Here is a 72089-nt window from a genome sequence, read left to right as displayed (position 1 = left end):
AGTTTGGTGAGTGGGGTCTGGGAAGGTGGACAAGGGGTGTCCGTCAGACTCCACACACACCCACACATGCGCACACACCCACACACACACACTCTCTCAACATCCCTAGCTCTGTATTCTATTGAGTGAGCATTGCATTGTATGTTTTGAAATCATTTTGTCAGTTATACATGCATCTGTATTTTAATCTTCTTGGATTTGTGTTCTGATATTTTGAGATCTTTATTTGTACTTTATTATATCATTGTTTAATTTTAGATAACTGTACAGCCTAGAGAACATGTTTTATACACATTTTATAAATATAAGTAGTAAAATAAATTGCTAATATATATTTGGTATCCTACCTGGTTAAACCAGCTGTGCCATGTTATGGCCTCTTCATTGATGGTTAATGCCTGGTCTGGAGGGGCCTGGTGATCCACAGTCCCAACTTTCACATGGTGAACTGATTGGTTGGGGGAAAATATCCAGTTGATCACATCAAATCCCGCTACTAACTCTGCATTCTGGTTAAAGGAAACCTTGTCTCCAGCACTGTTGTTAAAAGAGATACCTCTCAGAAAGTGATGGAGCTAGATTGAAAGGAACATGCAAGAGTTCTTAAAAACCTAAATCTAGATATTCAGCAGTAAATCATAATGGCATTAGAAGAATGATATCATGGGCAGTTTGGGGGTTGGAGGAGGATTTCTGGAGGAAATGCTTACTCTGAATTATAGTATTCCGATTTATGAAAGAGTTCAGGTGGCAATGATATGCATACAGTTCAAATCCCTGAAAGACTCTCCACAGGCAGGAATCAGGCCAATTCATGAAAGTCTTAACTGCAGTGCTATAACTAAAGGAGGTAGGTAGAAGATTACAAGAGGGCCATGATTTGTGTCTTCCCTAACTGTGGCTCCTATGGCCTCCATCCCTGGATCTCTCCATCATGTCTCTCTGTGGCTATATGCCATGTTGAGAAGAGCAGTCTGCTCTCCATCTTTACATTGCTTCATTTATTCAGGCTGTGTATCCAGATCCACCCATGTTATGATCCTAGGCAGGATCTCTCTTTATCTATCTGTCTGTTGGCCTGAACATGCACTTGATTTAATCAGATAAACCCTCCTGCCACATCCCAACAGTTCCAGCTGCCTTAAAATCTATATACCATGGTTGAGGGTCATTTCAAGGCAACTGAGACAACCTCACTAACAGTTTAAACCCTTGCCTTCTATCTGGGTAATGTCAGGACCAGAGGAACCCTGGCTCCAAGATGAGCAGGAGTGGGTTGCAGTGGGGTGAAGGAGTCTAACTCAAATGGCCATTTGGACTGAACCCTACATGTTTCAGAATCAAGAGCTACTTTGACAGGGGCAATCTACAGAGTATAACAAATTTAACATTAACTCAGTAAATAAAAGGCTTCACATGAAAGTTTAAATGAATAAAACTTTTCATTTATAAAATCTTACAGTTATGCCTCCCCATGTTCTGCCTTCTAAGGAGGAATTCCCGCCCACACACACACACACACAGACACCACCACCACCACCACCACCACCACCACATACTAGTATTTAGTTAAAAAAAAAAAACACAGATCCCTAGCTGCATGCTGCATATGTAGATAATGTCTATTTTGGCCCTCAGTTCTAGGGATGTCAGAGAATTCCGCAACGGATCTCGGTGAGGCCGAATGCCAGTGCATTCGGCCCCTTGAAATCCATCGCGGAACAGCCTGCCCGCTGCCCCCCCGCGGATCCCCCCCCCCGGGACGAGACTTACCTGGGGTGGATGTTCCGGATGGCGGCAGCTCCAGCGGCGGCAGCGGCGGCTGGTCTTCCGACCGGCTGCCACCACTGCCATTTGCAGTCTATGTTTTTTTCATTTCCCCACAGACGTGACAGGCTTTGTAAAGACATACGTAGCCTATCATGTCTGGGTAAAAAAAAACAAAAAAAGTGTATGCAAATGGCGGTGGCTATGGCCACCACCATTTGCATTCCTTATTTTTTGCCATCTTAGTCTACGTCAATATTTATGTAGACTAAGACGAAGAAAAGAAAGGGGAACGCAAATAGCACCCACTACGCTATTTACATTCCGCTTTCTTTTCTTCGTCTTAGTCTACATAAATATTGATGTAGACTAAGACTGCGAAAAATAAGGAATGCAAATGACGGTGGCCGTAACCACTGCCATTTAGGGATGGCGGAGAATTTCTCCCCGAAACTTCGGGGGGCCGAGCGCCAACGTGTTTGGCCCCCCAAACAAGTTTCGGGGAGAAATCCTCCGCACCCCACCACACCCCGCACCCCCCCCGGGACGGGACTTACCTTCGCCGAATGTCCCCCCCAGCGGCGGGTCCAGCCGGCGGTTCGGCGGGTGTTCGTGTGGGGCAGGAGCGGCAGCCGGTCTTTCGACCGGCTGCCGCCGCCGCCATTGCAATAAAAGAAAAAAAAATGCCCCCGTGATAGGCTACGTGATGATTAACGTAGCCTATCATGGCTAGATTTGCAAAGTCAGCCATGATAGGCTACGTAAATCGTCACGTAGCCTATCACGGGTGACTTTAAAAAAAAAAAAAAAAGCACGTACGGATAATGGTGGCCCCCATAGGGAGCCGCCATTCCCGTTCCTTATTTGGTCGCTGTAGTCTACGTAAATCTTTATGTAGACTACAGCGACCAAATAAGGAACGCGAATGGCGGCTCCCTATGGGGGCCGCCATTAGCCTACGCGATTTTTTTTTTAAGTCACCCGTGATAGGCTACGTGACGATTTATGTAGCCTATCATGGCTGACTTTGCAGATCTAGCCATGATAGGCTATGTTAATTGTCACGTAGCCTATCACGGGGGCGTTTGTTTATTTTTTTAAACTTTCGAGTTCGCGGCCGGGCGAGGCGGGAAGCCTCCTCCCCGGCCTGAATTTCGTCCGGGCGAGGCGGGAAGCTTCCCCCCCGGCCTGAATTTCGGCTGGGGCGAGGTGGGAAGCCTCCCCCCCTGGCCTGAACTTCGCGGGGGGAGCAGCGAAGCGCCTCCCCCCCACCGCGAACAAGCTTCGACGAAAGGTAATTGACTTTCGTCCACCCCTACTGCCATTTGCGAACGCATTTGTTTGTTTTTACCCAGAGCCCTCCGTGGCCAGAAATCCAGCTGCGGATGGCCCTTGCCTGAGCCTGGCTGGCTGCTCTGCGGAGCCGCTGTGGAGCACAGCCGGCCGTGGAGGATTCCAGGGGGGAGGACTGGATCGCCTCCCCCCCTGTCGAGGATTCTGGGGGGAGGGACGGAACACCTCCCCCCACACCATGAACAGAATCCACAAAAAGGTAAGGGACTTCCGTACATCCCTACTCAGTTCTCCCTATTTATTGCAGTAATACAGGAGTTGGGAGGTTAGCTTATGAAAATCAGTGGGCGGAGATAAACTGGTGTGAGTCAGAGAGGAGATGAGGTTGGTGGAATTTACTGTGGGCCCCCTAGTATCTTCCAGATCATTGGCTGACTGTGATAGATGAATGGTGGGACAGAAACACACACATCCAGAGAAATTCAGGATGGAAAAGAATTGGACTTCCTAAAGATATACTAACATACAATCACATTAATTTCCTAGCGTTCACAGGAGGGGACCCCTATACGAATCAGCAAAGTTACCATGTACAGTTCATATAATTCATAAAGAAAGTTTAGGGTAACTGTTTATACAGTAAACAGATTCACAGAGATCAAAGAGGAAAGCAAAGTAGCATGACTGACATATGGATTATCCTTTCATTTCTATGTAGGAGAAAAGTTACAACAGAGACTAGAGACTGTGTGCTCCTTCACACTGAGCTTTTATCCTGTGATTGAGATTGCTCCTTCATGGAAGTTTGCAGGCTCTTTACATGACACCATGACCCTGCCATGACCCTCCAGGGCATCTCCTGCAATAAATGCCCTTTGTTCCATTTTTAAATAGATCGCTGTTAATGAGCTATCCAATTACCCCACTGTGTTCCGCTTCAGTTTCCTCCGTGAAAAGAATTAAAGTGGCAAGAAGAGGAGTGAGATCAATGAAAGATAATGGAAGACTCAGATATGGGGAGAAGGAGGGGAGAAGGGGAGGGGGGAAAGGAAGTGCATCTAAAGGGAGTCAGTTGTGATTGTGCATTTAAAACAGAAGCAGAAAGCCCCATTTTAAATGCAGGATTTTAGGGTGGTGTACAGATGCCCTATAGAACACCTGTAGATATGGTGCTATTCAACATGGAGATTCTAGCCCATTACCTGCCAAGAGTCTTGATTCTGAAGCTTTGGTCCTCCTTCATCTGCCATTGCTCTGTGCTTGAGTCTAGATGAGGACAAGGCCTGTGCAGCATGGGCCACAGCATAGACAGCATTGTAGATGCTGTAGCTATGGCCAGTCATGCTCATTTCAAAGAAGATCCCTGGAAGACTCTCCAGCTTCTCCTCCCCTGTGCAAATAGTCTCCCCTTCCGCGTCATCACCCACAAATGTATTTGGGAACACACAGCCAAAGGCTTGTTGCCAGAAGTCCCTGATAAAAGCATCTCCTTTTGTGCCGAAAGGATTTCTGCTCTCGACAAATGACTTGAATCGTGGTGGATTGTTGGAGTGGATTGTGAAGGACAGAGCACCATGGATTATTTCTGTATCCCAGTTCTTTTGATAATTCACTGAAGTGAGCTCCATCTGTGCTGTCATTATCCACACTATACCTTTTGGTTTAATTGTCTTATCTTGAATATGTGAAATATATGGCAACCATCTCAAAAACAACATGGAATAAGATTCTCCATAGAACACTGATGCATTAGCTTTACCACCCATGAGAAGCTCATAGATTTTTTCCCCTTCCTCTAGCATATCATTTAATTTATAAACAACACTAAATTTGGGGATTCTTTCTATGAAGGCGAAACAGACTCCACTCTGTGAAAAGAGTGGAACTACAATTTGCACAAATCTTTCTCCGTTGTCATTATCCATAACAATAACCCCAATCCACGTCCACCTGAAATGCAGAAGCAAAGAGAGAATCCCCACATTCTGAAGGGTTTCTCGAGGGACCATCTGGTAGAAGGAAAGGCCTGGAGTTTTATCATTCATCACTGGAGCAGAGCCATATGTGAGCTAGAGAGATAGGTGGGAAAGACAGCAACAACCACAATTATATAGCAGTTTTGTGTGTTCATAACCATTTGCATGCATTATGTCCGCAACAGGGTTAGGGGATACATTTGTTTGGTTTGCATTTTAATATGGACCAACCTAATTCGCAATTTCAAACTAATATGTGAACTGAAATGAATTATTTTAACAGTGCCCATTCCTAAAATATTGTTGGGTGAAGACAGCACTGCATTAGTGAGCTGATTAACATATGAAGTGTGATGTTAAAAAAAAAAAAAAACCTTCAAGAAGCTTGGAGTAAAAAGTACAAAGGTGTCAATTTTCAGCACTTTAAACTTGCCGTATCTGTGGCATTTTGTATTAGAGCAGTTTCATATTTTGCACAATTGTAGAACTCATCATGTAGATTATGGATGCCGCAGGTCAAGGTACTAGCTATTCAGATGTCATTTTTATATGCAGGAGAAATGGGAGGCTTATAATGGTGGAACCACCCCATTTTGTGCAGATCTCTAGGGCTGTGCACCGCTTTGGTCCGAAATAATAAACACCTTGTAGCCGATGGAACACTAAATGGGATGTTCATGTGAAGGTGTCCTTTGAAACTGCAGATATGCATTCCTTTTTCAAGAATACTATATCACGGGGGGGATGTGTGTGCATGTGCGTGTTTGCACGCGCTTGCCTGTGTGTGTAATGCACTTGTGAATGAATGATCAGAAAACAAAATATTTCCAATGTACAAATTCCTGTTTCCAAAAAAACAAGTCCTACCTGTGGAATCTTGTAGATATCCAAGATAATTGCAACATGAAGGGAGATTTCAGTGTCCAGTCCACCAATGACTGCTATTAGATGATTCTGGATGTCACATAAGTAGTTTGGGATCAATATTTCCAGGGCAGATATAAGTAACATTGTTGCATGATAGGTTCTCCTTGCATTGTCATAGCTGTCATAGATATGGAAGCCCAAGGTGACGTTTTGTAAGATCAGAGGGTTTTCATTGATCTCCTTTACAGCAAAGACCAATGCCACAATGTTCTGGTAATTCTTAGGAACTAGACTACAACGAGAGTGACATTCTTCATCAGAAAGATATTCCCCACTTAGTTTTGAGTTCTGTGTCTTTATCATCACCATCATCACCACTATTGTCATTATAATATCTAAGAACATAAGAAGAGCCATGCTGGATCAAACCAAGAGTCCATCCAGTGCAGCACTCTGTTCACAGAGTGGTCAACTAGTAGCCATCTATATTCTCTCTTTCTTGAGGCACTCTTTAGCCAAATGTGTCCTACACAAAGACAAAAACGTCAGCATTCACCTTCAGAATATGCCACTCTAAATACTTTCTGGGTTAAGTTATGTTTTACAGAAGGTTTCCAAAAGTCAACTATATCAGTCAACATCTTTTGAAGTTTAACACAGCCACGAACACATGTATGCTCATTACTATAACATTCTTATTCTACATAGAACATTTCTACTTATTGTCTTACTAGGACACTTTTGGAGAAACAAAGTTCTTGAAGAAAATGAAATTAAACTGAAGAACCAGGAAAGACTCAGGAATGTATGTAGGTGGTGACAACAACAACTATAAACTCAACAATTCCTACAATGTTTATTAGATTGCATAAATAAATTCAATTCTATTTGAAGCCAAACACAGGGTTATCAGATAGAATAATGTCTGAGAACAAGGAAGAACAACCCTGGTAATGTTTCAAATCAGCTCAAAACTCATAATAAGTAGCTTTCAAAAGGAAAGGCATTAGAAGACCTGGAACATAGCCAGAATGATGAACTTGATGATGTTCACATGGATCCATGAAAATTCCTTGTGCGATGGTAGTGAGAAGGGTGGTTAGATCATGAAGATGCTACCAGATATTGGCTAGAAAGAACACAGATTGTAACTGTCCCAGATTCAATCCTTAGCATCACCCTTTAAGTTTGAGTTGGGTTATTATAAGACCTCTGCTTAAGAACTTGGAAAGGTGCTCCCAATATGAGAAGAGAGTATGGGGCTTGATAGACTGATTGTCTGACTTCATGTATTTGTTTGAGAGTCCAGCTCATGAGGAGAACCTGTAGGTGATACAAGTTCTTATTAAAAAAACAAAACTCCTGAACTAAAAAAAGTACAGGCATATAAAAGGGGATGAAGAGGAGGGTGGTGTTGCACTCCTGTCCTGCTTGTGGGTTCCTGGTTGACAGCTGGTTGGCCACAGTGTGAACAGAATGGTGGACTATACGGGCCCCTGGTCTGATCCAGCAGGGCTCTTACGTTCTTATGAAGGCATCAGAAAATAACCATGGAAGAATTTGGTATTATAGAGATTTGCTGGAAGAAATAACTGACAGGAAGACAAACAAAAAACAGGGAAAGAGGAATAATATATCTTTGAAATTTTAAAGTATATTCCACAACAGTTTTTCCCCCTCCTGTTGAGAAAATATCATTCCCTTAACCTTTTCTGCAGCCTATATTCCACAACAGTTTTTCCCCCTCCTGTTGAGAAAATATCATTCCCTTAACCTTTTCTGCAGCCTATGCCACCACCCTTCTGGCCTGCAGCTTTAGGGTCAGAGAGACCAAAGTCCGGGGCTCCACAGCCCAGCTGAGATGCAAATGAGAACCCAGACAGAAGCAGGTAATGAGGTCAACAGGGCAGCCAAAGCAAACTCCATATTTTTATTGCTGTAGTCATGCTGGTGCTACGATTTAAGTGAGTTTAAAATGCAAAATTGCACATGCTCAGAGTATTTCTCTTCCATCAGGATTGGCAAATAGCTTTTGTCACAGTTCTTCTGACAGATCAGGAATATAAAAGGAGTTTTAATGCATGGGATGGCGTTTAGAGGGGGAAAGAGAAATGTCACTAATACACATGGCCATTTAAAAGCCTCCCCCATAAGACCACTAAGTCTAAAATTACCTAGCTGCACCACTGTTCATTGCAGTGACAAAATAATACATGAAAAGAAAACAAGCAATACATAAAATCCTCACATAAGTTCTTCATGCTGAGCTGGAGGGGGTTGTTCAGTCAAGGTAACTGAACTGGAGAGGATGCCAGCCAGAGAAGCAACACCACCAATGATGAGGTCTCCGGGCTGATAATACTGATGGAGTGGAGGGTGTGGATGATGAACGCTGCATTTAACCATGTCACCCTTGCATGCCATGTGAGGAAGCAGTACCAGCAGCAAGAACAGTAAAACTGCCATCCTCAGTGCATGGCAATTTTTCCTCTACACTTAAATCCCCCTATTTTCATCTATAACACAGTCAATAGAGTTCCAATGATTACAACTGCCTGATTTTAATTATAGTTTAATTATGAAACATAGTCTTTGTTATTAGTTTTGCCAGGGGGTCATGTAAGTGCTACGGCGGGGGGGGCATTGAGAAGGAGAGTAATTAATTACAGTCATTTCGATCAATACTCAGGAAGGTAATCATTAAGTCAGAGTTGGAGATTCTCTGTGGAATTGTTTAAGAAATCTTGTTTTTCACATCTGAACAGAAAGTTTATCTCCTGCACGCACTTCGGCTTTGATTGTCCCACAGCAAGAAAAGGACACAAGAAATATTTGGTTACACTTGTGACCTGCAGCACAATTTTGGAAGGAGGTGTTTTTTTATGATTCATTGCATGCCTGGTGCGTCTTGTGTTGGTGCATTAGGAGAGGAAGGTTCCTGTTAGTTACTGCCATTTCCCTCTACAGTTCTCTTTACCCACTTCCCCACTGACATTCGTACCGTATTGGGTATCTGGTGTCATTGCCTGAGAGGTGGGGTGGTGGTGCATATCTGTGGTGGTTGCTGCCAAACATTTGATTTTCCCTCCATTGCCCCCCCCAAATAATAGACTTTTGCAAACTTTGGGTTTCCCTCCCTTTTGTTTGGGGGTGGCCCACTTTTGCCCCCAATCTGTTTGGTACAGGCTACCAGGTTCCCCAATCCTCCCAGCGCACATGGTCAGGCAATCTGACACCGGATACCCAAATCAGTGAGATTTCTTTATTGCAGGGAATCCCATGGCAAAAGCTTAATGGTTACACTCTTCAGAAATCACATAGCTGATGATCAGTAGCTCTATGTAATTCCAGAACAGTCCAAAGCTAAACACTACTACTGTGACTGAGATCCTCAACATTATTTCTCCGTTGCCATCTCCACGGTTCTGAACACAAGGGAAGGGACTCTGGATTCCTGGGTACCTAACCCAGACAATCCTTTCATGGGGCTCCAACCCCAGACATGGAAAGGGAATGATTCCTGGAATGAACCCATTAGGCAATCAGTGGATAACTTCTTGAAAGGCCTAACAAACCACACCCACAGAAGGTCCAACTTTGAATCTTTTGTTGATAACTTTAGGCTACATGGTCAAGCCCATTAAGGAAAGGGCATACCCACACACGCAAGGAGTTCCAGGCCACCGCTTTCGCATTGGCACCTCTACACTGCATGAGTTCTGGCAGAGGGAAGTCCAAAAGTCATGGATCAAACCCTTGGATCATACACTGAGCTGACTAAAAACACAAACACACAATCCACAGCAATGAGAGTTCAAGTCTATGAAATGCCCCACAGTACTTTTCATGGCAAGTCCTTAACAATCCAGAGTTCCAGTCCATGTGCAGAGTGCCTCCAAAAGCCCAGACGATGTTGGATCCAAACAGAGAAGGCTTCAAGCAATGAAGACAAGATGTTCCTAGCAAAGGCTCTTCGCCTTTTCATCAGCTTAAAAAGGAAGGCGTGACTGTAGGACACCCTCTCCATATCCCTTGACAGACACAGGCCTTTAGCCTTTCAGCAAGGCCACTGTCTGAACAGGGCAGCACTGCTCAGCCCTCCAGCAGTGACACTTCAACCTGGGTGACCCTTCTGCAAACCCCACCCCTCTTCTGTCAGGTTCTCACAAACAGTTTCCAGCCTCCCTACCTGCCAAGGCTAGACCAGCAGGTGGACAGGGAGTTGGGTGACTCCCCCTGGCTCTGCTATGAGAACACTGACAGACATAAGCTCACACAGACTCTGACATTCCAGAAACTGAATAGGCCCAAGCCTTTCCAGGCTACTTCTAATTAAATCCTGGCTATAACCGACAAGGCCCATTGCAGTACTGAAGCTGGGCCCTGACACCAGGGTTTGCTATTACATTGAACAAATGGGACCTCTACATCGGTGGTGGAATGGCCCGCCCCCCTGCCCCCCTGGGATGAGACTTAACTTGGGCAGATCTTCCTGGCGGCAGTGGCTCCGGCGGCGGCTCCGGCGACAGCTCCGGCGGCGGCTCCGGCAGCGGCTCCGGCGGTGGCTCCGGCGGTGGTTCGGCGGCGGCGGCTGATCTTCTGACCAGCTGCCGCTGCCACCATTTCCAGGTTAAAACAACAACAACAAAACATGATAGGCTACGTAAAGATTTACGTAGCCTATCACGGCTGACTTAAAAAAAAAAAAAACTGCATGTATGCAAATGGCAGCGGCCATGGCCGCCGCCATTTGCATTCCTTATTTTGGCAATCTTAGACTACGTAAACATTTACGTAGACTAAGATGGTGAAAATAAGGGGAACACAAATAGCGTAGACGCTACGCTATTTGCATTCCCCTTATTTTTGCCGTCTTCTACGTAAATGTTTACGTAGACTAAGATGTGCCAAAATAAAGAACACAAATGGCAGCGGCCATGCCCGCTGCCATTTGCGTATGCACGTTTTGTTTTGTTTTTAAATCAGCTGTGATAGGCTATGTAAACATTTACGTAGCCTATCACAGCTGACTGCAGGGATGCAAACGGCGGCGGCTACAGCCGCCGCCATTTGCATCCCTGCTAGCCAGCGGCTGTATGTCCGGTTGCTGGCGGATCTGGCCGGCGGCTCAGCAGAATTGCTGCGGAGCGGAGCCAGCCAGCCAGGATTCTGGGGGGGGAGGAACAGAGCACCTCCCCGCCCGGCCTGGATTCCGGGGGGAGGGACGGAACGCCTCCCCCCCACCATCAACCTAATCCATGGAAAGGTAAGTCACTTTCGTACATCCCTAGGATTGAGCCAACCTGGAAGAAAAGCCTTGTACTATAAAGAGCACTTGCTTTCTCATGCACCCCAAATCCTTTGGTGTTTTAAATTTTTGATGCTTGGAACCTGTAACCTGACCATTGTATAGATATAGAGCAGCTGGGGTGGGGGGAAGGAGATGTTCTGGAGATGAACCATCCATGAATAGTGCAGGGAATGAGGGATTTTTGTTAACCCCATAGCATGCATTCCATCTCACAACCGTAATGCCTCCATCCAGGATTCTTTCTAAAAACTGTCAGGGAACTGAGGAGGGCAAATTCTCCCTCTGGCCTCCATGTTCCTTTGGTGGTGGGTTTGTTTTCACTTGACAACCTAACATCGGATAACTCATCTGCTCTCGACCATATGGATTTAATTAATAGACCAACATAGTCTGCCTGAGTTCTGGCTTCTTTAAGCCATTATTTTCCTTCTAGACTCTCAACTGCCATCAGCATTCTGTGAACCCACAATGTCTTCTCAGGCAGATATTATTATTACTAACTTCTGTACTGCAATATACTGTAAGGGAATTTTCCCATTCACACACACAAGAGCCTATGTGACAAGTAGATTTGAATCCTGCTGGGTCAGACTTCCTATGCTGAGTCAGGCTTTTCAGTATTTTCTGATACTGTTGCTTCTGCCTTATTAGGAAATGTTATTGTGAAGGTGCCAAAGGGCGCTGGCTGTAAAAGCTTCTACACATGCTCACATTTACCGGAGTTTAACCGACCAGGTTGTTATAAATCAACCCTCTCCTCCTTGTTAAGTCATATTTACATGTGAATACAAAAAATGTTTATGCTTGTTCGAGGTCCAGTCTAGCGCCATTCTGACTGTGCCACACCCTGGTGTTCTGTGGGGGTTGTGCAACAATAAAGAGACATCTGCTTGAATCCTGTTTGCTTCTAAGGGAGAAAGCATTTTCTGCAACAATACCCACCCCCATACAAGGATATTTGTAACCAACTGATAAATCAATAGCGTGCCTGCATAACCTTGGCCCAATCTACACGTCCAATTTAGTGTGGAGGAAGAGCACATTGGGGTTGTTCGTGACAGATGACGCTGCCATGAATTCGCAACAACTATGCAGCTTCCTTCTGGAAAAGGCACTTTTTTTTTCAAGTTGTTTTAGTGCAGTGTTTTCTTTAAAAGAGGCTCCCATGAGGTCCCGCTGCAGTGTGCTCTGCCCCCCGCATTAAATCCTGGGTGTGCCTAGGGATGTTTCTATGACCTCGCTGTGACTTGATCAAGGAGTGGGGCCATCCATCCCCCCCCCCTCCATTCCCTCTTTTCCCGCATTTGCAATAGGGAACTTTTGAACACAGGCTTCCTTTCCCACTTAGCAGAACTTCAAAGTACCACTGTTTCAGTCTTTCACCACATCTCAGTAGCACTTTTTACCCTTTCACAAGATCACAGCAGTGCTGTTTTAACCATTCACAATATCAAAGTAGCCCGTTTTAACCATTCGCAACATCCCAATGGTAGATGAGAGAGGACAGGTGTGCAGGAAACTACAGGGGTTTAATTCACCACTTCCGTTAAACTTCCCTGAGCAGAGAATCCTGAACAGGGGCAGGGAACAAGCCTCTTTCATTTGCTGAACAGCACCTATGGGGTTGATGAGGCTCAGTTCTACTCACTGGACTCCACCCACCCAACCCAGAAGTATGGCAGTTTCCAGTGCTCTTTGACCCATGAAAGCTGATTTTTATAGGGATGTATGAATCCCTTACCTTGCTCCGCTGAGGGGCATCTGCGGTGGGGGGGAGGTGCTCCGTCCCTCCCCCCAGAATCCTTGACAGGGGGGAGGCACTCCATCCCTCCCCCCAGAATCCTGCCTGGCCAGATCTGCTCAGCAGCCAAGCCGCAGAGCCGCTGGCCGGCTCCGGCTGCCCGCAGCCGGACATCCAGCCGCTGGGCAGCCCTGCAGGGATGCAAATGACAGCTGTCATATTCGCCGCCATGTGCGTCCCTGTATTGAGCTGTGATAGGCTAAGTAAATATTTACGTAGCCTATCATGGCGGGGGGGGGGAACCCCAGCATATGCAAATGCAGGCGGCTACTGCCATTTCCGTATGCTGGGTTTTTTTTTCCCCCTGCCGTGATTGGCTACGTAAGTATTTACATAGCATATCATGGCACGGGAAAAATTTTTTTTTCACGGAGTGGATCTGGCCAGGCAGGATTCCAGGGGGAGGGACGGAGTGCCTCCCCTCCACCGCGGATGCCCCTCAGTGGAGCAAGGTAAGGTAATTTTTTTCCCACTGCTGTGATGGGCTACCTAAATACTTACGTAGCTGATCATGGCAGGGGAAAAAAAAACCCAGCGTACACAAATGGTGGTAGCCGCCGCCACTTGCGTATGCTGGGGTTCCCCCCCCCCGCCGTGATAGGCTACGTAAATACATACGTAGCCTACCACGGCCTCCGCAGGGACGCAAATGGCATCCCTGCATTAGCCGTGATAGGCTACATAAGTATTTACGTAGTCTATCACGGCTTGAAGAGGAGGAAGCGAATGGCGGCCGCAGGACAGGTGCCATTCACAAAGCAGTGTGGTCCATGACAGATTTCGGGGGGCCGAATGCACTGGCATTCGGCCTCACCGAGATTCATCACAGAATTCTCTGATATTCCTAGATTTTTAGGTAGTGTATACTCCAGTTTTCTTGCCTCATGTACCACTGACAGACCAAAGTGATTTCATGAAAATCCAGATATAACCAGGAAACGCTTCAGAAACTGTCACCATGTAGATCCCCCACCACCCGGATTGGAGGCAAGTCTTGAAGGCACTTCAGTTTTAGAAAACTTTGTACTAAACTTGGAGGGCTCCAGCAATCACACTGACACAGGTAGCTAGCATACAACAGGTGATTTAATGGGTAGGAAAACAGGAATGGTTCTGTGTTTGCCAGTTTAACAGTTTAACAGTAGGCCTGCTAGGGATGTATGAATTGTGCTCATACCGTCCCGTTTGACTTCCGCAGTTTCCGTCCTCTGTCCCGTTCTGCTGCCCGCAAGCCCCCGAAATCCTCTGTTGTTTTTTTCCACCTCGGAAGTTAAGTAAATAAATCCACAGCAAACGTCAAAAAATCCTCCGCTCCCAACAGCCGCCCATCCCGTTCCGCCATTCTGCAAAAGACTATTATTTGCAAATATTTACATAGTTTCCATTGGCCAGAATTGACCCTATGTAACTTCTGCCGCACTCGCCATTGTTTGTTGTAATTGCTGATGTATTTGTATTTTCTCTATAGGGGGGAATCCCCCCGTAACTTCCACCAAACTCGCCATTGTTGTGATTGCCTTGGCTGGAACTTTCCTGCTATTTTCGTAATTGTTTATGTATTTTTTTTCATTGCTGCCTGGAATGTTTCCCGCCCTCTGTGAGCCCCCACTGTCTTGTTTTCTCAGGCAGGGACAGGCACTGTGATTTTATTGATTTCTGTGTATTTGTGCTTGAAGTTCCTCACATTTACTGGACTTGTTAACCTAACCGCCTCCCAAATAATAATAAAAAAATGGGGCTGCAGCTCTGCTTCCGCAAAATCTGTCGTCAACTTCCTGCTAACTTCCTGAATGTCATCTGCATCTGTGTTTGCATCTGCATGGTGATTTGTGGGTGGAGTTCTGTTTTGTGTGGTTGTGTGTTAGTGGTGGTGCTTAGTGGATTTCCTTGTGCCATTGTTGTTTGTGCATTGTGGTGGTTTTGTCTGGTGTGTGTGTGTGTGTGTGTGTGTGTGTAGTTGTGCATTGTGGTGTTTTTGTCTGGTTTGGTCTGTGTGTGTGTACTTAGGTGGTGGTTGTGTGTGGCTGTCTGGTGTGAGTGTTTGTGTGTGTAGTAGTGTGACTGCTCTAAAATGGCTGCACCAGTGCTTGGCAGAAGGTGGGACCATGAGGAGACCAAGGTCCTCCTCATTAACATTAGGAGCACTGAGGGCCTTGATCTCCTCCTGGTGGCACTGAGGGTGAGGCACTGAGGGCCGTGGAGAGGGAGAGGAGAGAGGAGGAGGAAGAGGAAGAGGAAGAAGAGGAGGAGGAAGAGGAAGAGGAAGAGGAAGAGATCAAAGAGCCAGCAGCAAGAGGAGCAGCATCTGTGGAGGAAGGCCACCCTTCTTCCACAGATGAAGCCCCTCCTCTTGTGCTCCTGAGGCGTCTCTTGACAGATGTCCAGAGGCTCAGCAGGACCTGTAAGTAGTACTACAGAATGGCACCTGAGCTAACAACTCTGCCTGCAAGATGCATATTACCATTGTGCTTTATTCTTCTCTTTCTACACACAGGTGATGACCTTCAAAGAAGGGTGGAGGCCATAGAGCGGGAACTGCATCCTCCTCTGAACTGAGGCCTGCAGCCAGCCAGTGCCCAGCCCCAGTCCAACGTTACAATTGTTTCTCTGTGTGTTTTGATCTGTTCTGTTTGTATCTAAAGTTATTTCTAAAAAAAAAAAGTTAACAATTCCTTGGTTCAAGTCCACAGATATATTTTTTTAAATCTAGATCATTTTGCACAACGATCTCTGTGTTTACTTACTGTTAACCGCAACAAGAATGCTTTCCCAGCCAAATAAGCCCAGCTGCTGTAAGCTTCCTTCATAGAGAGATGGTCAGTCAGCATCCTTGATGTTATGAAGTATGCTTTATTTTATGTGGAGGTGCATATCACATACATGTAAACTAAACACATACCAGAGGGATCTTTTCACATAGAACTCTTGGTGCTTAGGAAAACCCAAAAGCTGAGGGAGTCCAGAGAGAGACCACAACAAAGTCTTTGAAAGCAATTCCTTGATTTATGAAAGAAGAATTTAAAATGAATTAAAAGCATACATCAAGAGAATTAAAACTATACATACATGTGGGGAATCAGAATCATACTAACATTCAGAGGGGTAAAGATATACATATACAGTCAATAGCGAAGTACACTGAGATGAATAGAAAATTGTGCGTGTGTGTAGTAGGGATGTACGCTGTTGCATAGTCCGCTACACACAATCAGGCAGCGCAACTGGACTCTGCAAGTGAGTTAGTATAAAGCTCCGCCACATATCGCCAGTGCTTTGGGCTCTGCCCAAGCCAGACAGGGACTGCTTGTTTGGATAAAGTTCTGGGGGACACCTCAGTGTGACCACACTCACAATTACATGATTCTGCCTCATTGTCCCTCAGAACTTTGGCTCACATTAGCAGCAGTATCATCATCCCAGGGGTCCTCCTTGTCACTTGATGACTGCTCTACTCTGCTGACAGCTGGTGGTGGTGGAGGGAGGTGCTGCTCGGGAATCCATTCCCTGTTGGAGCATATGAAGGCAAGGGTGGAGACATGTTCCGGTGTGAGTCTGCTTTGGTGGGTGGTGACAATGTTGCCAGTGGGACATTGGCATAGGGGCACATGGAGTTGAAAAGCAAATGGATTAATCCTGGAAATCCCAGGAGGATGGAGGATGGAGTCCTTCTTGGCGGGCCTAACAAAGGCTGCTGGCCTGGCCTGGCTGCCCAGGCAAGCCCTCCCCACAACCACTCAGAAACACTAAGTACATAGGGGCACATGGAATTGAAAAGCACATGGATTAATCCTGGAAAGCCCAGGAGGATGAAGGATGGAGTCCTTCTTGGCAGGCCTAAACGAAGCCTGCTGGAGGATTTCTTCCCAGTTCCCCCCGCCCTGACCCACCCCAAAATCACTAAGCATAGGGGCACATTCAGGTAAAGTAAACATATGAAAGAACATACCTTCACTGTAATAAAGGTTGAACTGCAGTGCCGTAGAACGGGGACACACAGAAACACACTCCTTGCAGCTGCTGGACATGGACACACTGTCTGCAGCAGTGGCGCCTCTGGTCTCTAGTCTGGACTGGAGCAATTGAGGCTGCTGGACACTCACACACTGCCATCCTATGTGTGAAGGAGGGAAAAATGGTCGATGAGTTCCCTCCCCTCAATGATGTTATCTTCCTGGGGGGGTGGGGAGTGGCCTGGAGGGATCTCGCTCACCTGACCTCACGTGAACCTGACCTCACCTTCATAGACAATAAAAAAAGATGAGGCTACGTGCACTTTGTGACCCCGTCCCTCCCAGCGAAAGAAAGCCGCGTCATCGCAGGAAACTGCGTATTTATTAGTTTCGCAAAATCCCTTTCGCCATCTATGTCTATTTCCTTCATCCCAATTTGCGAATTTTCCTTCATAAATACTTTCGTAAAATTTTCAGGGGAGAAAAAAAAAAAGGTCCGTGTGAGCTCTGGTCTGAGTAGACCAGGGCGCCCCATTCCGGGGAGGGTTCCGCGGACCGGATGTGTCTGAATTCGATCCCATTAACTTTCAGACGGATTTCTCTGCCATCCCTAGGCCTGCACTGCTTCAGCAATGTTACCTTTCTCTCCTCCCTCACAAAAAGACAACCATCCTCCCAAGGTCAGAGACATCGGTCACAGCAGGGGCTGTTGGGAAATGTAGTACCAAGACTCCACAGAGCCATTACATGTTGAGACCACTACCTTCATTTTGTGTGGTGTCATTTTGCTTCTAGACTGCTAGGCACTCAGCCACTCCAGTTTGCTATTAGAGAGAATGTACATAGGCGGGTTTTTGTGTTGTTGTTGTTGTTGTGTATAAACAGGAATATAGAGAATGATGTTACAGATGATTTGATCAGAACTACTGCTTAACTTCTTAAAACAAGAATGACCAGAGTCCGTCTGTCTGTCTTTCTCTCACATACAAACCACCATATCTCTCTCTCCCCACTAGGCATAGGGGAACCAAAACTCAGTTATCCTTTGAAACTTGCATTTCTCCAAAATTTGCCATAGAGTACTCCAGTCAAAGAATATGTACAAAAATGTACTGATCAAAGAGCATGTGCAGTTTTGCATTTTAAGCTCACTGAAATCACAGCACTATCATGCTACAGGAATAAAATAAGGGTTTGCTTCTGCTGCCCTGATCCTAAAATAATTTACCTGAGAACAAGTACCACTTTGTTATAGAAAAGGATAATATCTATTTGAAGTAAAAAAAAAAAATAACAAAATAATTATCTGTAACTATGTGCATGCCCGGTTGGTGGGCAGCGTCAGCCCTGCTGGGCCCTGTATGTCCATGCCAACCTAGGTGCTGATGTAGAGCTTGTTTTCCACTGCCCCATCCCCTGCAGCTCTCTGGATGGTCATCCAGTCCTAGCTGTACCATTGTTGGTAAGGTATTGTTTAGATAAGAGTTACTAAAATTATGGGGGTAGAAGAGAGGCCCTTTAATTAAGATGATCAAAGAGCATGTGCAGTTTTGCATTTTAAGCTCACTGAAATCACAGCACTATCATGCTACAGGAATAAAATGATGAGATGAGAGCCAGTGTAGTGTAGGAGAGCCAGTGTAGTGTAGTGGTGAGAGTGACGGACTGGGAGCCGGGAGATCCGTGTTCTAGTCCCCACTTGGCCATGGAAGCTCACTGGGTGACTTTGGGCCAGTCACAGACTCTCAGCCCAACCTACCACACAGGGTTGTTGTTGTGAGGATACAATGGTGAGGAGGAGGATAATGTAAGCCGCCTTGAGTTCCTTGCGAGAGGGAGAAAGGCGGGGTATAAATGCAATAAATAAATAAATAAATAAATAAATAAATAAATGAGTCACAAATAAAAGCAAGGACAGCACAGGCTTCATGTGTTTTCCTGTTCTGCATCACTACAGTGTTGCAGGTTTTTCTAGTACTTCCCTCAGACTACCAATCACATTTCAGTAGTGCCCCACAGGATGTGTTTCTTTAAATCTGATGCACGTGGCACGATTTTTTTTCCCCTGCATTGAAATTGAAGTCACCACCTCACCAGCCATTAAAGTTAATCTCAGAGGCTTCCTCCCTTGCCCATCATTAGCATGAGATCTTATTGGTGTTGGTGCCATGCTTTCAGAATTCTCTCTCTGGAGAGGTCCAACAAGCCCTTGTGATTTTCAGAGGAGGATGCAGCTTTGGATTCTGGCAGATGCAGTTAGAGCACTTTTTTCAACAGTCACATATGGTCTGAACATATGACAAAATATTATTCACATAGATAAGAATTATGTTTCTCTATAACATAGTTTTCTGCTATGCTTTCCCCCTTCAAATTGTCATTAATGAGTATTTGGTTTAATAGTCCAGTATTTATCTGGATGGATAACTAATGGGGCACTCCAATCTATCAGCCATATGGTGAAATTATGATACTCCAAAGCTGTACACAGAGGTACCAAAAGAGAAAATAACTAAATTATTTTCAGAATGAATAAGGAAGGTAGATGGCACATGGGTGTGGAAGAAGATCATATATTTTACTCTTTCTTGGTCTCTGAATTCCCAAGGCGGGGGGGGGGGAGGGAGGAGACCAACACTTTTAGATTAAGTTTATTAACAGGACAAATACTATTCAGTATTAGCCCTGAACGTTCTTACAGGATTAGATTTATAGCTTAGAATTACAGTCAGGGGTTGACACACTTAAGTATTCACAAGGATTGCTCTAAGCTTCATTATGAGCAGCTGCCACTGGAGAAGAATTGTACCGAGCATAGGGATGGCGGAGAATTTCTCCACGAATCTCCAGAAGGCTGAATGCCAATGCATTCGGCCCCCCGAAATTGGTGGTGAAATTCTCCACCACCACCCCGCCACCCCCCGGGATGGGACTTAACTCCTTCAAATGTCCCTCTTGGCAGCGGGTCCCGGCGGCGTTTTGGCGGCGTTTCGGCAGGGGCGGGGGCGGCAGCCGGTCTTCTGACCGGCTGCCGGTGCCGCCGCCATTACGAAGTAAAGTAAACAAAAAACAAAAAAAACGTGTTAGGCTATGTAACGATTTACGTAGACTATCACGGCTAGATTTTCAAAGTCAGCCGTGATAGGCTACGGAAATCGTTAAGTAGCCTATCACGGGTGACTTTGAAAAAAAAAACCACGCGCACGCAAATGGCGGCGCCCATGGGCACCGCCATTTGCATTCCTTAGTTGGGCACGGGTAGTCTACGTAAAGATTTACGTTGACTACAGTGAAAATAAGGGCAATGCTATTTGCGTTGCCCTTATTTTCGCCGTAGTCTACGTAAATGTTTATGTAGACTACCCCTGCCCAAACAAGGAACGCAAATGGCGGCGCCCATGGGCGCCGCCATTTGCGTACGCGCTTTTTTTTTTTCAAAGTCACCCGTGATAGGCTATGTAAAGATTTACATAGCCCATCATGGCTGACTTTGAAAATCTAGCCATGATAGGCTACGTTAATCGTTACGTAGCCTTAGGGATGGTGGAGAATTTCTCCCCGAAACTTCGGGGGGCCGAGCACCAATGTGTTCGGCCCCCCGAACAAGTTTCGGGGAGAAATCCTCCACACCACCCTGCCCCCCGCACCGCCCCCGGGACGGGACTTAGCTTCGCCGAATGTCCCTCCCGGCGGCGGGTCCAGCCGGCGGTTCGGCGTGTGTTCGAGCGGGGCGGGAGCGGCAGCCGGTCTTTCGACCGGCTGCCGCCACCGCCATTCCAATGAAAGAAAAAAAAGAACGCCCCCATGATAGGCTACGTGACGATTAACGTAGCCTATCATGGCTAGATCTGCAAAGTCAGCCGTGATAGGCTACGTTAATCGTCACATAGCCTATCATGGGTGACTTAAAAAAAAAAAAAAGTGTGTATGGATAATGGCGGCCCCCATAGGGAGCCTCCATTCCCATTCCTTATTTGGTCGCTGTAGTCTACGTAAAGATTTACGTAGACTACAGCGACTAAATAAGGAACGCGAATGGCGGCTCCCTATGGGGGCCGCCATTAGCGTACGCGCTTTTTTTTTTTTTAAGTCACCCGTTATAGGCTACGTGATGATTAACGTAGCCTATCACGGCTGACTTTGCAGATCTAGCCGTGATAGGCTACGTTAATCGTCACGTAGCCTATCACGGGGGCGTTTTTAAAAAAACAAACAAACAATGGAGTTCGCGGCCAGGCGAGGCGGGAAGCCTCCTCCCCGGCCTGAATTTCGGCCGGGCGAGGTGGGAAGCCTCCCCCCCAGCCTGAACTTCGCGGGGGGAGCCGCGAAGCGCCTCCCCCCCACCGCGAACAAGCTTCGACGAAAGCTACGTGCCTTTTGTCCACCCCTACGTAGCCTATCATGGGTTTGTTTTTTGTTTTTTTTTACACTTTTTGTTTCGCGGCCAGGGAGACGGGGCGCTTCTCCCCGGCCTGAATTTTGGCCAGGCGAGGCGGGGCGCCTCCCCCCCGGCCTGAATTTCAGCTGGGCAAGGCGGGATGCCTCCCCCCCTCGCCTGAACTTCGGGGGGAGAAGTGAAGCGCCCCCCCCCACCGCAAAGCACCCCTGCGAAAAGGTAAGTGACTTTCGTACATCCCTAGTAGCCTATCACGTGTTTTTTTAATTATTATTTACTTTTTTATTTCGCTGCTGGGGATACGGGGCGCTCCCCCCTGGCCTGAATTTTGGCGGTGAGGGATGGGGCGCCTCCCCCACGGCCTGAATTTCAGCCAGGAGGGGCGGGGTGCCTCCCCCCTGCCAAGAACTTCAGGGGGAGAACCGAAGCACCTCCCCCCCACCGCAAAGCAAGCTGCAGGGCCAGGTAAGGGACTTTCGTCCATCCTTAACTGATCAGCACTCTTCATCTCTCCAAGTCCCAGCAGCTCTTACCCAGGTTTACTTTCCTTTGGAAGGAAAGATCACTGTAGACATAAATGACATTTCTCTGATATTTGGGTTCATTTACAGTTATCCAAGGTGGAGCCACACAGACTTAAATTCCCAGAAACAGTAGTTCCACTGAATTATATCAGATTCCCCCAGAGTTACTCTCCCCTTTCAGCTTCACACCAAACTGCACTTCCTTTATACCAGGGGTGGGGAACATATTATGGGTGGGGGCCAACTGAACTCCACCCAGCCTTCCATGAGCTGGATGATGTTGGGATGCATGACTCCTAACATCAGGGATGTGGCACCAGGAGTGGGGACTGGGGTCTGGCTTTGCTGCACACAAACATTCCCCAGCAGCGGAGAGCTCATGCAGCGTGAAGCCTCGCCAAGTGAAGAAACAGCTGGAGCACTTGGCCAGGTGCCTCCTTGGTCAGGGATGCTTAGCCAATTTGCCCAATGGGGCAAAATGTGACATGGGTGAAATAACCCAATTGGGAGAACAAGTGGCACATTGAGTCAGGAGAATCCCCCTGTTATCTCTGATAAATAATTGGGGATAATAAGGGGGATTTCCCCACCCTGCCCCAAACCACCAGTAGCCCCCAAAGGACAGTGCTTGGGGAGTGGAGTGGACTGGGCCTGTGGAGGGAGCCAAAGCCTCCAGATTACATCTTCCTTAGCTATGGGGCAAAAACTCATGCCCTTGGGTTTCCTAGTCCTTCATGGGACATTTACCTGTAGTTCCCGTTTTTTAAAAAAGATGTGTTTGGGAACTTAGCAACTGAACGTTAAGACTCTTCAGGCTGCCTTAACCACTTTCTGACCAAACCCCATACCCCTTTCCAGCAATGAGATAGCAAACCCATAAAGCTCCATTATTTTGAAACTAAGAAGTGATTTATTGGTTTTAAGAAGCTCAACTGAAAAAGAAACTAGGTATAAAAAGTAAAGGAGGAGTATACATACATATGGTTTCCCTCCTTCAATTAATCTGAGATTGGTTTGGTTTTCTAAATGAAGGTTTCAAAATGGGCAGAGTTAGTGGAGTTTTCAGATAGATAGATAGATAGATAGATAGATAGATAGATAGATGATAGATAGATGATTAGATAGATAGATAGATAGATAGATAGATAGATAGATAGACAGACAGACAGACAGACTGACAGACAGTACAGGTTGAGAAGAAAAGTTTCACAAATATCTCTAAATTACAAAGCATAGCAAAGGACATAGTCACTTAAATTCTTCAATTTTTTCTTCTGATGAGCTGCTTCCTGTTATTCAACTCAGGTCTCAACACAATAATGAAAAATTTGGGGGAAAAGATGCAACCCAGGAGCCCAAAGTTGGAGGCTAAGATAGAAAATATTTCCACAGCAACAATGTATTTTCCTTTGGAGCTCAGGTAACCTGGAACAAAGGATAACCAAACACCACAAAAGACCACCATGGTGAATGTGATAAACCTGGCTTCATTGAAACTGTCTGGCAGCTTCCTGGTGAGGAAAGCCACAGTGAAACACATTGAAAAGAAGCCCATATAGCCCAGGAGTGAGTAAAACATAGTCAAAGACCCTTCATTACACTCCAGTACAATTTCTCCAGTCACTGAGTGCAGGTCAACATCTGGGTATGGGGGAGAGGCTGCCAGCCACAAAGTACAAATGCCTACTTGGATAAGGGAGCAAGACAGAACAGTGGAGTTTGCTAGTTTCTTCCCAACCCACTTCCCCATCCTAGATCCTGGTAGGGATGGCAGAGAATTCCACCACAGATCACGGTGAGGCCGAATGCCAGTGCATTCGCCCCCCCAAACTCCGTGGCGGAATAGCCTGCCACCCCCCCACCCCCCTGCAGATCCCCCCCAGGACAAGACTCACCTGGGGCAGATCTTCCGGGTGGCGGCGGCTGCAGCGGCCGGTCTTCCGGCCGGCTGCCACTGCCACCATTTCCACTCTGGTAAAAAAAAAAGAAAGAAAGAAAAAGAAAGACGTGTTAGGCTACGTAAAGATTTACGTAGCCTATCATGACTAGGTTTAAAAAAAAACACGACGTGATAGGCTACGTAAAACTTTACGTAGCCTATCATGACTGAGTGAGTTAAAAAAAAAAACCCGCATACGCAAATGGCGGCGGCTATGGCCGCCACCATTTGCGTTCCTTATTTTTGCCCTCTTAATCTACGTAAATATTTACGTAGACTATGATGGTGAAAATCAAGGGGAACGCAAATAGCGTAGTGGGTGCTATTTGCATCCCTTTTTGATTCCCTGTTTTAGCCTATGTAAATATTTATGTAGGCTAAAACAGGGAATCAAAAAGGGACGCAAATAGCGCCCGCTACGCTATTTGCGTTCCCCTTGATTTTCACCGTCATAGTCTACGTAAATATTTACGTAGATTAAGAGGGCAAAAATAAGGAACTCAAATGGCGGCAGCTGTAGCTGCCACCATTTGCATACATGGTTGTTGTTGTTGTTGTTTTACCCAGAGCCCTCTGCGGCCAGAAATCTGGCTGCGGACGGCTCTGGCCAGGCCGGGCCTGGTCGGCTGCTCTGCAGAGCTGCCGCGGAGCACAGCCGGCCTCAGAGAATTCCAGGGGGGAGGAACGGAGCACCTCCCCCCCCGGTGAGGATTCCTGGGGGAGGGACGGAATGCCCCCCCCAACATAATCCGCGAACAGGTAAGTGACTTTCGTACATCCCTAGATCCTGGTTTGGTAGCCATGAAAGCCAGAACCACTGTGATGGTTTTTGCCAGCACACAAGAAACAGACACTGAGAAAACTATGCCAAAAGCCGTTTGTCGGAGGAGACATGTCAACATTTTAGGTTGGCCAATGAACAGCAATGCACAACAGAAGCAGAGCAGGAGGGAGATGAGGAGAATATAGGTGAGATCCCGGTTGTTGGCTTTGATGATGGGTGTGTTGTGGTGCTTCAAAAATATTCCTAGCACCGATAAAGTGATGACAGAAAAGGCAAGAGTCATACAGGCTAAACTCCTCCCCAAAGGTTCTTCATAAGACAAGAAGCTTGTGTCCTTGGGAATACAGAAATCCCAGGTGTTACTTGCATAGTCTTTGGCTGATTGTGGATCGCAATCATCCATGTCTGAAAAAGAATATATGTGATGTCCTTATATGAACATGCCATAAAGCTCAACAACATGTTGTAACTATTCCTTTCAGAAGGTAACTTTTGGAGAAATTCTCCTGGATGCAATGCAATTCCTTGTGCTTACATTAGTTATGAGGTGGCCGAGGAGTGTTAGTGAATGCGTTCTAATTCATTGTACAATCATCCCTCTGGTGGTCTGCAATGTCTCTAGCTTTGCACACTTCAGTTCAATCCCAGGGGAAGACTTCATGAGGTAACTCCTCCCATGGAGCCTTTGCAGTTTAGGAAGCATGGATTGTCAGGGAGGCCAAAGAGTGCTGGACTGATGTATAGCAGAAAGGAAATCACACACACACACACACACACACACACTTAAGTGTTCAGAGAATGAAGGCATGAAAACAGGAAATTCTTTTTTAGGGGAAGAACTCTTCTAGGAAATAAAAGGACAGCTTCTGCACCATAATTGAAGGAGTAGGCCATGTTTGAGAATTGCACTATTTATTTAGATACCTCCATAACTGCCCAGCACCATGGACATTCAAAATGCATTTCAAGTTTTATTGGTTGAATATGTTTAGAATATATATATATATATATATATTCTAAACATATTCTAATATATGTATATATACTGTGTATGTGTGTTTGTGTGTGTGTATATATCCAATTTAAAAGACCAGAATTAAGGCTCAAACTCCAAAATGCCAAGAAATCAGATATAGGTTCATAGATATATAGATATGTTCATCTCTCTCTCTCTCTCTCTCTCTCTCTCTCTCTCTATGTATATATACTGTGTACGTGTGTGTGTGTGTGTGTATCTATCTATCTATCTATCTATCTACATACATACACACACACACACACACATACATACATACACAATGGAGTGCCTGGGAACAGCAAAGATGACCTGGCACTGTATTGTCTTATGAAGCATCAGAGATTTCCTGTACTGCATTTCTGCTTTGATAATATATATTCTGCATAATTTCTGTCTGTGATCCATTGGCAAAAGGACCTCATATGCTCTGACCAGGATGGAAAGATTCCTGAAAATAGCTGGACTTTGAATTCCCCAAAATGGAGGTTGCAACATTTCCCCCACTGTTCTTCCCCAGCATAAACAGGGGCAGTCCGGTAACCATGGCATAACCTGCTGATCTGCACACCCTTCCTGCCACATTACACCTGGAGCTAACTAGTCTGGAGTTCGCAGACAATGTGACTTTATCATTTAGTTATTCCCCCCTCCCCCTCCCCTGCCCTTTGTAACATCTTGTGTGGACAGAAGATATGGGGATCTCAAAAGTTTGCACACATGGCAGCGGGGGGTTGATCTTCCCACAACTTCTTCAACTGTCTTATGCTCCCTTAATTCCACACACCTGGTTCTGCAGCTGCATCCTCAAACTCTATCCATATAAGTATAAAATGGGTTGGGATGTAGTGCCATGTGGGTATCCTGTGGAAAAGTAACATGGGGTGTTACTCCAGAAGAAACCCAATAGGGGATTGTGCTGTTGGTGTTGGAAGAATGAGAACGGAAGAATAACTCTGGAGGGAGGCGTTTTGGGGAGGAGATGTATGTGCATGCAAGAGTTAACTAGACTTTGCACTCTAAGCCTTCTGGGATAACTATGGGGGTCAATAGAATTCACCACTCAGCCAGTGTCTAGGGAGGAGACAATAGGTGGTGCCTGGTGACCTAGTGACCAGTGAGTAATTGGTCTCCCCACCCCACCCACTGCTCCTGCCTTTTTACAGTGGCATATTCCTTTCTTTGCCTAGAAGGGGGTCACTCCTTCTCTTCCTTCCCTGCATGATGAAGCTAGGAGACACTACACACACACACACACACACACACACACACACACACCATTTTTCTCTCTCTGAGTAACAAGTGGAAGCCATGATTGTGCTAAGTTACATTCTTCAAGTAAACTTCCAGTTAAAAGTATTTCCTCTTCAGATTCAGTCTCACGTTCATCCATTTGACTCCGCTCTCAAGTACTCTGGCTAAAAAAGTTATTCAATAGATGTAAAAAGATGTAAACTTTTTTACATAAAGATGTAAAACCTATGGAACAGTTAAATACCATGCAATGGGTAGAAACTGTTTTGGAGTCTGGGAAGTAAGTAGCATCCCAAACTGCCCTTATTTCCTCCTTCCCCAGCTTGAGGAAGCGGGCTGGGGGTGTGTGGATTGCAGTTTCTAAGGGAGAAATCCTATCAGGATAGGTGACTGCCTAGCCAATGCAGGGTGGGTGGAGCACAGCATCTTCTCCTCCACACTCTGGCCTCCCTGCATTCACGGATAGATGGCCAATTTCTGCCATCTACCTAGCTGTGGGACTTCGGAGCGAGAGGGGAGGCTGGACAACACATGGGACTTCCACACTCCCCACCCCTCCCTGCCCCTGGGAATGCCCCCTTCTGCCCTGTTCCATGCTGCTCTTCCAAGCATGGAGCACGGGGACAATCAGCGGGGGTGGGGGCGGGATGGGGAACGACCTTCGACGTGGGCTCTGAGGCTGGTTCCCCAAAACCAAACAATCCTATGGCCATCTAGCCGCTGTCTAGCAGACATACGATTGTGCCCTAAAGGTGCTTCATAAAATGTAAATGCCAGCACACAATGACCACCACAAGGCTGCTTTTCAGTAACAAATGTTTGGGTCAGTGCACGTTCTTCTTTATGGGTGCATTTAGGTTAATCTACCAGCTTTACAGCCGCAAACGGTGTCCACTGTGCCATTTGCATCCCTGTTTTTTGACATGATAGGCTATGCAAATATTTGCGTAGCCTATCACACGAACAGGGGTTTCCACTATGCTATTTATGTCCCTGTCCACGCGATAGGCTACACAAATATTTGCGTAGCCTATCACATCAAAAAATGGATGCAAATGGCGTAGTGGATGCCGTTTGCGGCCGTAAAGCTGGTATATTAATCTAAACACAGCTGTAAATGGCTGCATTTAGGCTAATCTAATTTGCATTTACACTGCAAATGGCACCCACTACACCATTTGTGTCTGGTGACTGACTTACAGCGATACGGCACTGCAATGGCTGCATATCGATGTTCGTTTAGGGATGTACGAAAGTCACTTACCTTTTCGACAAGGCGATTTGCAGTGGGGGGCAGGAGCTCTGCGCCTCCCCCCAAAATCCTTCTCCAACTGGCTCTGCTCCATGGAGATTCCACGGAGCTGCCGGCTGGGGCCGCCCGCAGCCGGAAATCCGGCTGCTGGGCAACTTCCTTCTGGAAGAAAACAAAAACAGAAAACCTCATATGCAAATGGCGGCATCTATGGTGGCCGCCATTTTTGTTCCCTTTTTTTTGCAATTTTAGCCTACGTAAATATTTACGTAAGCTGTTATGGCGGGAAAAAAAGGAATGCAAATAGCGCCCACTACGCTATTTGCATTGCCCTTTTTTTCACTGTAATAGCTTACGTAAATATTTATGTAGGCTAAAACTGCGAAAAAAAGGGAACGCAAATGGTGGCCGCCGTAGCCGCCGCCATTTGCGTATGTGGGTTTTGTGTTTTTTTAATGGCTTGCCATGATAGGCTACATAAATACTTACATAGCCTATCACGACAAAGGGCAGATGGCAATGGTGGCCGTGACAGCCTGTCAAAAGACCAGCCGCCGCCACCGTTGAACCCGCCACTGGACCCACCGCCATCCGGAACATCCGCCCCAGGTAAGCCTCGTCCTGGGGGGAATCAGCGGGGAGGGCGGGGGGTGGTAGGCCGTTCCGCCATGGATTTTGGGGGGCCAAATGCCAATGCATTCGGCCTCACTGAAATCCGTGGCGGAATTCTCCGCCATCCCTACATTCGTCAGGGATGCGGAGCTGGCAGCTGGCTCTGCAGGATCAAGGCAGCAACAGAGCTGACCTGGATGGATTCCACGGGGAGGTGGAGGTGAGTGGTCCGTTCCACCATGGGCCCCAATGGGGCCGATTCTTGGAATCCAACCTCATTGGGGTCCATGGCGGAATTCTCCCCCATCCCTATTCTTGCCTGGGGATTAAGGCTGCAATCTTATACCCACCTAACTGGGACTAAAACAGAAACTCTGAAAAGACATGCATAGGAATGCATTTTTCATCTATGGCCTTTTCTACATGAGGATTTTAACCCATGACTTTACAAAGGCTTCTGCTTCCAGATTCTTTGTGGGACTAAGATCAGCTCCTTTACATGTATTTTTTTTCCCCAGGGTTTTTCTTTCTCTGCCTTTCCATATGTTCCATTAAACAACCACTATGTGGTGCTGGGGTGTAGCAGAACTGCACAAATACACTTTCATGCCGCTATTTAAGGAAATATCAGACTTGCCTCATTAAAAAATAAATAAAAAATGCTATAATGGTTGCAAAGAATGGGAAGGCCCTGGAGGATGATGACGTCATGTAAAGTACCTGCAAACTGCAGTGAGTGAGGAATCACGAGTGCACAGTAATGCGTCTTGTAGAAAGGCTCTAGGATTCCCCCTCTCCAAATTACAGCATGAGACTTTTAAACCTCTGTCAGTTATATTCAGTAAAACATCTTTGCAACGCTAAAAGAGAATTCATTTAAAAACTATTTTTTTAGGGAAAGGAAGTACTTTACAAGATCTATACCTGCATTTCTTTAAATTATTTATATAAAATATCCTAGTCTACTTTTCTGCTTGCTCATACATACCCACTAAACTTCCCTGCTGGCAATTCTCCCAAAAGACATCCCTGGCAAATGAGGCAGCCTTTTTTTCCTCTCTTCTTTTTTTTAATGGTGGTGGCCATTTTGATTCCCCCAAAAACCCCAGCAAAGCATGATAAGGAAAATTAAATAGTTTCACAATGAAAACAAAGCCTAGAAAGGCTGCAGGGTTTTTTTTTTTCCTCTTCCTCCTGAACATTCAAAACCATAGGCACTAGGAAAGCTTCTGTGTCAGGATGGGCTTATGGTGAGTCCCACTGAGTCTCATTACCTGTTAAAAAGTGTGTGTGTGTGTGTGTGTGTATATATATATATATATATATATGTATGTATATGTATATATGTATATGTGTGTATATATATATATATATATATATATATGTGTGTGTGTGTGTGTGTGTATATATATATATATATATATATATATATATATATATATTAGGGATGTCAGAGAATTCCACCACGGACTCCAGTGAGGCTGGATTCTTAAGAGCTATATGTGAATGGCTTATTTACCTCAGTGTAAATGTGCATGGTCCCAGTTTGGATTGTGAGCAGGCATTCAAGAAGGGGGCATTTAAGCTTTATCCCCTTCCCATGTTTTCATCCCAAATTCCACCCCACCCCAATGGAATCGGGGTTTAAAAAAAGGAAAGAAAATCTCAATTGAGTCCCGAAGGGAGAAGGGATCCTGAATCTCTTTGCAATCAGAGACACTGGACTACAAGGAACCCCGGAAGGACATTCAGACCAATCCCAAACAGATAACATTTTTAAGTAATGTATAAACACTCTAATCTGATCTCAACCATAGATTTACAGTAATTAGTAGAATCACACAAAATCTATATGTCTGTTCACTCAGCCTGCTCACATGAGGACTAAAAGTGAGGAAGGGGTGTGGGTCTACTCTAGCCCCACCCAGAATGTCCCCATCCCTTCCTTGCATACGCGCTTTTTCCCCCCCCAAAGTCAGCTGTGATAGGCTATGTAAGGATTTACGTAGCTTATCACGGCTGACTGCAGGGACGCAAATGGTGGCGGCTATGGCTGCCGCCATTTGCGTCCTGGCAGGAGATGAGATTCGTGGCCAGGGAGACAGGGCTCTCCCCCCTGGCCAGAATTTTGGCCAGGAGGGATGGGGCACCTCCCCCCTGCCAAAAATTTCAGGGGGAGGGACAGAGCGCCTCCCCCCCACCCAACCACTCCCCCAACCCTAAATTCACAACCCTAAATACACAAACAATGACTAAAGAAAGAAGGAAAAATTCAATTTGTGCTAGATTCAAACTTGAAGTAAATTTATTTTCTTTTTTGTTTCTTTGTTTGATTGTCTTTGTATTTGGAAAATTAATACAAACTTTTAAAAAGAAAACTACCTCTCAGTTACAAAATATGGCCAAGGTATTTTCTCCTTATTAGCTGGTCATTGTTCAGCTCAGACCTCAACACAATGATATAACATTTCAGGGGGGAAATGAAAATCAGCAGCCCAGCACTGGAGGCTAAGATAGAGAAGATCTTCACAGCCACCATGTATTTTCCCTTGGAGCTCAGGTAGGCTGGACCAAAGGTTGGCCAAACACTGAAAAAAGACCAACATGCTGAAAGTGATAAACTTGTCTTCATTGAAATTGTCTGGTAACTTCCTGGCAAGGAAAGCCACTACGAAGCTGACAATGGCCAGGACACCCATGTAGCCCAATACAGAGTAAAATGTACTCATTGACTCTTCAGTACACTCCAGTACAATTTCTCCAGTCACTGAGTACATGTCAACAACTTGGTATGGTGGAGAGGTTACCAGCCACACAATACAAATGCCTGCTTGGATAAGGAAGCAAGAAAGAACAATGGAGTTGGCCAGTCTCTTCCCAACCCACTTCCTCATCCTGGATCCTGGTTTGGTGGCCATGAAAACCAGAACCACTGTGATGGTTTTTGCCAGCACACAAGAAACAGCCACTGAGAAAATTTTGCCAAAAGCAGTTTGTTGGAGGAGACATGTCACCTTTTTAGGCTGGCCAGTGAACAGCAATGCACAAAGGACGCAGAGCAGGAGAGAGATGAAAGTGCAGGGGAATCGTTTTATATCAACACTGCAAAAGCTATATTGTTTCATTGTAGAACCACAGTTGTGGCTCTATGTGAAGGGTGTATTGTACTGGGTGAATCAAATTCCATCAGTATAACGAGAAATCAGGTGGAGGTGCAGGTTTTGTGGCTTATATTGAGAAAACTGCGCAACAGATTGACCTGAAACTTCACAGTATAGGAGAAGTCCATTTGAGGATCATTGTGCCTGTATTTGAGGTAGAAAGGGTACCAAATTATGTATTTATATATTTATTTATAGGTTTTTAAACTTTGTTGATTGAGGTGGTCATGATGACCACCTGGTCTTCAAAATTACCCACTATACCACTGTCAGCGGCCCCTCAAACCTGGACTCAAACTAGGGCAAATTTATTCTACCTGAAGTACTGTGAAGTAAAATTGAGTTTTAGTGTTTCCTTTTTATGGTCTGGATTTGTCTTTCTGATTATTTGTTCAGTCGTTCAGTCATGTCCGACTCTTCGTGACCCCATGGACCATAGCACGCCAGGCCTTCCTGTCCTGCGCTCTCTCCCGGAGCATGCTCAAGTTCATATTCATTGCATCGGTGATGCTATCTAGCCATCTCATCCTCTGCCATCCCCTTCTCCTTTTGCCTTCAGTCTTTCCCAGCATCAGGGTCTTTTCCAGAGAGTTTTCTCTTCTCATTAGGTGGCCAAAATATTTGAGCTTCAGCTTCAGTATCTGTCCTTCCAATGAGCACTCAGGGTTGATTTCCTTTAGGATGGACTGATTTGACCTCCTTGCAGTCCAGGGGACTCGTAAGAGTCTTCTCCAGCACCACAGTTCGAAAGCATCCATTCTTCAGCACTCAGCCTTCCTTATAGTCCAGCTCTCATAGCCATACATTACTACTGGGAAAACCATAGCTTTGATTAGACGGACCTCTGTCGGCAAGGTGATGTCTCTGCTTCTTACTAGGTTTGCCATAGCTTTCCTCCCAAGGAGCAAGCGTCTTTTAATTTCATGGCTACAGTCACCGTCTGCAGTGATCTTGGAGCCCAAGAAAGTAAAATCTGTCACTGCTTCCATTTCTTCCCCTTCTATATGCCAGGAAATGATAGGGCCAGATGCCAGGATCTTAGTTCTTTTAATGTTGATTTTCAAACCAGCTTTTGCACTCTCCTCTTTCACCCTTAACAAGAGGCTCTTTAGATCCTCTTCGCTTTCTGCCATTAGGGTGGTATCATCTGCTTATCGGAGGTTGTTGATAATTCTCCCAGCAGTCTTAATTCCGACCTCTGATTCATCCAACCCAGTGTTTCTCATGATGTACTCTGCATATAAGTTAAATAAGCAGGGTGACAATATGCAGCCTTGTCGTGCTCCTTTCCCAATTTTGAACCACTCGGTTGTTCCATGTCTGGTTCTTACTGTTGCTTCTTGACCCTCGTACAGGTTTCTCAGGAGACAGGTAAGGTGGTCTGGTGCTCCCATCACTTTCAGAATTTACCAGAGTTTGTTGTGATCCACACAATCAAAGGCTTTAGCGTAGTCAATGAAGCAGAAATAGACTTTTTTTGGAATTCTCTTGCTTTCTCCATGATCCAGCGAATGTTGGTGATTTGATCTCTAGTTCCTCTGCCTCTTCAAAATCCAGCTTGTACTTCTGGTAGTTCTCGGTTCGCATACTGCTGAAGCCTAGCTTGTAGGATTTTGAGCATCACCTTGCTGGCATGTGAAATGAGCGCAATTGTGCAGTAGTTTGAAAACTAGGCATTGCCTAGTGAAAGGCATTGCCCTTCTTTGGAATTGGAATGTAAACTGACCTTTTCCAGTCTTGTGGCCACTGTGGAGTGTTCCAAATTTGTTGGCATATTGAATGCAGCACTTTAACAGCATCATCTTTTAGGATTTTCAATAGCTCAGCTGGAAGACTGTCATCTCCGCTAGCTTTGTTGTTAGTAATGCTTCCTAAGGCCCACTTGACTTCACTCTCTAGGATGTCTGGCTCAAGTTCAGTGACTGCACTATCATGGCTATCAGGGACATTAAGATCTTTCCTGTATAGTTCTTCTGTGTATTCTTCCCACCTCTTCTTAATCTCATCTGCATCTGTTAGGTCCCTGCCTTCTTTGTCCTTTATCATGCCCGTCTTTGCACAAAACATTCCCTTGAGATCTTCTATTTTCTTGAAGAGATATCTAGTCTTTCCCATTCTGTTGTTTTCCTCGATTTCTTTGCATTGTTCATTTAAGAAGGCCTTCTTGTCTCTCCTTGCTATTCTCTGGAACTCTGCATTCAGTTGGATACATCTTCCCCTTTCTCCCTTGCTTTTCGCTTCCGTTCTTTCCTCAGCTACTTGTAGATTCTCATCAGACAGCCACTTGGCTTTCTTGCATTTCTTTTTCTTGGGGATGGATTTCGTTGCTGCCTCCTGAACAGTGTTACAGACCTCTGTCCATAGTTCCTCAGGCACTCTGTCTATCAGGTCTAATCCCTGAAATCTATTCCTCACCTCCACTGTATATTCATCAGAGATATGATTTAGGTCATACCTGAATGGTTTAGTGGTTTTCCCTACGTTCTTCAATTGAAGCTGAAATTTTGCAACAAGAAGCTTGTTTGCTATGATCAGCGTGTTCTCTTGGCAAAACTCTATTAGCTTTTGTCCTGCTTCATTTTGTGCACCAAGGCCATGCCTGCCTGTTATCCCAGTGATTTCTTGACTTCCTACTTTAGCATTCCAATCCCCTATGATGAAGAGGACATCTTTTGTTGGTGTTAGTTCTAGAAGGTGTTGTAGGTCTTCATAGAACCGATCCACCTCAGCTTCTTCGGCATCAGTGGTTGGGGCATAGACTTGAATTACTGTGATGTTGAATGGTTTGCCTTGGATTCGTACTGAGATCATTCTATCATTTTTATGATTGTACCCCAGTACTGCTTTTCCCACCCTTTTGTCGACAATGAGTGCTATTCCATTTCTTCTAAGGGATTCTTGCCCACAATAGTAGATATGATGGTCACCTGAATTAAATTCGCCCATGCCTGTCCATTTTAGTTCACTGATTCCCAAGATGTCGATGTTCAATCTTGCCATCTCATGTTTGACCACCTCCAACTTACCTTGATTCATTGATCTGACATTCCAGGTTCCTAAACAATATTGTTCTTTACAGCATCGGATTTTCTTCTTTTTCATTTCTGATTATACTGCCGGTTAAACGTTTATACTTACTTAGGTCACTGAGTAAAACACCTATTCTGCAACAGCTGTGGTGGTTGCCAGTAGTTTTTCCAAGTACAATTCAAAACATTGATGATTATGTTTGAAGTCCTAAATGGTTCAGATCAAGGATACCCAAGGAATCATCTCATTCCAAACAAGCCTCTATTGGAGGCAATTTTCTATGTCCCAGCTGGGGGTAGAGATAGTAATGGCTGGACTGAGAGTAAGAGCTGTCTTGTTGGCCACATCCAGATTACGGAATATCTTTCCCTGATTTGCCCCATCGCTTATTGTATTTCACTGACTGGTTAAAACATCTTGATTCTACCAAGCATTTGTCTTCCCAGGCAGAAGATCTATATGTGGTTGAGTCAACCCTCAAATTACAATGATTTTATCTGCTCAGCATGTTTCATTTTTATTCTTTTTATATTGTTATTTTTTATTACTGTTTTATTGTTTTGAAATGTTGTAAGCAAAACTGAGTGATGCAAAAATGTGCTGTAAGTTTAGGGTATTGGGTTCAAAATAGATTTATCGAAAATGATAAATATATCCATTAATATCTATTGTCTATTTAATATGCAATATATAAAGTTCTTTTCTCTCTTTTTTAAGAGTTCTACACTCATTTGTCCAGTAATGAACTCTTATGAACACAATAAATGGGGCAGAAACTTATGGAGCCTCATGTGTTACATCAACTCATATACTATGAAACCTTTAATCAACCATCAGCATTGTACTGCCATTCATCATTCTCCAGTGAGATTGATTTTACACAGCCACAGAGAAAGTCAGAGGTCATTCAAAACTAATTGTCTTCAGAAATCGTTGTAACTTGGATCATACCTGGTTAAACCATCTGGGCCATGAAAGGGTCTCTTCACTGATGGTGAACACTTGGCCTGGAGGAGCCTTGGGATCCACCCTTCCAACTTGTGTATGATGAAAGGATTGGTTGTAGGAAACCAATCAGCTGATCACATCAAATCCAGCTACTAACTCCCCATTCTGGTCAAAGGAAACCTCATCCCCAGCACTGTTGTTAAATGTGACACCTTTCAGAAAGTGGTGGAGCTAGATTGCAAAGGAAATGACAAGAGTTTTCAAAAGGCTGTAGTTGAATCTTCTGGACCAAGATCAATTGGCAGGAGGGGAATAATATTGTACATTGTTTCTTAAGTGGAAAAATGTTGGTGAAAGATGTGCTCACTCTTATGACTCTTATGATTCAGCAGGATGGGATACTAGGTTAATCAGGAAAATTTCAATAGTGTTGATAGTTCCTAAAGAAAGTTCAAAGACAACAAAGAGGAAAACAAGATGGCTCTTTGAAATATGGGCTATTCTTTCTTCTCTAGCTGATCTGGACATATGCAAAGAAAGGAAGCTGGAAAATACAAGAAGAAGAAAATGTTGGATGGACATGTTCCTACAGTTGACAATATCCATAACAATGATCCCAATCCATGTCCAGCTAAAATGCAGAAGAGAGAATCCCTGAATACTGAAGCACATCCTGAGTAGGGATGTCAGAGAATTCCGCGACGGATCTCGGTGAGGCCAAATGCCAGTGCATTTCGGCCCTCCGAAAACCATCGTGGAACGAAGCCCCCGCCCCCCCAACCCACAAAAGGGGCATGGGACGAAGTGCCTGCTGCCCCCACCCCATGAAAGGCATGCAAAATGGAGCACTTACCTACTCCCGTCTGCGCTGCTGTGCGAATGGCGGCCGTCCTGTGGCTTCCATTCACTTCCTCCTTCTTCAGCCATGATAGGCTACGTAAATACTTACGTAGCCTATCACGACTAATGCAGGGACACCATTTGCGTCACTGCGGAGGCCGTGATAGGCTACGTATTTACATAGCCTATCACAGCAAGGGAAAAAAAAACCCAGCCTACGCAAATGGCGGCAGCTATGACAGCCACCATTTGCATCCCTGCAGGGCTGCCCAGTGGCTGGATGTCCGGCTGCGGGCAGCCAGAGCCAGCCGGCAGCTCCACAGCTTGACCGCGGAGCGGAGCCAGCCAGCCAGGATTCCGGGGGGAGGCACGGAGCACCTCCCCCAACATGCGAAGCCCGGCGGAGCCAGGTAAGCGGGGTTTTGTACACCCCTACTCCTGAGGGACCACCTGCTAGAAGGAAAGGCCTAGAGTTTTATCATTCATATTGGAGCAGAGCCATATGTCAGCTAAAGAGGGATGAATGGGGAAGACAATATTAATAGAATTGAAATGCACATTTCATATCTTTGTAGAAATTGGTTTTCATTATGTCAGCAATCATTATTGCTACCATGTAAGTTGTGAATACTTTTGTTCCCATGCTCCAGGTATGGAGCAGTTTCTAAGAGAATAGTGGCTGACCTATGACAGCCAGATGGGTTCATGTGTAAAGGAAAACTGCAAGGGAATGGGGAAGCTATGCTCCAGGAAGTCTCCTTTACTCTTGTGTGCTCCATGATCTCCTAGTATGGAGGTGATACCATAAGAGACTTTTCTGCCTGCTACTTAAAATATTTTTTTAATATTTTAAGTAGGCTAGAAAGGCAAAAAATAAAGGAACGCAAGTAGCGTCCACTACTCTATTTGCGTTCCCCTTTTTTTTAACCGTTTTATCTTATGTAAATATTTACGTAAGATAAATTGGCAAAAAATAGGGAACGCAAATGGTGGCCGCCGTAGCCGCCATTTGCATACACTGCTTTTTCTTTTTTTTTAGGTTAGCCGTGATAGGCTATGTAAATTCTTATGTAGCCTATCACAGCTGCAAGGATGGCAATGGCGGAGGCAGTGGCCCTGCCATGGCTGGCCAGGAGACCAGCCTCTGGAGCCGCCGGCGCCGGAGCCGCCGCCACCACCGCCAAAACTGCCACCGCTGCCGACAACTCCGCCACATCCACTCCAGGTTAGTGCCAACCTGGGGGATTCCGTGGGGGGGCAGGGGGGCAGGAGGCCATTCCGCCACGGATTCCGAGAACTCACTGGAATATGTGGCGGGATTCTCCACCGTCCCTACATCAACTTCCACCGTCCCTACATCAACTCCCCCCGAAAATTCTGTGTCAAAAATGTAGGGATGGCGGAGAATTTCTCCCCGAAACTTCGGGGGGCCGAGCACCAACGTGTTCGGCCCCCCGAACAAGTTTCAGGGAGAAATCCTCCGTACCCCCCCGCCCCCCGCACCCCCCCGGGACGGGACTTACCTTCACCGAATGTCCCTCCCAGTGGCGGGTCCGGCCAGCGGTTCGGCGGGTGTTCGAGCAGGGCAGGAGCGGCAGCCGGTCTTTTGACCGGCTGCCGCCGTCGTCATTGCAATCAAAGAAAAAAAAAAACGCCCCCTGATAGGCTACGTGACGATTCACGTAGCCTATCATGGATAGATTTGCAAAGTCAGCCGTGATAGGCTACGTCAATCGTCATGTAGCCTATCACGGGAGACTTTAAAAAAAAAGCGCGTACGGATAATGGCGGCCCCCATAGGGAGCCGCCATTCCCATTCCTTATTTGGTCGCTGTAGTCTACGTAAATGTTTACGTAGACTACGGCGAAAATAAGGGCAACGCTATTTGCATTGCCCTTATTTTCGCCGTAGTCTACGTAAACATTTACGTAGACTACAGCGACTAAATAAGGAACGCGAATGGCAGCTCCCTATGGGGGCCGCCATTAGTGTACGTGCTTTTTTTTTTTTTTAAAGTCACCCGTGATAGGCTACGTGACGATTGATGTAGCCTATCACGGCTGACTTTGCAGATCTAGCCATGATAGGCTACATGAATCGTCACGTAGCCTATCAGGGGGCTTTTTTTAAAAAAAAAACCTTTCGCGTTCGCGGCCGGGCGAGGCGGGAAGCCTCCTCCCCGGCCTGACATTCGGCCGGGATGAGACGGGAAGTCTCCCCCCCCCCGGCCTGAATGTTGCGCGGGGAGCAGCGAAGCGCCTCCCCCCCACCGCGAACGTCCTTCGACGTCAGGTAAGGGACTTTCGTCCACCCCTACAAAAATGTCAAGAAGAGAAGATATAGGTGAATTATTTACGCTGATAAAGACCTTAGCTTCGCAATTTACAGAGCAAGTCAAGAGGTTGGATTTAATCCAAAATTCCATCACTGCCCTGCAAGGAGCTGTAGATTTGATTAATGCTTCACGGCAAAAAATGGAGTTGAAAATTAATGAGCTTAAAGACCATGTGGCTGGAAACGAAACCATGACAAAAATTTATTTTAAAAACACCTCCGATAGAATTTCTCAACTGGAGGTCTTCATGAAGAGATCCAATGTACGTATTTTGGGAATTAAAATTTGCCTAGTGATGTAAAATTGCTTGTTTTTGCGGATATACTTTTGCATGAAATACTGCCTATTCCATCTGATTATTTACTAGGGATGGCGGAGAATTTCTCCCCGAAACTTCGGGGGGCCGAGCGCCAATGTGTTTGGCCCCCCGAACAAGTTTCGGGGAGAAATCCTCCACACACCCCTGCCCCCTGCACCCCCTCCCGGGATGGGACTTACCTTCACCGAATGTCCCTCCCGGTGGCTGGTCCGGCTGGCGGTTCGGCGGGTGTTCGAGCGAGGTGGGAGCGGCAGCTGGTCTTTCGACCGGCTGCCGCCGCCACCATTGCAATGAAAGGGAAAAAAAAAATGCCCCCTGATAGGCTACGTGACGATTCACGTAGCCTATCACGGCTAGATTTGCAAAGTCAGCCGTGATAGGCTACGTGAATCGTCACGTAGCCTATCACAGGTGACTTTAAAAAAAAAAAAAAGAGTGTATGGATAATGGCGGCCCCCATAGGGAGCCGCCATTCCCGTTCCTTATTTGGTTGCTGTAGTCTACGTAAATGTTTACGTAGACTCCGGCGAAAATAAGGGCAACGCAAATAGCCCTTTAAATAAGGAACGCGAATGGCGGCTCCCTATGAGGGCCGCCATTCGCGTACGTGCTTTTTTTTTTTTTTTTTAAAGTCACCCGTGATAGGCTACGTGACGATTCATGTAGCCTATCACGGCTGACTTTGCAGATCTAGCCATGATAGGCTACGTGAATTGTCACGTAGCCTATCAGGGAGCTTTTTTTTTTTTTTTTTTTACTTTTGCGTTTGCAGCCGGGCGAGGCGAGGCACCTCCTCCCCGGCCTGAATTTCGGCCGGGCGAGGCGGGAAGCCTCCCCCCCGGCCTGAATTTCGGCCGGGCAAGGCGGAATGCCTCCCCCCCCGGCCTGAACTTCACAGGGGGACCAGCAAAGCGCCTCCCCCCCCACCGCGAACGGCCTTCGACGACAGGTAAGTGACTTTCGTCCACCCCTATTATTTACTTGATATTGAGCAGGCATTTTGTGTGCCAAATGCTAAAGGGATTGATTACACCATCATAGCTCAATTTGCAAATTCTCCACAAAGAATTTTATCCTGCGCTTGGCTAGAGAGGCACAAAGCCTTTCCTGGAAAGAAGATAAAGTTATGCTATTTCCAGACTACATTAAAGAGGTGGCGAATAAAAGAAGGCAATTTTTTATCAAGGCAAAGAACTTGGCAAAACAAATGAATTTACAATACTACTTAAAATACCCTGCTACTCTCTGTATTGTGTCTGAAGGTCAGATGAAGAAGTTTCAAAACCATGAAATGGCGGAAGCTTGGCTGAACGTAAAAAAAGTGAGAACTTTGTTACAACCCCATGAATCTTTAAACAAGCTTTGTTAATTGTTTCTATTTAGTCTATTTGATCCAGGCTAACTCAGAAGATAAATGATTATATATATATATATATATATATATATATATATATATATATATATATGTGTGTGTGTGTGTGTGTGTGTTTCATTTCTTTCATTTCTTACTTTTTCTTGTTTTTTCTTGCTTTTATTTTAAAATAGATAATATATCTAGTATAAAATATATTATTGAATGTTGAAGGTTTATATTAAGTTTTATTGTTATATAATATTATATATATATATATATATATATATATATATATAATTATTATTATTACTAATAATACTAGGCTTTGGGGAATGAATTCTAGGCCTCTTTTTTGATATAAGATTGATGAAATGATATAGAAATGTAAGGTTGTATACTAAATTGTAAGATTGTTAAGGTTATAGATATAGTCTTTAAAATAGAATGACATTGGAGACCAGGGGGTGTTGGAGTTTAAATTCAATTCGTTAGGGGGGAGGGAGAGGGAGGGGGGAGTGAGAGGGAAGGAATTTTCTTCTTTTTTCTTGGCTTCCTTTCCTCCTCCCTTTCCCCTTTATTTTATTCTCTTTCTTTTTTTCTTCTCTTTTTGTTTTTGTGGTGTCCTCATCAGAATATTGTATTGCTGGGAAATAGAAGCATTGATGAGGTTGTTGGTAATTTTGGTACTAGTTATTTCATTCATATAAAATAAATAAAAATATATTCAAAAAAGAAAAGTTCATGCCAAGAAAAGTTCATGCCGTGGGGGAGGGGCTACCCCAAAGGAAGTAGATGGAGGGTGTACAACACTGCTGACATCTAATAACATCCCACCAGGCTCCACCCACCAGTGTAAACAGCAGGCAGCATTATGCAGTAAAAGAAAAACCATCTGTGTATGGAATTGATTTAAATCCCACAAAGAATCTGGAAGCAGAGGTCCTGATAAGTTACAGGATAAAAAGCCTGATGTGGGGAAGCCCAGTGTTCCGGATCACCTAGTCTTCTAATCTCATTCAAGTGAATGTGAGTTGAACTGCAGCATAGACCTCCACACTCAACTGAGGAATATCGGGGACTGCATAGATGTCAGATCGCCCACGCGGCCATCACCAAAGTGTCCTTTCTAGAGATCAAAGCTACTCTCCCTTTTCAGTCTCACTTCAAACTGCAGTTCTTTTGTTCCTTTATGCACATGCACAAGCCAAGATTATTACATCATCCTTAGTTGTGGGTAGGATGGACCAATGTATGAATTTTGATTTCTCATTTTTCCACTTTTAATTCATTCCATCCCATGTCCGCATCAGTTCCCACATGGAAATTCAGACACATTTTCATATACATTTCTCCCAGTGTATGCATTTTTGTATGCATATTTGCCAAATATACCCATTTTTGGAAGCAGTTTTCCCTTATATAATAGTTTTTTGTACATGTTTTTCACTAATATACACATTTTTGTGTGCTGTTTTCCCCAATATATACATCTTATGTGTGTATTTCTCTCTAATATATGCATTTTTGTACACATTTTTCCCTTTGGAGAATTGCGTTTCAAAATCCAGATAACTGAAGGATAACTGTGTTCAACTTTGCATGTTAATTCAGGAATTAAGGATTTGTTAAATTCATATAAAAATGAGAACTGAAGTTAGAAATTTGGCAGATGACCATTAAGGGCCTTTTAACAGACCTTCTGACACACTTAACCCTTTTCTGTCCAAACTGTTTTTAAGCAATCAGATAGCAGAACAACATTACTATATAGCAAAAAAATTATACTACTTTCTTTAGAATTTTTAAAGTAGTTTCTAGTATTTAAGCTGAAAAACAAACTTCAGATAAAATAGACGAGGGGAGTGTACATATATTTCAGCTTCCTTCAAACAATTTGAAATTGGTTCAGTTTTCCAAATGTATTAAATAGGCAGGATATAGAGAGTTTGAGGTAAGGTATGTATAACGTGGCTGCTGAGAAGGAAAGTTACAAAACTATTCTGCTGTTTCATTTCATTAAATATATTTCTATATAGAGATGGCAGAGAATTCCTCCATGGATCTCAGGGAGGCTGAATGCCAGTGCATTTGCCCCCCTGAAATCTGTGGCAGAATGGCCTGCCACCCCCCTGCCCCCCCTGCAGATCCCCCCGGGATGACACTTATCTGGGGCAGATCTTCCAGGCGGCGGCTGGTCTTCCAACTGGCTGCTGCCGCCACCATTTGCAGGTTTTGTTTTGTTTTTTTTACACCAATGTGATAGGCTATGTAAGATGTTACATAGCCTAAAACGTCTGGGTAAAAAAAAAAAAAAAAAGATGTACACAAATGGCGGCGGCTACAGCTGCCGCCATTTGCATTCCTTATTTTGGGCCGTCTTAGTCTGCGTAAATAATTACATAGACTAAGACGGCGAAAATAAGGGGAACGCAAATAGCGTCCACTACGCTATTTGCGTTCCCCTTATTTTTGCTGTCTTAGTCTACGTAAATATTTACGTAGATCAATATGTCAAAAATAAGGAACGCAAATGGCAGTGGCCGTAGCCACCGCCATTTGCGTACGCGGTTTTTTTTTTTTTCCCCAGAGCCCTCCGTGGTCGGAAATCCGGCTGCGGACAGCTCTGGCCTGGCTGGGCCTGGCCGGCTGCTCCGCAGAGCCACCGTGGAGCATAGCCGGCCAAGGAGGATTCCTGGGGGGGAGGAACGGAGCACCTCTCCCCCATCCAGGATTCCGGGGGGAGGGACGGAACACCTCCCCCCCACCATCAGCGTAATCCACGAACAGGTAAGTGATTTTTGTACATCCCTAAAAACCACCCAACAGCCAAAGCTTTCTCGACGGTTTGCCATGCTTGAAACCCTAAACATACAATATAATAACATAATAGAAAACCATTTACTTACAAAAATATAAAACACCTTTAAGTGATAAACAAACAAACAAGAACAGGGCCCGTTCAAAGCCTTCTCAAATGGCTGGGAGTAGACAAAAGTCTTAACCTTGCACCACAAAGATGATAATGTTGGTGCCAGGTGGCTCTCACTGGGGAGAACATTCCACAATGGGAGGGGGGAGCCACTGAGAAGACCTCGGCGTAGCAGCTGCTGTTTGCTTCTCTGCTCTTTGCCGTGATAGGTTACGTAATCCCTCGTTGTCATCCTCTGAACCTCCCTTTAAGGAGACACTTCATGGAGGGCCTCAAATGAAATGAATAGATCTTCATTGATAATTTATTTATTTATTTATTTGTTTGTTTGTTTGTTTACAATATTTCTATACCACTCCACATCAAAAGATTTCAGAGTGGTGAACAACAAAGATAAAAGAATAAAACACCAGGTTAAAACACTTGAAACATTTTTTAAAAGGACAAATCCCAATATGGTCAAATTTAATAAACCACAGCTGGTCACGCAAGGAAGGCCTCTCAAAAAAACAATGTCCTCAGGAGGCACCAGAAGGAACACAACGTTGGTGCCTGCCTGACATACAAAGGCAGGGAATTCCACAGGAAGAGGGCCACCACACTGAAGGCTCTTTTCCTGGTAGACTCCCATCGGGCCATGGGTCCATGTGGAACCACCAGGAACATGCCCTCTGATGACCTCAGTAACTAGGCAAGTTGGTAAAGAAGGAGGCACTCTCTCAGGTATTCTGGTCCCAAGTTGTTTAGGGCTTTGTACACTAGTATTAATACCTTAAACCTGGCCCAACAGCAAATAGGAAGCCAGTGTAGTTCCCTCAGCAAATGAGTTACACGTTGAGAAGGGGCACCTCCTGACAAGAGCTGAGCTGCTGTTTCTGCTCTAGCTCCAGCTTCCAGACTAGCCTTAAGGGTAGCCCCACATAGAGTGCATTGCAGTAATCCAGTCTTGAAGTTACTAGTGCCTGTACCACAGTGGTCAAGCTATCCCTGTCCAGGAGAGGCCGAAGCTGGTGAACCAGCCGAAGCTGGTAAAAGGCACTCCAAGCTGCCATGGCCACTTGGGCCTCCAGCAACAATGATGGATCTAGGAGTACCCCCAGACTATGAACCTGATCTTTCAGAGGGAGTGCAACCCCATCCAGAACAGGCAATGAGCCTATCTCCTGGACCTGGGAACCACTCAGCCGCTCTGATCCATCAGCCATTTGGAGAGCTGACATTGTTCCCGCCCTATATGGAGAGACATCTGGGTCTTAAGAAGAGCAGTTGAAAAGAAAGCAAACAGTGGAATGGGAAGTTGGTTTCTCTTTAAGCAATTCACTTTTCCAAATTTTTTTTGTTTTGTTTTTTTTAATGTAAGGAGAAGTTGGAGAGCTCTGGGGAAGATAGATAGTGTCAGGGTGGACACTGAGCCCATAGAATCCCAGAGTAGTTCTGATTCTGAGGAAGAGCAGTCGCTTCTGGGAGAGGAGCGTGCTCCTCTTTCCCAGGACCAACAGCTGACGGAGATTCCTCCCACCAGCATTCCTAGTTTAGTTAGCAGTCCAGGGAGTGACCAAGCACAGATAGCAGACTTGGTGGATGCGCGACGCAGATGCAGAGAGCGGCGCCAGATGGAGGGCGCGGAAAGGAGGCGAAGTGCCAGGTTGGCGCGCAAACAACGGCTGCGCCCAGAGGATCCAAGGGAAAAGGGGAGGGACTCTCCCTAGTCCTTAAGTTCAGGGGTCTGCCAATAATTCCCTTTCAAACAGGTTCCAACTGTTCCAACTTAGGGCATAGGTACTGTGCTGCTCAGATCTAGTTGCAATCGGTATAGTTGTTAAGTTGTAAAAGAAGAATAAAGCTTTGAAAGGAATTCCTTTGTCTGAGTCTGGACTTGGCTACTGGTTTAGACAGAGAGAGACCTCCAAGGAGCCCTTGACAGATAGAGACAGAGATAGAGATATAACTCAGCTGCTGAGAAAAAACCCTCACACAGCTATTTTGCTGAGACTATGAAGTATAGCTAGGGATAGCAGAGAATTCTGCCACGGATTTCAGTGAGTGCAAATGCACTTGAAGTCGGCCCCCCGAAATCTGTGATGGAATGGCCTCCCCCCACCACCACCCCGTGGAATCCCCCAGAACGAAACTTACCCAGGGCTCTGGCGGCAGCTGGTCTTTTGGCTGGCTGCTGCAGCTGCCATTTGCATCCTGCCAAGCTGCCATGATAGGCTATGTAAGTATTTACATAGCCTATCATGGCTAAGAGCAGGGACACAAACAGCAGCCGCTATGCTGTTTGCACTGCTGCTCGCACTGCTGCTCTTTCTGTGATAGGCTATGTAAGTATTTACGTAGCCTATCATGGTAAAGGAAGCCACACAAATGGAGGCCACTACGCCATTTGCGTGGCTGCCTTTACCGTGATAGGCTGCGTAAATACTATCAACAGGCAGCTGGTCTTTCGGCTGACTGCTGCAGCTGCCATTTGCATCCTGTCAAGCTGCCGTGATAGGCTACGTAAGTATTTATGTAGCCTATCACAGCAAACAGCAGGGACGCAAACGTCGGCCGCTACGCCGTTTGCACCTCTACTCTTTCCATGATAGGCTACATAAGTATTTATGTAGCCTATCATGGTCAAGGCAGCGACGCAAATGGCGGCCACTACACCATTTGCGTGGCTGACTTTACCGTGTTAGGCTACGTAAATACTTACGTAGCCTATCACGGAAAGAGCAGCAGCGCAAACGGCGTAGCAGCTGCTGTTTGCATCTCTGCTCTTTGCCGTGATAGGTTACGTAAATACTTATATAGCCTATCATAGCAGCCTGGCTGGATACAAATGGCAGCCACTACGGCAGCCGCCATTTGCAACTGCAGCAGCCCAGCCACAGCTGGAACTCCGGCTGCGGATGCCCTTGGCCAGCGGCTCCATGGAGCCGCCACAGAGTAGAGCTGGCCAGGGAGGATTCCGGGGAGAGGGACGGAGCGCCTCCCTCCCACCGCAGAAGCCCCACAACGGAACAAGGTAAGGGATTCGTACATCCCTAAGTACAGCACAGGGAATAGCCACTTACATTCTTCAGAATTGTCTTTTTATTAGCTGTTCCCTGTTGTTCAGCTCAGGCTTCATCATAATAATGTAACATTTGGGGGGAAAGATGCAACCCAGCAATCCAGCAGCAGAGGCCAAGATAGAAAATATTTCCACAGCTACTATGTATTTTCCCTTGGAGCTCAAGAAGGCTGGAACAAAGGATAACCAAACACTGCAAAAGAGCAGCATACTGAAAGTGATAAACTTGGCTTCATTGAAACTGTCTGGTAATTTCCTGGCAAGGAAAGCCACTATGAAGCTGACCATGGCCAGGACACCCATGTAGCCCAATACAGAGTAAAACATACTCAGTGACCCTTCGTTACATTCCAATACAATTTGTTCAGCTACAGAGTACATGTCAACATCTGGGAAAGGGGGAGAGGTTGCCAGCCACACAGTACAGATGCCTGCTTGGAGGAGGGAGCAAGAAAGAACAACGAAATTGCCTGATCCTTTCCCCACCCATTTTCTCATCCTGGATCCTGGCTTGGTGGCCATGAAGGCCACAACCACAGTGATGGTTTTTGCCAGCACACAAGAAACCGCCACTGAGAAGACGATGCCAAAGGCAATTTGTCGGACGAGACACGTTATGTACTGAGGACGGCCAATGAATAGCAATGCACAAAGAAAACAGAGCAGGAGGGAGATGAGGAGAGTGTAGGTGAGGTTCCGATTGTTGGCTTTGACTATGGGAGTGTTGTGGTGCTTTGTAAATATTCCCAGCACCAGAGCTGTAGTCAAAGAAAAGAAAAGAGCAACCCAGGCTAAACCAATCCCCAGTGGTTCTTCATAAGACAAGGATGTTACAGTCTTGGGAATACAGAAATCCTGGTTCTTGTTCGGATAGTTTTCAACTGCACACGTATTGCAGTCATTCATGTCTGAAAAAGAAATATATTCTTGATCTCCGAAATATGCTATAAATGTTAGCCACATGACAGTCATATGTAGGGGTGTATGAACCCCACTTACCATTCCGCTGCAGGGTCCATGGGGGGGAGGTGATCCGTCCCTCCCCCCAGAATCCTCCCCGGCCAGCTTCGCTCCGTAGCGAGTCCATCCGCTACGCCACTTGCGTCCCTGCCCTTTGCCGTGGTAGGCTACGTAAATATTTACATAGCCTATCACGGCAAAGGGTAGGAATGCAAATGGCATCCGCTACGCCAGATGCCATTTGCGTCCCCAGCTTGGCAGCGGACGGCTGCAGGTTGAGGAGGACAGACCCAGACCCAGCCGGTGACAGGTAAGGTCCGTCCTGATTGTACCTCGCGGGTTGACAGGGGGGAGTAGTCCGTTCCACCACAGACTCTAAAGAATCCAGCCTCATTGGAGTCCGTGATGGATTTCTCCGCCATCCCTAGTCATATGTCTGAAGAAGAAAAGGTGTAGTCTTAATGTCTTAAACATACCATAAATCTTAATAACATGCTGTAAGTATTCTTTTCTCACAGGTAAAATTCCTGTGCTATAATTAATGGTGAGGTGCAGTGCTGATACTGTGAGATGTCACAACCTGCAGTTTGAGGGACTTCGGGCTTTATAAGTCTAAAACAATACCTCCAGTTTAAAACTCAAGGATGTGGTAAACCAGTTGGAATCACAGAACCCTGTTAAATGGGGCGAATGTGATTATTAAGAAGTGCCCACCTTGTTGTGGATAAGCTGACCCACCTAACCTACAGGTGGGCAACCTGTGGGTAATCTGACCTCCCCCAATTCCCTTGTTGCTACAGCTGCCACCACCAATTAACAGGGTGCACAAGGAGAATTATCCCCACGTCCCTTGTTTCTCTAAAGAATCATGCACACAGTAGCCTGCCAAACCATGGTTTGGCAGGGTGGTGGGAGCCTCATTTTGCTGGGAAACTGCACATGGGGATGATGACTCTCCTTGCATGCCCCTGCATCTCAGTAGAATCACTCCCCACATGCCCTGTTTCCAGGCAGAAACAGGATCCTTCCACCCTACCAAACGGCTATTCAGTGGACTATTGGAAGCATGATTCTGCAGGGAAACAGGGTTCACTGGGATGGCTCAATGAGGGCTACTAGGTATAAATAGAAACCAGTGGAGGCTGGTGGCTCCGATTTCTTTGGAGCTGTGAATCCATTCTGGGTTTCAGACAGAACCAGCCCAAACTCTAAAGCAGCTATCTGAGGTGCTGAACCCTATCCCCAAGATAGGTTCAGCACTTGGAAAGCTCCTTCAGAGTTCTGGCTGATTCTGACTGAAACCCAGAATGGATTCTCAGCCCCACTGAAATCGGAGCCACCAGCCTCCATTGATAGAAATATCTCAGCTTTTGTTTAAACATTTAAAAACAGGGAATCCTCACTGATATTCAGGAGCAAGCCATCTTTGAGAATCACAGTGCGTAGAAGCTAATCCCCTGTCTCTGAAAATCTCTTCCTGTTTATTTGCCACCAGAACTGCCCACCATCGTGGCCACACACACACACACACACACACACACACTTGTTTCCTCTTCAGCAGCTTCCTCTCAGACCTTGTTCACCAAACGTTTCAATCCTATTGAAGAAAAGTAACTTTGATGCACGCAATGATTCTGTATGCATGTTTCTCTGGAGTACACTCTTTGGTTTTATAAATCTGGATAGTATATCTCTTACCTTCGCGATCTGAAATCTTCCCTTCTGGACATGGGATGCAATCGTAGCAGCAAAATAGTTCACCCTCCTTCACTTTCTTGCTAGAGCCGGGATGACATCTCTCACTACATACAGAAAGAGGCCATGCCTAATCATAAGTGAAGGAGAACAATGACAATCGTGTGAATAATTATCTTGGGATCCTTCCTGAATTTCACTAAAGGGACAAGCCACTTCAGTAATGTGTGAATGGGCTCAACAAGGAGGACTTGATATACCGCTACTGGTTCTGTTGAAACAAGTAATATGATACAGCATGAATGCTATATGTATAATTGCAACACATTATGAAAAATTATCAGTTTTTTATAAATTGATTTCCAGCTTTGCTTCCTAGGTATAATGTCATGATTTATGCTATGTTCCTCATCCCTTTCAACTATTCAGAGAAACTTGGAATAGTGGGAGTATCCACTTCATTCTATTTTGAAGATATGCTTAATTTAGAGCCTGCTAATAACATTCAATGCCATTTCCAAATCTGGGTTAGTAAAAATACATTTTAAAGAACCTAACATATTAATATTCTATTCTGAAGTAATAGAGGTCTTGTATTCAGTTATGCCTTCATATCACCTTGCCATGAATGTTTTGATGAGGTTCTTGAATGATATTTCTTTCTGCAGCTGGACTGAAATCATTTTGGGGTGCAAAAGTGCCCAAATAGGTGGTACCTGGTAGGAGTGGTTGCAACCATTTGACATCTCTTCCCTACATCTCCTGGCAAGGTCTTGTTAAAACAAATGTGTGACATGACAACATTGCATTCAGTAATTCCCTGCCTCTGCACTAATTCATTGCTTGCCACATGAACCTGGCAAGGAAATGCTGAATGTGATGGCATCAAAACAAACAATTCCTTGAACTAGACATTGCTAGAAGATGCACTGGCCACAGCTTTAAGTTAGCATCTAGTCTTGTCTCATTGATGGAGTTAGAGGACATAAAGTGTCATTCTATGCATATTCAAAATATGTGAGGACTGCAGATGTGAACAAGATCCTACATAGGGTCAACAATTTCCATGCTTCACCCTGGCCCTTCTTGATGGAATAAAGCAGTCAGAAGAGGCTTGGCTGAGGGGATAGGGAGGTCAATGCCTACTTAGAGGAAGGTGCAGTTCCATCCATGTTTTAGTTGGATTTTGTGCAACCTTTGTTGGGGGGGGGGACTTTTTTGGAACCCACTGTGTTGGATAATTTGCAGCCATTCTTAAATCTTCCATTTTGAGATGAGGTACACAATTTGGAGTGGAATTTCAGGGTCGGGGGTCCTTGGATGAATCGAATTATCTAGACCCATCTCAATCTGGCTTCTGGCCTGAGACAGCTTTGGCTGTCCTAAAAGATGATATATGCCAGGCACTAGACAGGGAAAACCTATCCCAGTTGGTTCTAATGGTCCTCTTGAGTTCATTAACATCAACCACAGTATCCTTCTGGGCTTCAGGGATGGGCTTGAGAGATGCCATTTTTGGGTGGTCCTTGGGGGCTATTTCCAGAAGTTGGTGCTGAGGGAACCCCTGTTTGACACTTTGGTCATTGGCACATGATGTGTATCTCAGGGCTCAATTCTATCCCCTAGATTGGGGATTTGGAGTGCATTATCATCAATATGGAGATAGCACACAGTTCTAATCTCCCTTTCTATTAGATACTAGGGAATCCGTTGATGCCCTGAACTGGTGTCTGGAGGACATAATGGGCTGGATGAGGGCTATTTAATTAAAGCTTAACCCAGTCAAGACAGAGGTGATGCTGAACAGGAGAAAATTTGAATCTGGAATCAAGTTTCTAACTGTTTCACATGGGGTAGAGCTCGTTTTGAAAATCAAGTTCATACTTTGAGGGTACTTCTGGATCCAACTTTTGCATCTGGATGCATCTGGTGGTTGTGACCAGGGGTGTTTTGCGCAGCTTAGGGTGGTTTGCCAGATGTACTCATTCCTGAGAAGATCAAACCTGGCCACAGTAACATAAGCCTTAGTTATATCTAAGGATGTTGGAGGAATCCATCCGGGGTGTGTGTTTGGAATTTGCTGAACTTTCATCAGCTCAGTCCCTGGACTTCAGCTCATTTCCCATGAGCTGGTCTGAGTCAATCTGCATCAAGTCAGGCCAGTTCACAAATTTCCCTTTTTAAATTTTTATTTGTAGAAATGGAAATTTGCACAAATTGCAGCCATAATTTGTGGAAATTGCCATTGCAATTTGCCCAAATTATGCACATTTCAGTTGAAATGTATGCAAATTTCTATTTATGGAAATTTAAAAACAAACACTGACAAAGAGTTCCCTGCTCTCAGCAAAAACCCACAGCACGGTTCATGAATGCAAACCAAGTTGGGGACACTGCAGAAATCTGACAAGCCCAATAAGGGCTACATTTCCTGGTGATGGACATCCCTAGTTAATTCTAGGTTGGATTGCTGCAATACACTCTATATTGGGTAGCTTTGAAGAATCATTCAAAACCAGTTTGTCCAACCTATGCCAGCAAGGTATTCGTGGGGGGTTGCCTATGGGATCATATAATACCTATTCTGCAACAGCTGCACTGCTTGCTTTTTGTTACCAGAAACAACCCAGTGTTACTGATTACCTCTAAATAAGGATGTATGGATGGTGTAAAATCCGTTCCATCTGTGTTTCGCAGATTGTCAGGCACCTTTCATTCCGCAGCCTGCCCACTGATGGAATCAGATTTTTTTAGTTCCTGAATTAGCACAAATGCACATTTACACAAATTCTCACATGCGAAAATATTCAAATTCCCCCAAGATATACAAAATCCCACAAAATGTGCATTTTCACATTTTAGACTATGTTTTTGGCAATTTTTAAAGAATTTTGCATATTTTTCGATGATGAAATTTGCACAAAATTGGGATAGTTAGGAAAATGGTCCACAAGTTGGTGGAGTCCGCCTGACAAGGGAGAAAGCTGCTCTGCTGCAGAATCCACTGGTCAGATTGATCAAGATCTGAACTCATTTGGTTCCATTCCAGATTACTCCAAAAGCCCTGCATTTAAATTAGGGATGGCAGAGAATTCTTCCATGGATCTCAGGGAGGACGAATGCCAGTGCATTCGGCCCCCTGAAATCTGTGGTGGAACAGCCTGCCACCCCCCGCCCACCCCCCGCGGATCCCCCCAGGACTTACCTGGGGCGGATCTTCCAGGCAGCAGCGGCTCCAGCAGTGGCTTCGGCGGCCGCGGCTGTGGTGGCTGGTCTTCCAACCGGCTGCCGCCACCGCCATTTGCAGGTTGTTGGGTTTTTTTACACCCACGTGATAGGCTACGTAAGTTGTAACATAGCCTAAAAGGTCTGGGTAAAAAAAAAAAAAAAAGTTTACGCAAATGGCGGTGGCTACATTCGCCACCATTTGGTTAGGCCTTTTCTTTTTTTTAACCCAGACGTTTTAGACTACGTAAAAACTTACGTAGCCTAAAACGACTGGGTTAAAAAAAAAAAAGCATACGCAAATGGCGGCAGCTACAGCCGCCACCATTTGCATTCCTTATTTTGGGCCATCTTAGTCTATGTAAATATTTACATAGATCAAGACGTCAACAATAAGGAACGCAAATGGCGGCAGCCGTAGCCGCCGCCATTTGCGTACGCGTTGTGTTTTTTTCCCCCAGAGCCCTCCGCGGCCGGAAATCCGGCTGCAGACAGCTCTGGCCTGGCTGGGTCTGGCCGGCTGCTGAGCCGGCCAAGGAGGATTCCGGGGGGGGGGAGGAACGGAGTGCCTCCCCCCCATCCAGGATTTCGGGGGGAGTGACAGAGCGCCTCCCCCCCCACCATCAGCATAATCCGCGAACAGGTAAGTGATTTTCGTACATCCCTAATTTAAAGCCCTAAAAGGTTTGGGTCCACCATAACTGAGTGGCTGTCTCCTCATGAAGCAGCCTTCCTGCTCCATAAGATCTGTTGGAGAATCAGTGAAGGGTGCAAATGCATTGCAAGGGTGGGAGTGGGGGTAATGATAGGCAGGCAGGCAGGCAGGCAGGACACAATGAAGTTATATTTTAGATTTCCTCCAACCATTTGTCAAGTAATGAACTCATGAATACAGTGAATGGCGAAGAATTTGTGGAGGCACATATGTGTCAGGAGCGCCCTAGCGGCCTCTTTCAGTACACTCCAATAGCCAACTCAAGACACAGATGAAAGGATTCTTTTCAAGCCTTTAATCCTTTTACAACTTAATGACTCTTTCAGATGCTAATCACCAGCGACTAAGCAATGAACAGCAGAGTAGCCTATGCTCCGAGTAGGCAGTTGATCCCCCTTTGAAGGAGAATCACTTGAAGACCCTGAACGTATGGGCTAGGGAGAGATCCTACCTCTTTCCCTTGGGTCCATGGGAGCGGCCGTTGCTTGTGCACCAAACGGGCGCTACACCTCCTTTCTGCACCCTCCATCGCTCGTCTCTCCCTGCATCTGCGTCGAGCATCTAGCAAGCCCCCCTCCTGCACTTTCTCACTGCTAGGATCACTATCTATTTCACGAATGCCGGCAGGAGGAATCTCTGCCAGCTCTTGTGCCTGTGAGGGATGATCTGGCTCACGGATTGCTGATCCTCCTCAGAATCAGAACTGCTCTGGGGTTCTATCGGCTCAGTTTCCACCCTGACAATATGTTACACCAATTTATATACTGTGTTTCCTTCAGTCAACAATATTTTATTGTCATTAAGTATTATCCAATGGAATTAATTTTAAACATCCAGAAAAAGAGTCAGTGTTCATTCAAAACTCAAATGTCCATGAAAATGGCTGAAAATGGGTTCCTACTTGGTTAAACCAGCTGTGCCATTTTATGGCATCCTCATTGATGGTGAACACTTGGACTGGAGAAGCCTGGGAATCCACACTTCCAACTTGCACACGATGAAAAGATTGGTTGGAGGAAATGATCCAGTTGATCACATCAAACCCAGCTGCTGACTCCCCGTTCTGATCAAAAGAAATCTTGTCCCCAGCACTGTTGTTAAATGAGACCCTTTTCAGAAAGTGATGGAGCTAGATTGGAAAGGAAAAGACAAGAGTCCTGAAAAGGCTGCAGTTAGATGTTCAGGACCGAGGACTAATGGCAGAAGGAGAATGATGTTTTGTACAGTTCTTTGACTGGGAGAATATTGACAAAAGATGTATTCATTCTTCTGACTCAGAGATAGCAGGTTAGAACACAGAGATAGCAGGTTAGAATCAGGTACATTTTAACAATGTTGACCATTTATATAGAAAGTTCAAAGACAATATTTGTTCTTTTTCCTGTCTCCTAGATGAGCAGAGCAGAGGAAGCTGCTCCAGCTGGTCTAGGGACTATACAAGGAAGCAAGCTCCCAGAGAGCAAGCGATCAGAGTGAGCAAACAGGGACAGCAAACAGGAGTTTGCCAGGGAAGTTGCAGTGGAAGAGGAGACAAAGGCAAAGCAGGAAGAGGAGACAAAGGCGAAGCAGCGAGAGGGCTGGAGTAAGCTCATGGGACTTTCCATTCTGAGTTGCCATGTGCAAGCCATGTGCTCCTGAGAGCTCCAATTGAATTGAAGGGGGTGGCCTGAGGATTCCCAGGAGCTGTGTGGGCAGGAAGACACAGAGCAGGTGATCAGAGTGAGCGAACAAGGAGAGCAAACAGGAGTTGGCCAGGGGAGTTCAGCAGGGGAGGTCAAGGGGGAGGCCTCTAACATTTTTTTTTCAATTTTTTAAAAAAACGTTTTCTTGTAACACTAGGGATGGTGGAGAATTTCTCCACGAAGTGTTGGGGAAATTCTCTGCCGGCCCCGCACCCCCCCCCCTGGGATGGGACTTACCTTCTGCGAATGTCCCTCTTGACGGCGGGTCCCAGCGGCGTTTCGGCAGCGTTTCGGCGGGGGCAGCGGCCGGTCTCCCAACTGGCTGCAGCCACCACCATTACAAAATAAAAAAGTAAAACACACACACACACACACACACCCATGATAGGCTACATGATGATTTACGTAGCCTATCATGGCTAGATTTCCAAAGTCAGCCATGATAGGCTACGTAAATTGTCACGTAGCCTATCACGGGTGACTTTGGGAGAAAAAAAAGCGCGTACGCAAATGGCGGCGCCCCATGGGTGCCGCCATTTGTGTTCCTTATTTTGGCACGTCTAGTCTACATAAAGATTTACATAGACTACGGCGAAAATAAGAGAATGCTATTTGCATTGCCCTTATTTTCACCGTAGTCTACGTAAATCTTTATGTAGACTAGACGTGCCAAAATAAGGAACGCAAATGGCAGCGCCCATGGGGCGCCGCCATTTGCATACACGCTTTTTTTTTTCCCCAAGGTCACCGGTGATAGGCTACGTGACGATTTACGTAGCCTATCACGGCTGACTTTGGAAATCTAGCCGTGATAGGCTACACAAATCGTTACGTAGCCTATCACGGGTGTGTGTGTGTGTGTTTACTTTTTTTTTCACGGCCGGGGAGATGGGGCGCTCCTCCCCAGCCTGAATTTCGCCAGTGAGGGATGGGGCGCCTCCCCCTCCAGCCTGAATTTCGGCCGGGCAACGCAGGGCACCCCCCTCCTCACCTGAACTTCGGGGGGAGAACCGAAGCGCCTCCCTCCCACCGCGAAGCAAGCTGCAGGACAAGGTAAGTCCCTTTCGTCCATCCCTATGTAACACACACTTCCATACCAGTGGGACTGTGTTTTTAACCTCCAGTGAATACAGGACAAAGCACAGGATATTCTAGTACAGTCAGAAAGCTAGAAACATAAAGGGAATAGAGACTATGGAAGGAAAAGATTCTCTCCAGTGGTGATGAACAGCAAGGTCTGTGCAATATTTGTTTCCTTGCCTGAGATCAACATGGCCTACATGTGCAACAACTGCAAGTTGATCACATTGCTGGAAGAAAAAATAAGAGGACTGGAGTGGCGACAGTTGACCCTCCAGGGAATAAGAGAACATGAAGAGTTCTTGGACAGAATGGGGGAACTACAGCAGCAAAGTGAAGAACAGAAGCTAGAAGAGAAACAGCAAGCTGAGGCAGAAGAGGAAAATGCTGAGGTGAGGAAAAATGAAGTAGAGGATATTCCTTGGAAAATGGTGACAGTTAGGAGAAGAACAACTAGAAGCCACTCTACACCAGTGGAAGCATTGGAACTATGGAACCATTTCCAGGTACTTGAAGATGAGACTGGGGTACAGCCTGCAGAGGAAGAATTACAGGGGAACCTGCATGAGATCGAGCAAGAGGCTGGAGGTCAGTCAAGCAGAGGCAAGGAAACGAAGGCCTACAACAACAAGAAGAGAAGAGTAGTAGTAGTGGGAGACTCCTTGCTGCATGGGAAAGAAACCCAAGTATGTTGTGAACACCCATGGACCCGTCAGGTATGCTGTCTCCCAGGAGGACAGATTAGAGATGTGACTGAAGGATTGCCTACACTCATAAAGCCCACTGACAGGTATCCCTTTCTTCTCATCCATGTGGGAGCAAATGATACCGCCAAGCAGAGCTACAAACAAATCACATCAAACTTTGAAGCTTTGGGAAGGAAACTCAAGAACTTTGGAGCCCAGATAGTTTTTTTCATCCATCCTTCCAGTAGTTAGAAGAGGGACAGAAAGGGAAAGAAAAATACTCCAGGTGAATGGCTACGAAGGTGGTGTCAGCATGAGAAATTTGGATTCTGGGACCACGGGCTATGTTTCCTGGAAGATGGGCTATTGGCAAGGGATGGGTTGCACCTCACAAAGGATGGGAAGAATGTGTTTGGCCACAGAATGAAGAACTTCATCAGAAGGGCTTTAAACTGAATCCTTGGGGGAGGGATATGTAAACTTGGGGGTAACAATGGATGGAGGCTCATGTACCACAATGGAGAGAACACATCTAATAGTGCCCAATAATAGTCTTCTCTTCAGAAACATGTAGGAAGAAAGCCAGACTATGAAGCACATGGTCTTTGATGTCTATATACTAATGCCCAGAGTATGGGAAACAAACAGAACGAACTTGAACTCTTAATACAGGAGGGAAATTATGACTTGATAGGTGTAACTGAAACTTGGTGGGATGACTCCCATGACTGGAATAAAGCAACTGAAGGATATAACTTGTTCAAAAAACCCCAGAAGGAACAGAAAGGGAGGTGTGTTTGCACTATATGTTAAAAATACATATATCTGCACAGGGATACAGGAGGATGAGCTTGGTAGCACCATTGAGAACATCTGGGTTAAACCTGGTGGTCAGAAACTAGGGATGGCGGAGAATTTCTCCCTGAAACTTCGGGGAGCCGAGCGCCAATGTGTTCGGCCCCCCGAACACGTTTCGGGGAGAAATCCTCCGCACACCCCCCCGCACCCCGCACCCCCCCCCCCGGGACAGGACTTACCTTCACTGAAAGTCCCTCCCGGTGGCTGGTCCGGCCGGCGGTTCGTCGGGTGTTCGAGCGAGGCGGGAGTGGCAGCCGGTCTTTCGACCGGCTGCCGCCACCGCCATTGCAATGAAAGAAAAAAAAAACGCCCCCTGATAGGCTACGTGATGATTCACGTAGCCTATCATGGCTAGATTTGCAAAGTCAGCCATGATAGGCTACATGAATCGTCACATAGCCTATCACGGGTGACTTAAAAAAAAAAAGAGTGTATGGATAATGGCGGCCCCCATAGGGAGCCGCCATTCCCCTTCCTTATTTGGTCGCTGTAGTCTACGTAAATGTTTACGTAGACTACGGCGAAAATAAGGGCAACGCTATTTGCGTTGCCCTTATTTTCGCCGTAGTCTACATAAACATTTACGTAGACTACAGCGACTAAATAAGGAACGCGAATGGCGGCTCCCTATGGGGGCCGCCATTCGCGTACGCGTTTTTTTTTTTAAGTCACCCGTGATAGGCTACGTGACGATTGACGTAGCCTATCACGGCTGACTTTGCAGATCTAGCCATGATAGGCTACGTGAACCGTCACGTAGCCTATCAGGGGGCGTTTTTTTTTTAACTTTCGCGTTCGCGGCCGGGCAAGGCGAGGCGCCTCCTCCCCGGCCTGAATTTCGGCCGGGCGAGGCGGGAAGCCTCCCCCTCGGCCTGAATTTCAGCCGGGCGAGGTGGGAAGCCTCCCCCCCCCAGCCTGAACTTTGCGGGGGGAGCAGCGAAGCACCTCCCCCCCACCGCGAACAGCCTTCGACGACAGGTAAGTGACTTTTGTCCACCCCTATCAGAAACTACTTTCTACACCCAATCAAGGAGAAGACAAGGATGAAACTTTTGAAAAGCAAATAGCCAATGTTTCAGGGAAGCATGATGTAGTAGTAATGTGGGACTTCAATTCCCCCAATATTTGTTGGGAGACAAATTCTACAAAAGATGGCCCCTACAAGGGATTCCTGACATGTGTTGCTGATAATTTTCTCCTATAGAAAGTGGAGGAAGGAACTAGAGGATTGTCTATCCTTGACTTGATCCTAACCGATAGGGTTGACTTAGTGGATAAAGTAGCAGTTACTCTGGGGGTAAGCAACCATGTTATAGTTGAGTTCTTGGTTCTAAGGGAAGCAAAAGCCAAGTGTAGTCAAATGCGTACCCTGGATTTTAGGAGAGCTGATTTTCATAAACTCAGAACAATGATCAGTAAGGTCCCATGGCAAGCGACTCTAACGAGAATAGGAGTCCAAGATGGGTGGGAGCTTTTAAAAAAGGAAATTCTCAAGGCACAATTACAAACAATTCCAACAAGAAAAAAAGGTGGAAGTCAACAGAAAAAGCCAATGTGGCTTCACAAAAAGCTTAGAGATGACCTGAAAACAAAAAAGGACACATATAGTAAGTGGAAGGGAGGACAAGTAACAAAGGAAGAGTACAGGCAGGTAGCACAAAATTGCAGGGATGGTGTCAGGAAGGCTAAAGCTGAGAACAAGCAGAGGTTAGTGAGGGATGCTAAAAACAACAAAAAGGCTTTCTTCAGATATGTGTATAGTAAAAGGCAGAGGAAAGAAATGGTGGTTCAACGATTAAATAAGGGTGGCAAAATGATACCAGATGGCAAGGAAAAGGCAGAAATGCTCAATTCCTACTTTGGCTCAGTCTTCTCCCGAAAGAGGGTCTATGGCCCCCCTGGCAAAGGTGAAATACAGGCTGAAGGGGCAGGATTGCAGCTTGGGATTGATAGGTCAAGGAACACCTAATTACTTTGAATGAGTTCAAATCTCCAAGGCCAGATGAACTGCATCCTAGAGTAGGAAAGGAACTGGCAGAAGAACTCTCAGAACCACTGTCTATAAACTTTGAGAAATCATGGAGGGCAGGTGAATTGCCAGATGATTGGAGGAGGGCTAATGTTGTTCCTATCTTTTCAGGTTCTCAGGTTGCTCCTAGGGCAAAAAGGAGGAATCTGGGAACTACAGACCAGTCAGTCTGACATCAATCCCTGGGAAAATTCTGGAGCAGATTAGAAAGCAATCCATCTGTAGGCACCTTGAAAACAATGCAGGGATTACTCGAAGCCAACATGGATTTGTCAAAACACATCCTGCCAGACAAATCCGATCTTGTGTTTTGATCAGGTCACCTCACTTGTGGACTGTGGGAAAGCCATGGACATAATATACCTCAACTTCAGCAAAGCTTTTGACAAAGTGCCCACGTTATCCTGATTAGCAAACAAGTTAAAAGTGGGCTAGATGAAACAACTATCAGGTGGATCCACAGTTGGCTACAGAATCGGACTCAAAGAGTGCTTCTCAATGGGATCTTCTCCAACTGGGGAGAGGCAACGAGGGGGGTACTGCGCTGCTCAGTCCTGGGCCCAGCACTCTTCAACATTTGTATTAATGACTTGGAGGAGGAGGTGCGAGGAATGCTTATCAAATTTGCAGATGACACAAAATTGGGCAGAATAGCTAATGCCCTGGAAGACAGAAAAAGAATTCAAAGTGATCTTGATAGGCTGGAGCCCTGGGCAGAAAACAACAGCATGAAATTTCATAGGGATAAATGCCAAGTTCTGCACATAGGAAAATGAAACCAAATGCACAGTTACAAGATGGGCGATACTTGACTCAACAATACTACAACCAAGAAGAATCTTGGAACTGTTGTAGATCACAAGCTGAAGCTGAACCAACATTGTGATGTGGCTGCAAAAAAGGCAAATGCTATTTTGGGCTGCATTAATAGTAGCATGTTTCCAAATAATGGGAAGTACTAGTTCCCCTCTACACAGCACTGGTTAGGCCTAATCTGGAGTACTGTGTCCAGTTCTGGACACCACACTTTAAGAAGGGTGCAGACAAACTGGAGAGGGTTCAGAGGAGGACAACGAAGATGATCAGGGGACTGGAAACAAAACCCTATGAGGAGAGACTGAAAGAACTGGGCATGTTTAGCCTTGAGAAGCGAAGACTGAGGGGAGATATGATAGTGCTCTTCAAGTACATGAAAGGGTGTCACAGAGAAGAAAGCCAGGATCTCTTCTCGATCATCACAGAGTGCAGGACACCGAAGAATGGGATCAAGTTACATGAAGCCAGATTCCAGCTGAACATCAGGAAAAACTTCCTGACTGTTAGAGCAATATGGCCATGGAACCAATTACCTAGGGAGGTAGTGGTCTCTCCTACACTAGAGGCATTCAAGATGAAGCTGGACAGCCATCTGTCATGGATGCTTTGACTTAGAGTCCTGCATTGAGCAGGGGGTTGGACTCGATGGTCTTATAGGCTCCTTCCAACCCTACTATTCTATGATTCTATGAACATAGAGGAAAGCAGGAAGGCTGTTTGAAATGTTGGGTATTCTTTCATGTCTTGCTGATCTGAGAATGTAAAGGAAGGAAGATGGAACACATGAGCAGAAAAAAGGTTGGGTGGACAGTTTCCTCCACAGAGGATAGCCTCTCAAAATGCCAACATGGGATTCATTGCCACACACACATGAAATATTTAGCCCATTACCTCCTGCCACAAAGGTTGATTCTGAAGCATTGGTCTCCCTCCATTCACCTTTGCTCTGTCTTTGAGTCTAGATGAGGACAGGGCATGTAAAGCATAGGCCACAGCGTAGACTGCATTGTAGATGCTGTAGCTGTGTCCCGTCATGCTCATTTCAAAGAATGGTGCTGGGAGGCTTTCCAGCTTCTCTTCCCCATTGCAAATGTCCCCGTTCACCACATTGCTCAGAACTGTATTTGGGAATACACAGCCAAAGACCTGTTGCCAGAAGTCCTTGATAAAACCATCTCCTTTTGTACTGAAAGGGTTTCTGTTCTCAAGGAAAGTTTTGAATCCTGGTGGGTTATTGGAGTGAAGTGTGAAAGCAATTGCACCATGTAACATCTCTGCATCCCAATCCCTTTGATACAAAAATGAAACAAGCTCCATCTGGGCTGTCAGTATCAACACTTTGCCTTTTGGTTTATTTACCACTTCCTGTAGTCCAGATATATAAGGGAACCATCTCAGAAACACCATGGAATCAGAGTCTCCATACGCTACCAGTGCATTAGCATTGCTACCCATGATTTGATCATATATTTTTACACCCTCTTGTAGCATCTCATTAAATTTATCATCAAAACTGTATTTGGGAATTCTTCCTATGAAGGCGAAGCAGACACCACCTTGGGAAAACATTGGGAACACAGTTTGCACAAATCTTTCTCCATTGTCGTCATTCATAATAAGGACCCCAATCCACGTCCACCTAAAATGCAGAAGTAAAGAGAGAATCCCCTTGTATTGAAGGTCTTCCCGAGGGACCATCTGGTAGAATGGAAGTCCTGGAATTTTATTGTTCATTATTGGAATGGTGCCATATATGAGCTAAAGAGAGATAGGTGGGGAAAGATAATAATGATAGCATTGATACAGAGCTTTGATGTGTTCATAGCACTTCTTACACAAACTGTGTAAAAAAGTGACTGTTATTGTTCCCATGTTCGAGGTCCAGAGCAGGTACTAAGAGGACAGTGCATGGCCCATGACAACCCCATGGGTTCATGTCTTAGGGAAGAACTACAAAGAAAGGGGGAGAATACGTTCTAACTGCTGAGTTTCTCTGCCCACCCTGCTTTTGCCATGTATGAATCATTTGTTCAGTAAAATTTTAAAGATGTGGTCTCTTTTCTTTTTGTCATCCTTGCCCCATGTTAATAGCCAGTGACCACATTACCTAACTATATACCTGAGACCCAGAGTGTTTTAAGACTGGTTTCATGGAGACAGCCGGAGAGTTAAAGATTTCCACCTGGTGGCAGTGTACGGGACCATAGGAAGGTGTATTGGCCCCAGGAGCGTAGCCAAGCCGAGATCCGTGGCAGAATTTTTGTACATCCCTAATGTGTTTATGCTGAGCTGCAGGTGGCTGTTCTTGAGAACCAAACACTTCTAGTTTATGCTGGGAATGAAAGATAGGGGTGCTTGCTGCTGTTAAGCTGCTTATTGCTAACATGGATTGTACAAAACCCATTGTACCCCATGGCTCTTGGTTCAGAGAAGCTGTCTGATCCAGCCATTGGGTATGGCTGTGTGCTGTAAGTTACCCAATAAAGTACTCCTTGTAAGTAAAGCTTTGAATCTGATGTATCACTATCTTGGCACCTCTAACCTAAGAGTTCAACGCCCACGGCTGGGCAATACAGAAGGGGGCAGTGCAAAAAAGAATGGGGGCACACTATTTTTTCCTGTTTTCCTTTCCACTCACAGGACAAGATGTTGGTGGTCTGTGACAGAAAGTTTGAACAAAGTGACCATAATCAGTGACAATAATAATTCAATTGTCTTCTGCAGCATTTGGCTTTTTCAACTTGGAGGACAGTTGTCTGTAGGCAGAGGAGCCTAATCGAAGCATTTGGTCCCCATGACATCTTTAGCTTATGTAATTGACTGATTCATTAATTAATTGATAACCCACCTTGTTCTCTGAGGAGTCTAATGTGGCGTGCACGATTCTCCTCTTCTGCATTTTATCCTCACAAAAATCTTGGGAGGTAGGTGAGGCTGAGAATCAGTGACAGGCCCAAAGTCACTTTGTGATCTTCATGGCCAAGTGGTGACTTGAACCCAGGTCTCCCCAGTACCTCTCCAACACTCTAATCACCACACTCTATGGTGGTGGGACAAAGACACTATGCACATGCTCAACATTACTTTAGATGAAGTTCCATCAATTGTAGGGCTGTGCATTGCTTTGGTTCCAAATCTGAATACTAAAGCAAATCAGGGCACTCCAGGGGTGTCTCAGTGAGATCCGGAGCACATCAGAACAGCACCGTGGTACTCCAAAGTGAAGCAGTCCACCTTGGTCCACCTCAGAGATTTGGAGCTATTTGGATGCCTTCTGAAGCCCAGATAGCCTATCTCCAAATGTATCAACTTGTGAAAAATCAGAGAGGGGGAGGGGAGGAGGAGGGAGGGCACTTTGACGAATGACAGCGCTGGTTGCCAAATTAGGGCTGACCTTAACCCAGCAGTCTCCAATCAGTGACAGTGTTGGGGGGGGGGAGATACTGTACATATTGGAGAGAAAAGCCTCTGTTTCATTGACAGAGGAAGTTACTGGAGAGAGCTGTTGGTTAGTTAGTGGGCTGGATCTGTTTGGTGTGTGTGTGTGTGTGTGTTATACTGCAGCTTTGCCCTTATTCTTTCCCACCCAGCCCTTCCCTGCTCAACTGTTGCTTTGCTTTCTTTTCCAGATTATTTTTTTAGTTAAAAAACCAAAAACTTTTAGTACTTTAGTTTTCTCCTTTCCTAGCCTTGTACTTTGCCCCTCCCACCCTTCTGAAGTACTCAGCCATTCTTATTAGTGTTCTCTCTCTTTCTTTCTTTCTTTCTTTCTTTCTTTCTTTCTCTAGATTCTTTTAAAAATACAAGACAAATCTAAAAATTAGTTTAATTGCCTTGCCTTGCCTTGCCCTGTTCTTTGTCTCACTCCTCCCCTGCCCCTGCCGCCCGCCATTCTCAAGTTCACTCTTTTTTCATAGTTCTCTGGCTAGATCCTTAAAAAAGAAAAGGTACATTCTTTTCCTTGTTCTTGGCTCTGCCCCCTCCAACCTTCTCAATTCCTGTATTCATTCCCTTCCCATTTTTGAACGCTTTGTCTTCTTTGTAAAATTTTTTTAAAAAACCAATTTCTTTGCTTTTAGGTAGTTCTGTAGTTGCTTTTCTTTTGCATATTTGTGTCTGTGTGTGTGTCTGTGTCTATGGGCTTGTGCTGTGGTCAAGCAAAGCCCTACACACATCCACATTTCAAAATACAGTGGGCAAAGGTCTAGACACATAACATCTATTATGTAAATAATACTACACTGTGTGGAAAATGTAGACCAATATGAGGCATCTTCAGGGTCTTGGCATTGGGGCTGCCCATTGCCCAGATTTCATGCACTTCTGCAAACTCTTCACTTCCATACTTTTTGATGAAAAAGCACCTGTTTTTCCAGGCAATGTATATTTCCATTCATCCAAGGAGAGCCCGATGTCATCCACCATGAAGCTGCATAGGAAAGGGGAGAAGGGTCATTTGCACTTCAAACAAAACTACAGCAGAGATTAGGGATAGTGACCACCTCCTATCATCTAAATAACCCCAAATTTCATGTGTTTGTCATGAAAACTGAAAAAGGTTATGGTCATTGAAGCGAGGGGTCTGTGCACAGCCCCAAGAAATTGTACCCTGGTTCTAAGAGCCAATGTGGGGGGCTAAATACTGTCACAATGCCTATAGCACACTTGATTGTGGTATTCCCCACTTGGCCATAACCATCAGTGGGTGACGTGGACCAGTCACTGACTCTCAACCTTACCTGCCTCACCGGGTTGTTGTGAGGATGAAATGTAAACTCCTTTGGGTTCCTTGCAATTGCAAAAAAAAAGTGGAATAGAAATGTAATAATAAATACAATAAAAATATAATAGAGACCCTCCATTCTTATCCTCGATTCTTTCTGTAATTCTTTCTAGGTGCTTGGATTGTTGGATTCTATGGCACTTCAAAAGCTAGCAAGGTCTTGATGTTGGATTCCACCCAAGACCTCCCATAATCTGAGGACACATTCACACACCCACACAGGAAACCTACCTGTGGAATCTTATAGATATCCAAGATAGTTGCCACATGAAGAGAGATTTGGGAGTCCAGTCCCCCGATTACAGCTATTAGGCTATATTGGATGTTACATATGTAGTTGGGGATCAATCTCTCCACTGCCGATATAAGTAGCATTGTTGCAAGATAGGTGCATTGTGCATTGAAATAGCTGTCATAGATGCAGAATCCCAGGGTCAGATTGGGTAAGATCTGAGAGTTTTCATTGATTTCCTTTATGGCAAATACCAAGGCCAGGATGTGTTGGTAATTCTTTGGCACTACACTACAATGAGAGTTGTATTCTTTATCAGAAGAATATTGTAAACTTAGTTTAATTATTGCCCACGCATTGTGTTTCATCACCACCACCAGCACCAGCACCACCTCTATATACTATATTATTGAGGCACTCTTTGGTCTAAGGTAGCCTATAGAAATATAACAAAAAGAACATCAGTCTTCAACTTCAGGCTGCCTGATGATACCTGTACACCATCCAGAGACCTTCAGTTATTGTGTGGGAAAACTGGGTAATAATAAATAATAAGTAAATGTAAAATTTTATTCCACCACTCCCACCTGTGAATAAAATGAACTTCTATCTCCCAACATGCCTATTTTTGTATTTCAACAGCATAAAACTATAAATCACAGTTCTGAACCTGCATCTTTAGGAATAGTAATTCTAGTGATGAAATACATGCATTTTTTAAAGTCCTTACACAAACTCCTCAAGCAATGCTGGTGGGGGTATTTCAGTGAAGTCTTTTGGACTGGAGATGAAGCCACCCTGAGAAGCAATGCCACCAATGATGAAATCTCCTGGCTGATGAAATGAGTGAAGTGGATGGTGTGGATTATCGGCCCTGCATTTCCCAAAGTGAGCCTTGCTTAACAGGGGAGGAAAACATACCAGAGGCAAAACCACAAAAAATGCCATCCTCAGTACAAGGGCAAATATTCCCTCTACACAGACGTCCCCATATTTTCCCCCCTACCACACTGTCATTACAGTCACTGTGAGTTGAACTGCCTGCTTTCATAGTAGTTTAATCTCCTGATAGGGCTATATAAAGCATGAGCAATCACACTGGAGAATCGTCATCTGTTCCCAGTTCCTTTTTCATGCTTTACATAGTAGGGAGTAGATTTATGAAATCTTTTGCAGCCTTTGCTATCAGTTTTTCTAGTGGGCACTGAAACTCCACAGGGGTTTGTCGAGCTGCAGAATTAATAAAGGTGTTTTTGATCATTAGAGAGGAAGTTGATCCATTCAAGTCTGGGCCTTCACTATGGAATTGCTGAACAAAACATGTTTATCACAACTTATGAGAAGTTTTCCCTCTCATTTACATAGGCAGGAAGGGAGAACAGGGCTTGGAATGACCTACAGCAAGAAAATGATATGAGAAATAGCAGGCTACAACTATAACCTGAAACGAAATAAGTGTGTGTGTAGGGCGGGGGGGGGGGGATCTTTCTGATCATCACAGACCTGGCTTTCTGATGAGTCATCACAGGCTTTTGTTGGGGTGCGTGGGGAGGAAGAGAAAGTGGTTGTTCTCCCCATTTCCCTCTACAATTCTCCCCCCCCCCTTGCCTCTTGATTTTACTGCCTTATTGTGGTGGCTTCTGATGCTGACAGAGAGGAGCAAGAGAAGACGGAAGTGTGGTGCATGCCTTTGTGTGGTGGCGGTTGCTGCTGTCCCTTGGCGCTTTCCCGCTGCTGGCCTGGCCCTGCTGGCCCCACGTGGTGTGTAGAAAGCCAATGAGGCATAGGTGCAGCTCAGGTCCTGCACTGGGCGTATCTGAAGGAGGCAGGCACTTCAGTGGATATTCGGTGAAGAGTCAAGTGCCTGACCATTTGCGCTCATCAGCCTAACATTCACCCCCAGTTCAACTGCTAGTGATTACTTCTCGTCTGATGGAGCCAGTGATCTCCACTGATAGGTTGCTCTGCTCCATCAACCATTGGGAGATAGGGATAGGGGAGAATTTCTCCCCGAAACTTCGGGGGGCCGAGTGCCGCCGCCATTACAAGAAAAGTAAAAAACAAACAAAAACGCCCCTGTGATAGGCTACGTAACGATTAACGTAGCCTATCATGGCTAGATTTGCAAAGTCAGCCGTGATTGGCTACGTTAATCGTCACGTAGCCTATCACGGATGACTTAAAAAAAAAAAACCCAAAAAACGCAAATAGCGTTGCCCTTATTTTCGCCGTAGTCTACGTAAAGATTTACATAGACTACAGCGACCAAATAAGGAATGTGAATGGCGGCTCCGTATGGGGGCCTCCATTTGCATACGCGCTTTTTTTTTTTTAAAGTCACCCGTGATAGGCTACGTGTCGATTAATGTAGCCTATCACAGCTGACTTTGCAGATCTAGCCGTGATAGGCTACGTAAATCGTTACATAGCCTATCACGGGGCTTTTTTTTTTACTTTTCTTTTGAAGTTCGCAGCCAGGGAGATGGGGCGCTTCTCCCCGGCCTGAATTTCGGCCGGGCGAGGCGGGAATCCTCCCCGCCCGGCCTGAACTTCGGGGGGAGAAGTGAAGCACCTCCCCCCCACCGCGAAGCAAGCTGCGAGACCAGGTAAGTGACTTTCGTACATCCCTATTGGGGGAACTGATGCTGCTCCCACCTGTATGCAGAGTAGGGATGGGGGAGAATTTCTCCCCGAAACTTCGGGGGGCCGAGTGCCAACGTATTCGGCCCCCCGAAGTAGTTTCAGGGAGAAATTCTCCACACCCCCCCTGCACCCCGCACCCCCCCAGGATGGGACTTACCTTTCCCGAAGGTCCCCCCCGGCAGCGGGTCCCGGCGGCGGTTTGGCAGGACTTCATCAGGGGCGGGGGCAGCAGCCGGTCTTTTGACCGGCTGCCGCCGCCGTCTTTCCAAGAAAAGTAAAAAAAAAACAAACGCCCCCATGATAGGCTACGTGACGATTAATGTAGCCTATCACGGCTAGATTTGCAAAGTCAGCCGTGATAGGCTACGTAAATCGTCACATAGCCTATCACGGGTGACTTAAAAAAAAAGAAGAAGCGCGTATTGCTAATGGCGGCCCCCATAGGGAGCCGCCATTCGCGTTCCTTATTTGGTCGCTGTAGTCTACATAAAGATTACGTAGACTACGGCGAAAATAAGGGCAACGCTATTTGCGTTGCCCTTATTTTCGCCGTAGTCTACGTAAAGATTTACGTAGACTACAGCGACCAAATAAGGAACGCAAATGGCTGACTTTGCAGATCTAGCCGTGATATGCTATGTAAATCGTCACGTAGCCTATCACGGGGGCGTTTTTTTTTTACTTTTTATTTCGTGGCCGGGCGAGGCGAGGCGCCTCCTCCCCGGCCTGAATTTAGGCCGGGCGAGGAGGGAAGCCTCCCCTCTGGCCTGAATTTCGGCCGGGCGAGGAGGGAAGCCTCCCCCCCTGGCCTGAACTTTGGGGGGAGCAGCAAAGCGCCTCCCCCCCACCACAAAGCAAGCTGCGAGACCAGGTAAGTGACTTTCGTGCACCCCTAATGCAGAGGCATCGCAAGACTAAATAGGACATTCTACAGGCTCTGTTAACTATGACTGCCCCCCCACTAGCATCTCCTCCAAAGATTGGGGCCAGCTTGGTGTCACAAGTCCAGAGTTTGGTGCTGCCACCCACAATGGTGTACAACAGGCGATGTGGGATTGAAGTTAACACACACACACACACAAAAATTGTCATATCACTTACAAACCTTTGCGAACGTTTTGTGCTGTTTTGTGCCAAAAGTCCTGAGATTTTTGCTGCCACCCACAGCTATGTACTGATGCATCAAATGTGGGAGTTAACACAGACAAAAAAACACATTCTCATGTTGCTTCTGACTATGTGTCAACGTTTGTATTGTTTTGTGCCACAAATCCCAAGTTTTATGTTGCTGGTATTTACTTAAGTCTTGCTGGTTTCAATTGTGCTTTCTCCTTCATGAAGAAGGGGGACATTTCACCTTTATGAAAGCATGAGAGAGTGCAAGTGGAGAATGAACATATTAGTAGCTCAAGGGGAGACTAGAAGGTTAGACCAGTGCCCTTTACCCAGTGCCCTTCACCAGTGCCCTTCACCCACTAGACCAGTGCCCTTCACCCACTTGACCAGTGCCCTTCACTGCCCTTCTAGCCACTGACTAGATGGCTAGACCAGTGCCCTTTACACTGGTCCCTTTACAGAGTGCCCTTTACCAGTGCCCTTTACAGAGTGCCTTCACTGGTGCTCTTCACTGGTGCCCTTCACCCACTAGGCCGGTGCCCTTCACCCACTTGACCAGTGCCCTTCACTAGACCAGTGCCCTTCACTGCCCTTCTAGCCACTGACTAGATGGCTAGACCAGTGCCCTTTACCCAGTGCCCTTTACCAGTGCCCTTCACCAGTGCCCTTCACCCACTAGACCAGTGCCCTTCACCCAGTGCCCTTTACCAATGCCCTTCACCAGTGCCCTTCACCCACTAGACCAGTGCCCTTCTCCTTTACCCACATCGAGGCCTGGAATGAAGGAATTTGGATCTGTACAGCAAGAACTCACCTGTTCTCATAGAAGGCCCATTGCATGGGGAAAGTTGAGACAAAAATTAATGAGCTTGAAGACTGAGTGGCAGGAAATGAAACTATGACACAAATTTGTTTTAAAAATATCTCTGATAGAATCTCTCAACTGGAGGCCTTCACGAAAAGATCCAATGTACGTATTATTGGGATTAAAAATCTGCCTCATCATGTAAAATTGCCTATTTTTGTAGATAAACTTTTGCATGAGATACTCCCTATTCCATCTGATTATTTACTTGATATTGAGCAGGCATTTCATGTGCCAAATGCTAAAGGGACTGATTACACCATCATAGCTCAATTTGCAAAAGTCTCCACTTTAGGGATGGACGAAAGTCCCTTACCTGGTCCCGCAGCTTGGTTTGCAGTGGGGGGGAGGCGCTCCATCCCTCCCCCAAAAATTCTGGCCGGAGGGGAGGCGCCCCGTCCCTCCAGCCACGAAAGCTCTTCTCCTCCCAGGACACAAATGGCGGTGGCCGTAGCCGCCGCCGTTTGCGTCCCTGCAGTCAGCCATGATAGGCTACGTAAATGTTTACGTAGCCTATCACGGCTGTCTTTGGGGGGGAAAAAAAGCGCGTACTCAAATGGCGGCTCCCATGGGCGCTGCCATTTGCGTTCCTTATTTGGGCATGTGTAGTCTACGTAGACATTTACGTAGACTACGGCGAAAATAAGGGCAACGCAAATGCATACGCACTTTTTTTCCCCCAAAGTCAGCCGTGATAGGCTACGTAAACATTTACGTAGCCTATCATGGTGTTTTTTGAAAATCTACCCGTGATAGGCTACATAAATCTTTACGTAGCCTATCATGTTTGTTGTTGGTGTTGTTGTTTTTTACTTGGAAATGGCGGCAGCCGGTTGGAAGACCGGCTGCTGCCGCCACCGCCGCCAAACCGCTGCTGGGAGCCACCACTGCCAGGGACATTTGACCAAGGTAAGTCCCATCCCGGGGGGTGGCGGGGGGGTGGCGGACCGTTTCTCCACCAATTTGGGGGGGCCGAATGCGTTGGCATTCGGCCTCCCGGAGATTCATGGAGAAATTCTCCGACATCCCTACTAAGAATTATATCCGGCATTTAGCAAGGGAGGCTGGAAGCCTTTCCTGGAAACAAGTTAAAGTTATGTTATTTCCAGACTACATCAAAGAGGTGGCGAATAAAAGAAGGCAATTCATCAAAGCAAAGAATATGGCAAAACAAATGAACTTACAATATTACTTAAAATATCCTGCAACAATTTGTATTGTGTCTGAAGGTCAGATGATGAAGTTTCTAAATCATGAAATGGCGGTGGCATGGCTTAACTTAAAAATGCATCTGAATTCTGTTACAACCTCATGAACTGCAATATTTAAACAAGCTTTGTTAACTGCTTGTGTTTAGTCTACATGATCCAGGCTAATTCAGAAGATAAATGATTATATTTATATTGGTTTACTCTCTTTCATCTTTTATTTTTTCTTGCTTTCCTTTATGTTTTTTATTTTAAAATAGATAACATATCTAGTATAAAATATATTACTGCCAGTTGAAGGGTTATATTAAGTTTTATTATTATATAATACTATATATATATATATATATATATATAGGCTTTTGGGAATGAATTGTAGACCTGTTTCTTTGATATAAGATTGATGATATGATATAGAAATGTAAGGTTGTTTATTAAACTGTAAGATTGTTAAGGTTATAGATATAGTTTTTAAAATAGAATGGCATTGGTGGCCAGGGGGTGTTGGAGCTTAAATTCAATTTTTTAAGGGGGAAGGAGAGGGGGAGGGAAGGGGAGGGAAGGGGAGGGAATTTTTCTTTTTTTTTCACTGCCGGAGCTGCTGCCGCCACCGCCGCCACCGCCGGCGCATCTGCTACATCCGCCCCAGGTAAGTTCCAACCCGAGGGAATCCGAGGGGGCACGGGGGGGGCAGGAGGCCCTTCCACCATGGATTCTCACTGGATTCCCTGGTGGAATTCTCTGCCATCCCTAAGACAAACTAGGGGTGGACGAAAG

At 45.7% G+C, this 72089-nt stretch overlaps 2 protein-coding genes across 2 annotated transcripts in view; both read right to left on the bottom strand.

Moving 5' to 3' along the window:
• LOC146341895 (vomeronasal type-2 receptor 26-like) overlaps window positions 1–8309 on the bottom strand; it is a 21810-nt gene extending 13501 nt beyond the window's left edge. Inside the window, exons 1-3 of the mRNA XM_084807735.1 lie at window positions 8152–8309; window positions 5904–6195; window positions 348–575 (exon numbers count right to left, since the gene is read on the bottom strand). Coding sequence (XP_084663861.1) covers window positions 348–575; window positions 5904–6195; window positions 8152–8309 — 678 coding nt within the window. The remainder of the gene's footprint in view (window positions 1–347; window positions 576–5903; window positions 6196–8151) is intronic.
• A 38416-nt stretch (window positions 8310–46725) lies between these two features.
• Window positions 46726–70079, bottom strand: LOC146341894 (vomeronasal type-2 receptor 26-like). Its single transcript, XM_084807734.1, has 7 exons — window positions 70054–70079; window positions 66211–66378; window positions 64772–64894; window positions 61357–62104; window positions 54216–54443; window positions 49378–49504; window positions 46726–47627 (listed from the first exon to the last, which is right to left on the bottom strand). Exons 1-7 carry the CDS (start codon window positions 70077–70079, stop codon window positions 46726–46728), a joined length of 2322 nt encoding a protein of 773 aa, XP_084663860.1.
• Window positions 70080–72089: the final 2010 nt, after the last annotated feature.

The sequence above is a fragment of the Heloderma suspectum genome, chromosome 6 (genome assembly GCF_057233095.1).
Source record: "Heloderma suspectum isolate Gila_16-S chromosome 6, 16-S_ref, whole genome shotgun sequence".
Classification (NCBI taxonomy): Eukaryota; Metazoa; Chordata; class Lepidosauria; order Squamata; family Helodermatidae; genus Heloderma; species Heloderma suspectum.
This window is presented reverse-complemented; position numbering and strand designations above follow the sequence as displayed.

Coding starts and splice junctions, on each gene's coding strand:
- LOC146341894 (XM_084807734.1), bottom strand. CDS start 70,079: ATGCAATGGGCCTTCTATGAGAACAG. Junction 66,379..70,053: donor TGGGCCTTCTATGAGAACAG/GTGAGTTCTTGC, acceptor TCCCCTGTTAAG/CAAGGCTCACTTTGGGAAAT. Junction 54,444..61,356: donor ATCAACCTTTGTGGCAGGAG/GTAATGGGCTAA, acceptor TTTCCAATCTAG/CTCCATCACTTTCTGAAAAG.